The sequence below is a fragment of the Lactuca serriola genome, chromosome 9 (genome assembly GCF_051521515.1).
Source record: "Lactuca serriola cultivar US96UC23 chromosome 9, Lser_US96UC23_V15, whole genome shotgun sequence".
Taxonomy (NCBI): Eukaryota; Viridiplantae; Streptophyta; class Magnoliopsida; order Asterales; family Asteraceae; genus Lactuca; species Lactuca serriola.
Window position 1 is genome coordinate 4473612 of NC_136416.1, and position 72089 is coordinate 4545700.

At 37.3% G+C, this 72089-nt stretch overlaps 1 protein-coding gene and 1 long non-coding RNA gene across 3 annotated transcripts; both read left to right on the forward strand.

Moving 5' to 3' along the window:
- The first annotated feature begins 31432 nt into the window (after positions 1-31432).
- Positions 31433-33404, forward strand: LOC145076721 (uncharacterized). 2 transcript variants are annotated; one of them, XR_013692771.1, is made up of 4 exons: positions 31433-31909; positions 32433-32518; positions 32594-32660; positions 32745-33404. It is a non-coding gene; the product is annotated as an uncharacterized LOC145076721 (long non-coding RNA). The 2 variants fall into 2 exon arrangements; XR_013692770.1 differs by having other exon boundaries at positions 31434-31909; positions 32594-33404.
- Positions 33405-58255: 24851 nt separating this feature from the next.
- LOC145073465 (stress-related protein-like) lies at positions 58256-59864 on the forward strand. The gene is made up of 3 exons (XM_079020015.1): positions 58256-58411; positions 58779-59009; positions 59226-59864. The coding sequence occupies exons 1-3, from the start codon at positions 58373-58375 to the stop codon at positions 59685-59687; spliced, it is 732 nt and encodes a 243-aa protein (XP_078876141.1). The 5' UTR covers positions 58256-58372; the 3' UTR covers positions 59688-59864.
- Positions 59865-72089: the final 12225 nt, after the last annotated feature.

Below are 72089 nucleotides of genomic sequence, written 5' to 3' on the forward strand. Positions count from 1 at the left end.
CTATTGAGCAAAACTTAAAGTTGGACCCACGAAAAAAGGAAGCTCCAGTTGATGATGGTGTGTATAAAAGACTTATTGGTCAGCTCCTCTATCTTCAAGCTATCTGTCCTGATGTTACCTATGTTGTTAATGTTCTAAGTCAATTTGATTCTAATCCTCAAGACAGTCACATGCAAGTTGTCACTAGGGTCCTACGTTATTTGAAATGAGCACCAGGATATGGTATCCTTTTTCCACATGTTGGAACCTGTGTTAACTGCTTTTATGATTCAGACTCGTTGAGATGTCCATACACAAGACGATCAAGAACACACTATCTACTTAAGCTTGGAGGTGCTCTGATCTCTTGGAAAACCAATAAATAATCAGTTGTGTCTCGTTCTTCCGTTGAAACAGCATCAACTGTGAGTGAGATTTTGTGGGTTGGATGGCTTCATAAGGACTTACAAGTCATTATTAATTACCAACAATCTTGTTTTGTGACAACCAAGCGGCTCGTCACATTGCCAACAATCTTGTATTTCATGAACAAATAAAGTATGTTAAGATGGATTGCTTTTTTGTTTGTGAAAGAGTTGTTTCTCAAGAAATCACCTTAATGAAGATTGACAGCAAAATGCAGATTGCAGATACATTCACAAAAAGACTTGGAACGAACCAAATTTATTTTCTACTTAGGCAAGATGGGCATAAGGAATCTTCATGATCCATCTCAAAGGGGAATATAGGATAATGATAGTTTTATATGTTTATCTCTTTCTATTGTTTAACTTCATTTTGTTATGTCTCCTGTAGTTATTCCCCTTTGTTTTCCGTTTTCATATAATGAGACAGCAAATAACGAGTTCGTTTCCGTTCCCCTTTGTTTTCCGTTTTCATATAATGAGACAGCAAATAACGAGTTCGTTTCCGAAATCATCTGAATTTGGATACGTGACTTTGGATTGGATTAACATAAATAGTTCAAATGGTGCGGTTTATTATTTTTTTACGTTTAATTGTTTTTAGCAAAATATATAATGAACTTTTTAGGTCCATTCTAATGTAAGAGATTTTTTTTTTTTTTTTCTAAAATGATATAGGACTCGGGAAGAAAATAATGTTTTTACTTAATTGTAAGTTGTCAGGTTAAAATCACAAAATGTGAGTGGAATGGAGTAAGTTTATTATCATATGCAAGTGGGGGAGAAAAAGACGTGATGAGTAGCTAACCTAGAAGAGTGTGCCGTAATCGTGAAGCTCGAGTGGGTGCAATATACTTAAATGGACCCCACAACGTATTACGTATCACGGATTCACGTGTCAAGATTGATGTCACACACCATTTGTATTTTGTAGTGAGCTTTATTAAATATTACTATAATAACAACCCCATTGTTTAATAAACTAAATAAAAAAGTATCTCAATCTATTAACTAGTAGTATAATATTATCGTAAGTATTGAAGATTCCAGACATTACTTTATCATTATATTCTACCATATGAATAAATCCTCTTTATCGCTCAAAAAGAAACACTTTCGTCACCTCTTCTTATAAAAACATTGGCCGACATCGACATGTACCTTTTTTAACGCACATAAAACTTTTTTCTTTTTAAATAAAAGAGTGATGCTAAATGAGTATATAAATTATCTGGCGTTTCCTATAAATGATATGTATTTATTTAAATTACGTGTTTATCTTTTTCATATCAAAATCATGAATGCAAAACATGTCATAGTCTATATTGGGGAGGGCACAATTGCACCATGAGACTGCAGGGAGTGAAGCTCCCTAAAGGAGGTGCTAAAGGCTGGTAAGAGTGCTACATGCCACCCCTGTGGTAAGCAACTCATCAAGAAGGTGTTGGTAGCGAGAAGAGAGATGAGAGAGAAAATGGATAAAATTGTTGTGATTTGTTATTTATTTTATTTTTTTAATTTTTTTTCTCTTAAAATCAAACTGACACACTAAATATCTCTGTCTTTTTGTGTTTGACATGCTAAGCTTACGCGACATAAAAAAAAAACTAAAAAATCATATGTGACAACGAGCTAAGAATACTACCACTCCCTCCAGTCTGAAACCAATTCGACTAACCACTAATGTGGTGAGTGTCATACTATCATCACATCGAGTGGTGTCACAGTCTACGTCACGCATCATGTCAGCTTTGCTACACTCCTTCAAAATTTTGTCATTTTCATGGCATGGGTTGAGACACTTGCCATGATATACTTTTTAATTAATTAATTTAAAAATGAACATTTCAAACATACTATTTTTTTAAAAAAAACTAAAATTTCATTAAATAGAAAATAAAATTACTAACACAAAAAAAAACATAGAATTTCAAATTACAAAACTAGAAACCACAAAAAAACATAGAAATTTAAATAACGAAACCACAAACTTAAAATAACGAAACCTAGATATTGTATTTTTTCGCGACCTCTTCTTGCTTTTATCGTCATTTCCTTTTTACGTCCGGTGAGACCGCTAGTGTCTCTAGTTAAGATCGTCATTGTACAATTTTTTTCTTTCTCTTGTGCGACCGCTGAATATTGTTCCAAAGACGACATCAAGTTGTCAATTTTGGTTGTTAGTTGGTCGATGACGTCCGATGCACATCCCGAACCACTTGCCACCACTTTTCCCTTTCGTCTGGCTCGATCTTTTCCCATGGGACGAGTGACTCTTGGAACCTCAAAAGGCTCCTTGTCATTAAGGTCAATCCCGACATGCGCATCAGACGATTGACTATGCGTCGTTTCAGATGTTTTGGTTCTTTTAGAATAACCACCCGTAAAGGTTTCGGAGTCGTCGACCCTTGCCATTTTTTTTGACAATTTCAAAATATTCCAGACGTGTAGAAATTTGAAATTGACCCCTTTCTGATTCCGGTACACTTCAAGAGCTTTTTGCAAAATAGTTCTGTTGTTTGCACCACTTTGCCATGGTCGTTTGACACTCGAAAACACCCCATTAAACCACGTCACCACTTTGTTGACTTTTCTCCACTTGGAATAAATTTGGTCTTTTTTCCGGTACTCTCCCAGATTCATCTCCGTGAGAAAACGTCGAGTAATTTTTCGGAAAAAAGTTGGACAATCTGGTTGTTTCCGACCATCGGATCTTCACAAACATTCACCCACACACGAGCTAACAGCTTTTCTTCAGCCGGTGTCCGTTGCTTTGGAGCACTCCTTTCATTTTTTTGGGGTTGTGGTGGATTCTCTTCCAGTTTTGATTCTATTTCGGAGACGAATGCGGGTTCCCCTTGAGTTTAGAATTGGGTTTGGAATTCATCGGGGGAGTCGGGAAGATCATCAAATGGATTGAATTCATTTTCCATTTGGGATGAGAAGTTCATTTGTGGTTGGTTTTGAATTTGAAGTTGTCTTTGAAATTGTGGTTGGTTTGGAAGTGAGGTTGGTTTGGGTATTGTGTTTGATTTTTGTAGTGAGGTTGGTTTTGGGCTTAAAATAGGTAGCAAACACCACCAAAGTGTACATTTGGTGGAGAATAAATTGGTCAATCGCTTTGATTTTGAACGAAATTTATTGAAGAATGTAAAATGTTTGGGTTATGGGTGTTGTTTTTTTTAGCTTTTGGGTGGGAAGTGGAAATTTTTTCACAAAAATTGTATTGTTTGATTGAAAATATGAAGATGGTGAAGTGAGATCAAATATAAGAGGTAATGGTATTTACAATTTTATATCGGGTAAAAAGGGGGGATTTTTTGAATTTTTTTTGAAAAAAACGGTCACAAGGACCCTATAACGTTCACAAGCATTTAACCCAATACACTCTTTCTCATCGGTAACTATTAGCTGAGTTATTGAGTCGAGCTCGGCATGCCGAGGGCTCAGCCTGGTATTCGTCTAGCTAGCCGAGGTGCTTGTCGAATCCACTCTGAGTATACTCACACTCGATCACTCAACCCTACTTGCTCTTTAGTACCATAAGGATTCTTACTTGGGTTGCGCACTGATCCGATGTCTTCCGTAGTACGGGCCCAATACTACCGTCCACACTGCATCAACATTCACCCCAAGTCCTCTAATCTCGCTATATATTGGCTACTCTCCAGTCGATCTCTCATAAGCTCCTCGCTGCTACCTACTTACTCTCAAGCATCTCACTGCAACAGTAATCTCCTAGGCTAAGGCATCACAAATCAGGCCACTCTAGTCCTAATATGAGTACCTAGCCTACTCTAGCATGCATAACATATCATATCTTATCTCATAACACATAATGTAAGGGTATTTTGGGAAATCACCGTTCGGGTGTTGGCTGACCGTACACACTGCTCTGCTCTGCTCATTTCAAAACCTTTTACTCTTTTTAGAAAAATTGTTTTATTGTGAAAAAATCTTCAAATCCTCAGTTTGAGTTCAGATACGCCCGAAGGTGCATCCGAATCCCTTAAACCAAGGCTCTGATACCAACTTGTAACAATGTAAATTTTTCAAAACAAATTTTCATTTTTCAAACAACATAATTATCATTTAAACATTTCCATATCTCATGTTCAACAATTTTCATCAAATAACATATCCCAAGATCACAAATAAAATCCTCGTCCTGTGTGTACGGATCATGTCGGTGCCTTCCCGTGATCGTCACTAGTACCTGAAACACATAACACATAACACTATATGCATAAATGCTTAGTGAGTTTCCCAATATACCACATACAATACATATTAGCCATTCGAGGCTATAACTCTGTACGACCCTCTGGTCAAAGTGTCTCAGTGGGACCCTCCAGTCCCATAACTCTGTGGACCCTTTGGTCGTAACTTTGTGGAACTTTCGGTCCTAACTCTGTAAACTCTGAATCACATATAGCACAGAATCACATAAATATCACATCATATAATAGCATACAACATACTCTGTCACATAACTCTAATTACCACTCTAGGTAAATTATAGTGAGAAGACTCACCTCGGGTAACTCGGTGAATCTCGAACTCGGTAAATCTGGTCTAGCCTCCGCCTAATCACATAGAATAATTACTCTAATCAATACAACTCTCAAAGGCTAGACTAATCCCTCTATAAGTTCTCTCAGAAGGGTAAAAGACCATTTTACCCTTTATATGGATCAAAGATCCCATTATTGACTAAACCCTAAAATCAACCAAAAGTCAACCCTCCGGGTTACGCTACGCGTACCAAAATTGTACGTTGGGCATACCCGGCAACTCACGGAATCGGGGAACGCGACCCCCTACGCTACGCGTATTGGGATTACGCCCCGCGTAACTCCCAGTTTCATACTCCTTTGATTTTGGGTCTTAACGGTTAAGACACTCGTCCAACTTTCAGATCTGACTTCTCTAAGGTCACTTAATCCATAAAGTCGAAACCTTTAAGCCTTTGCATGGTTGTAAAGGTCACTAATCACTCTAACACCTTTCCTCTTTCCTCATAAAGCCTAGATCACATGCATGGCTTAATATCCACGTCCAAGATTGGATTTTTATGAACCCACAATTCATAATACTTTGAAATATAGGAGATCTAAGCTTATGGAGACCTTTTGCTCATAAAATCTCCACCTTGGGACCAAAAACCCTAAAAATTGGTCCATGAAGCACAAAACAAACAACAACAAGGAAAGTTCTGAGCTTTTTACCTCCAAGTGAAGCTCCTCCCTCTGTAGAACTTAGATCCAAGCTTGCACTCCAACTTCTAGCCTTCACAAGAACCTCCTCTTCTTCTTCACTAACACACAAAGGCACTTTTAGCTCAAAAATACTCACACACAAGCTTAGAACGAAGGTTGGCTCTCTTTTAGGGTTTCACTCTCTCAAATGGTGGTTGAGGATAAGGCCATAGCTTTCTTTATATAGGGCTCAAGTCTCATTTAGGGTTTTGAGTCTGGACCCGCTACACCCAGTGTAGCCCAAGGTACGCCCAGCGTACCGGGTGGAGTCTGCGTCCAAAACACGCCCTTGAGTACGCGCAACGTACTTTTTAGTACACCCAGCGTACTCATTTGTCTTGGTTCACTTTTAAGGGCTAAACAAGACAACTTAGAAAGAAGTAAGGGTTAAACGGATATACCTGAATCTCAGGATGTTACATAAGCTACTAAGTCAAATTATCAGATTTGATCCTAAATGATTTATTAACACGTTAAGTTTGCAACTTTACTCCTTTGAATGTCTTAATGGGACCCAATACTCAATAAAACCCATAATAAGAACCCTAACTCGTGCATGGTCCAATATAACACATCAAGATTGTATTTTTATGAACAAAGTGTTGGATTAGGTATCTAAGCTCATAACTATAATTAATATATACTTGAATTGATAATAGCATAGTCCTTTTGGGTTGCCGTAAAACCTAACAATTGAATATGATGGCTTTTAGAGAGAGAGAATGATTTGTTGATTTATTATATCGTTAATAAATTAACTGGAAATCATAATGAATAATTTATTAATATATTGTGAAAATAATATATAAATTGGAAATCATATTATTTAATTAATAATTAATCATAAATTAATTGGAATTAGTTTTGGGATTAATTGGATTAATTAAAAGTGTAGGGTTTGTTTGGTTATTTATTGAAAGTTAAGAAAACAAGTCAATGGACCTCATTGGATGAGGTGGAAAAAAATCACTTGGGCAAGCCCAAGGAATTTTGTCCAAGCCCTTGCATAAGTAACGGAATGGGCTGTTTGGTCACCAAGCAAAGAGGTTAGGGTTTCCTCCTTAAACCCTAGCTTTGGCACAAAGCTACCTAAACTATATAAATGCCTCCCTAGCATATAATTTCATCCATGCCTTCTGTAGCACCTGGTTCCTGGTACGTAAAATTTATCTTAGTGTTTTTCATTTTTAGCCTTGGACTCGGCGACTTGTAGGTCCGACTCGCCGAGTAGAGACGGGATCCGGAACACGTTTAAGTTGACGACTCAGCGAGTCCATATTCTGGACTTGGCGAGTCCCCGCTGTCTGATGAAACCCTAACTTTCAAGGGTTTACATCCTATTTAAACCCTCTTATCCGCCCCAAGCTTGCCCCCTTCACCCTCAGAGCTCTATACTTCGTTCAAGCCTTGTTCCTTGTGAGATTGAAGCATTTTGGTGTGTTCTCTTGAAGATTTAGAGAGGGAAGGAGAGTAGATCAAGAAGAGAAGAAGGAGGCCAGGCATATTTGTGTTATCTCAGTGATTTCCTTGAGGTATAACTTAGTTTCCCTCTGTTTTCATGCTTATTGTCCCTTGTAGCTCCATGAAAGTCCTTCTTGAGCCTTTCCCCAAGTTTATTTGTGTTTTAGGGTTCGTAATAAGTTGTTTAGCCTCTAGATCTAGGCATGATTGAGCTTCAGGAGCTTGGATCTACTGCCTTTATGGAGCCATATTGCATGAAATCTCTAGATCTACTCTTTTGGTGCATTTTGAGCCCTAAAACCCTCATGGATGATTATTTACATGTAAAGTTGGAAACTTTACGTGTTAATCAGGCCCTAGAAACCCAGATCTATGAATGACATGAGTTGGATTCAAGCAGAATCGCATGTATAGTATTTGCATGTGGCAGACTCGGCGAGTCGTTCATCTGACTCGACGAGTCGAGTCGCGAGTCCCCGAGTTTTTCCCCTTTTCGTGTTGCGGGTTGGAGTAGTGAGTCATGGGGTGTGACTCAGTGGGTCGGAAGCCAGACTCACTCATGAAGTAACTCGGCGAGTCAATGCCATGACTCAGCAAGTTCAAGGCAATCTCCTTGCCTCAAGAACAGACTCGACGAGTTGTTCATACAGCTCGGCGAGTCTCAGCATAGAGTGTTCTTCGGATGAAGATGAACTCGGCGAGTTGTTCATACAACTCGGCGAGTAGGATGAAGGACTATTGGCCTTTAGTTTAGAAGGACTCGTCGAGTCAATGCTTAACTCGACGAGTAGAGACGGGTTTATGGTCGGACAAAGGGATAGGGACTCGGCGAGTTGGCAAGTCAACTCGACGAGTCGGGCCAACTGGCAGTTGACTTTGACTTTGACTCTTGATTGGTAAGGGGTAAATGGTCATTTTACCCTGAGGTCGGTTAGCAGTTTTTGACTAAGGGTTTTGTGGGATTTATAGTCGGAGGATTTCCGGAGCGGCAGCAGCAGGAGACAGTCAGTTCCCATATAGATCAGCAACTACTTTGAGGTGAGTTACCTTCCAGTAGCGGTGGATCTATGGCCACAATGCCGGCCCACCAGTAGGAGTTGTATGTTAGATGATTGTCTTTGTGATATCATCTAGGTTTGCTACTACCTGATATGTTATATGCTAGCATGATATGTATATGAGATAGTAGTAGAATTCGGTTGTTAGGACCGAAGGGTAGGTCAGACACACCAGATATGTCTGACAGTATGTGATGATATGTTTATATGCTGGCATGATATGTTATATGTGATAGCGGTAGTAGGAGGGGAATAGTCCCCAAGTTCGGTCGTTAGGACCGAAGGGTAGATCGGACACCCCGGATATGTATGATAATACGTTATGTTATGATATATGTGATAGTAGCAGTAGGGGGTGAAATAGTCCCCTAGGATCGCTTGTTAGGACCGATGGGTAGTCAGCACCCCAGAATGGCTTAACATGGGTAGTCAGCACATCAGAACGGCTTGACACGGGTAGGTCGGCACCCCAGAATGGCTGTACCGGGTAGGTTGGGCACCCTAGAATTGCCCGGCAGTGTGTATGATATATAATTGTATGGTATGTGGTAATATGGGGGAACTCACTAAGCTTCGTGCTTACAGTTTTCAATTTGGTTTCAGGTACCTCTTCTTCAAAGGGGAAGGAGCCGACACGGTAGCGGTACATCACACATGCGCTTTGTATTCCGCACTAGGGGATCCTCCTAGGGTTTTGTACTCTGATAGTATTATGTTTTATGAAATGATTTCCAGACAAACAACATCTTTTATGAAATGTCATGATCCGTGAATGTTTTATTTATAATGTTTTGCAAATGGTATGTTTTAAAATGAAATTTTTGGCTTTCATTTTTGGGACGTTACAAGTTGGTATCAGAGCCCTGGGTTGAGGGATTCGGACACACCTTCGAGGGTGTTTGAACTCAAATCGAGGGATTAAAAGATTTTAGAAAAAGAAAATGTTTTCTAAAAGGCTAAGTAAAGGATTTTAAGAAAGAACAAAGTGTGTGATGTGCGCGACCGGCCGAGCTCAAGTAAGTATTCCCATAAGTACCCATACAAGCTTATGTTATGTTTATCAGTTTCAGTAGAACAACATGCTAGAATAGGACTAAGGATCTAGGAGTGATGCTTTATGTGCTTCAGTGTATGAAAATTGCATGCTAGAATTGAGTAGACAGCAGTAGGATAGCCTGTTAGGGTTATGCCTGATAATATGAGTTTAGCATTATATGCTAGTACAACTGTCCTCTATGAGGACGGAATTGCCTGTGATTGTTCCTTGTGTCTGAATGTTGCTTGCTTTGTGCTTCGAGGGGACTCTGAGTAATGGGAGTTAGACATTAGATGAATATGTCACGTCACATGTGATCAGGGTTGAATAATCTTAGAGTGTTGGATTTGGCCTTACTGCGCGGCTTTTGTCTGAGTCTAACCGTGTAAAGCGGAGTTTGATACTCGAAGGATTATCTGAGCCTCACCACATGTGATGGTATTCAGGTAATGACTAATTGGCGTTACAAGGAGGCCTTCAGCAGCTGGGGACTGGGTAGGGTGGAGTTAGAGGTTTCCTAGGGGTAAGCCTAGGATGAGTTTAGCAGTGATCAGCGGTAGTGAAAGGGACCTGGTGGAGTCAAGGCAGTCCTTGGAAAGGTTACGGATAGATGTGGAAGGTAGTATGGGCCCGTACTACTGAAAGCAGAGGATCCGTACCCGAACTAAGGAAGGCCAAGATAAGACCAGGGAACTTGTAGTAAGTGTGATCCCTCCAGAGGTGTCAGTATCGCTAACAATTATTATTTTTGTATTTCAGAATGGTGGTACTACGCTCGAGGCCAACAGTTGGCAGTTCAAGAGAGGGATCGGGTTCGGGATCAGGTTCCGAGCCAGTAGATGAGGGGCTACGCGGGTTCATCGCATCAGAGATCACCAGAGCCATCCTTGAGTCGGCCCCCATTATCTTCGGGTCGATCAAGGAAGGGATATTGGAGTTGATGGAGGATCGCCTCAGGGCATTCAGTAGCGACATGGCATCTGGCCAGTCGAGATCTCGCACACTGTCCTTCAAGGACTTCCAGGGCAGTGGGGCGCCGGATTTTCACGGGGCGAAGGACCCCATAGCTGCCAGGCGATGGATTGCAGACATTGAGTCCGCACAGATGATTAGCTTCTACCCTGAGGGGTCAAAGGTGAGGTTTGCAGCAGGGTGTTTACGAGATCGAGCTAGGGATTGGTGGGAGTCTGTGGGTGGCTCGTTGGGAGCCTCGACTGTCGAGGCTATGACTTGGTCGGACTTCGCGACCAGGTTCAGGGCAGAGTTTGCGCCGGCTATCGAGCTTCAGCAGCTGGCCAGGGAGTTCTTGGATATGAGACAGACGACAGAGACTGTAGAGGAGATCACCACCAAGTTCCGGGAGAGAGCGTTGTTGGTACCCCAGTACGCGGGTGATGAGGATATGAGGAGGACCCGCTATCATCGAATGCTACGAGCTGATATTCGAGAGCATGTCAGTTTTTCAACTTGCCCTACCCTGGACTCTATGATTGCCAGGGCAAGGGACAGGGAGATAGATGGAGCACATCCGGAAGAGGAAGACAGAGGAGGGTCAGGCAGGCGGGACTTCGGGGAAGAAGCCCAAGGGACCAGATGGTAGGCCGAAAGGCCAGCAAGGACCGAGCCACTGCAAGAAATGCGGCAGGCCTCATGAGGGGGCATCTAGGTTGGGAGCGTCGGGCTGCTATAAGTGCGGCAAGACAGGGCATTTCAGCAGGGATTGTACCGCTCCTGCACCTGTGATCCAGACATCGAAGTTGTTGTGTTTCCACTGCAACCAGAGGGGCCACAAGAAGGTCAATTGCCCCCAGTTGTCAGCATCAGCACTGGCTAAGGCGCCAGCTCCAGCTACCCTTCGGATTACAGATGGTCGGCAGGTCAAGTCAGAGGCTCCAGTGGTGAGGAGCCGGGCATTTCAGCTGACGACAGAGGAGGCACGCGCCGCACCCGATGTGGTGACGGGTATGATTCTTTCCCTCTACTTTATTTTTGCAATATTATGATATTGATACGTGCTCTGTGTATATGCATTAGGATCATTCCATGTGAACGATATTCTTGTTCAGGTGTTGTTTGACTTAGGTGCCACCCGATCATTTGTTTCCCTTGCACTTAGCAAGAGGTTTATAGAGTCTTCAGGCATGTTGGATTGCCCTTTAGAGGTAGAGATTGCCGATGATCGATCGGTGCGAGCATCGGCAGTATTCAGGGATTGTGTCCTAAGGTTATTTGAGAAGCGCTATTTGGTGGATTTGGTTCCCATCCCATTGCGGGGGAACAAGGTGATTATAGGTATGGATTGGTTGAGCCCTAATGGGGCAGTGATAGATTGCGCACAATAGTTAGTGCGGATCAGGACCCCAAGTGGGGGAGAGTTGGTGATCCTCGGCGAGAGGCCACAGCGTCGACCTACAATATGTTCAGCAGCGAGAGCTAGGCGCTACCTTAAGCAGGGTTGCGCGGGATACGTCGCGTATGTTATGGATACCCGGGATGCGGGTAAGACGATGATGAGCGAGGCTCCAGTGGTGAGAGACTACGCTGATGTGTTCCCGGAGGAGCTTCCTGGAATACCTCCGGAGCGTCTGGTAGAGTTCAAGATCGACCTAGTTCCTGGTGCGGCTCCGATAGCCAAGGCACCATATCGGTTGGCTCCTCCCGAGATGCAGGAGTTGTCTACGCAGCTACAGGAGCTGCTAGACAAGGGATTTATTCGACCGAGCAGTTCACCCTGGGGAGCCCCGATCCTGTTTCTGAAGAAGAAGGATGGGTCGCATCGGATGTGTATAGATTACCGGGAGCTGAATAAGGTAACGGTGAAGAACCGTTACCCATTCCCGAGGATTGATGACCTTTTTGATCAGTTACAGGGAGCATCTTGGTTCTCCAAGATCGATTTGCGTTCAGGTTATCATCATATGAGGGTCAGAGAGGAGGATGTACAGAAGACCGCGTTTCGGACGCACTATGGTCATTATGAGTTCGTGGTGATGCCGTTTGGGCTCACCAACGCTCTTGCCACGTTCATGGACCTCATGAACCACGTGTGTAGACCGATGCTAGATCGGTCTGTGATAGTTTTCATTGATGACATCTTGGTTTATTCCAAGACGCAGGAGGAGCACGAGAACCACCTGAGAGAGGTTTTGGAGACCTTGAGGAGGGAGAGCTTGTACGCCAAGTTCTCCAAATGTGAGTTTTGGTTGTGCGAGATGCAGTTTCTTGGGCACCTCGTCAACCAGAGCGGGATATCAGTAGACCCGGGCAACGTGGAGGCCGTGATGAGATGGGAGGTTCCGAAGTCTCCATCCGAGATTCGGAGTTTCCTAGGATTAGCAGGCTATTATCGGAGATTCATTCAGGATTTCTCCAAGATAGTCGTACCCCTGACACGGTTGGCTAGGAAAGTCGTGGTCTTTCGATGGGGGCCTGAGCAGCAGGCAGCGTTCAAGATTCTGAGATAGAGATTGTGCGAGGTGCCAATCTTAGCCCTACCCGAGGGCGTAGAGGATTTTGTGGTATATTTGTTGGGTTTTGAGCAATCTAACACTTCCTAAGTGTGCATGCAACCCTAATAAACCTTGGATCTATGTTTGTCTAAATACATGCAAAATGATAATTTTCCAAGTTTCATAACCTATCTAACATGGCATGGGGAACATTTCAACATAAAAGAGTTAGAAGAGATTACATACCTTTTTGATGAGTTTGGTTCTTAAGGAGCTTGAGGGCCAAGCACTAATAGTGTGAATGCCTCAAATGGAATCACAAAACACCACAAACTCTTGGAAAACTTTGAGAGAGAATACACACTTGTATTTTCGGCCACACACAAGCACACACACACTAGTTCACTAGTTACCCCTTCGGGGCCATTTCATGCAACATAAGCATGCTTATATAGTGTACATGATTAGGGTGAAACCCTAATAACCCATGACTTTTCCTTTCCAATGATCCATGGGTTAAAAGCTCCATGGATCATCCATGGACTTCCATATAAGCCTAGCCCATTAACAAATGAGTGTTAGCCCACACCATATAAAACCAATAGCCCATAATCTAATTAGTCTTCCTTTTAATCTCTAAATTAATTCATAATTAATTTAAGACTAATACTAATTAAATAACATAACTTCATATTAATATATTATAACTTATAATATATTAATAAACATATGTGTATAACTCTCATAAAATTATCCATAAATAGTTCGGGTGAGATGCAACCCAAATGGACCATGCCGGGTCGGGTCAAGTATATACCAAATAAGTTATGGACTTAGACACCTTATCCAACAGACTCCTACTTGGATAAGTCTAATAACTGTATTTGCCTATATAACTTCAGGAACCAACCAGCAATCGTAGCTCTCGAAAACTCTGTTGAACTATGAAGCACCATTTTAGATAAGTGATCGTATAATCCTCTGTTCTCATGATATCAGCCGGACAAATACATGGAACAACGTCGTACTTATTGTCCAGCAGTTTGTTTCCCGATTTCCGATTTGTTTGACAAAGAACTTAATCGAACACATCAATTTTAGTTCTGACCGGCAGGTACATAGGTCACAACAAAATCATCAAGGGGCCCAAATATCGCTTCTATTTCTAGAAGGAACAGATAAACTTCGACTCATATGCTTGTTCTACTACTTGTTGAATTGTACACAAAGGCACGTTTTATAACATCAAGTTACTGATGCGTTTACGTGCAATCAATGCACAACCAACTTATAGGTAACAACTCATATCTCTAGGTTTGAAGATTTATATGATATTACCGTCTCACGATCACTCGAGATAAATTCCATGAAGTGATACAAGTGAGCGTGGGTTTATTCCAATACTCATAACTTATGAGCACTCATGAATCTTGTAGCAACCATTGCTATGACTAAACCCATTCAGCCATCTACAAACTCGATTCATGACAGTCTTGATTCATACCTACTTCCAACATATGAACGACTGTGGAGTGTTTAAATAACTTAGTCATTCGGAAAGAATAACCTAGCTATTTTGGAAGTCAAAACATGCAAAGTGAAACACAATAATAATCGAATCCAATATGGTCTCAGAACCCTTTTGAATATAAATAGAACCACCTTTTATTTATCACCATATTGATTACACATTATTCATTATATAATGTTTCAAACAATCAACTTAAGACTTGAATAAAAACAACAATCGTCCCATGCTCCTAGCATGTACACTTTGTTTTTCTAACCAATAGTTATGCCATACTCCAAGTATGCACACTATGTTTGTCTATGATCCTTACATTGTGATGTAGATCAATTGAACATGATTCCATTGATACTCATTTCACAATCCCAAATCCTTATTGTAAATGTGAGAATCCCCGATTCTTATCATTTACCAAAAAATTTGTTAGATTTTAAACTTTTATGCAATGTTCCTCTTGTAATGATTATGCACAAAGTCACCAAAACCTTGTCACCAGTCATTACAGAGTATTCCAAAGAAGGTCAACCTCTATGGAACGAAAGTCTCATATTCAAAGTACATTGCTTTGAACATCCTTCTTGCATTAAGGTTTTCTAATCTTACATAGATTGAATAATTTCCACCTATGGAGACATTTCCATAGTCCCATTTTGACTATCACTTCCGAACAAGAGTTACTTCTTTTCAGAACATGTCAATACGGTCCTTTCTGACAACTTACATCATACTTCCAACTTTCCCTGAGCAACCAATCTTTGGCGAGCCTCAGATTGTCCTCGACAATTGCTTAATCATTTTAGTCATATCCAGTTCTAGACTTTTCCCTTCTCAATGCCTTAAGCATTTGGAAAATTTAGAAAAGATGAATATTATAGCACATGCAATCGATCCTATATCCGAAGCATATGGGACACGATTCATGATGTTTGACATAAAGACATGATACTAGACCAGTCTTTTGCTACAATATTTTTATTTTCCATGTTTTCAAAATTTAACTATGAAGAGGGATGCCGTAATCATAATCGAATTTTGAAAACGCAATATATATAGAATTTCTTCAAGTTGAACCATTCCAACATAAAATTCATATATATATATATATATATATATATATATATATATATATATATATATATATATATATTCTTGACTAAAGATGATTAAAATCTCAATCTAAGCTTTAGAATTGAAATGAAGTATAATTTCCTCTCCCTTAATTATAGCAAAACAATTTTTCAACCCCTGCAACTTCACGAATTGAAACTTTGTTTTCTATAATTAACATTGCTAACTTGCAACACTAAACGTAATAATCATGCTCCCACTAACATGATGATTATCAGCATAACACTTATGCTCCCACTAGCTCTGACATATTTCCAGAAATCTGCTGGACTTCTGAAATTTAGATTTATACACCCTTTCTTAGACAGCTCACATGTGTGTCTAAACAATTTTCAGAACTATGAAAAGGGATACCGTAATCATAGTCTCAATTGCTTAGGCATTTGCCATTTCTCACAAGTCCATGTTAGTGTGCCGGTGAACCACACGCGCTCCACTAACGACTTTTGAAAATGCAAACAACACAATTGATATCTACGTAAAATCTACTTAGTGAAAGCGTTTCCTCACCATCATTTTCATGAATCGGAGAGAAACCTTATGACACTTAGATTTTATAGTGTATGAGTTCCTATCCATGTGAATTTGTCAAAACCATAATCACAAGATAAGATTAGTGACAAATTCAGCCTTACATGGATTAAACTTGTTCAATCTTAGTTTCTTGTCACCTCGGTAGTACAAGGCCCACCAATGCTTCCAAGTTGAACTTTGATAACTCACATGCAAATTCAACTTATTTGAAGTAGGTACAGAAACAAGAATTATGTCAACACGATAGGTTGCAAACCTTAAGTCGTGTGCTAGTGATAAATTACAGGTTTTACTCTTGATTAAATCTTGAAACTCTTTCAGGATCTTTAAGGCTCTCACTGTCCCCTTGACATATAAGTTTCCCCAGTCAAGAACCATTCCTTGACAAAACAAATATTCAAGGGATAGTGCGGATTCTTATCAAGACTAACACTTCACACAATTGGTCTTAGTTGGTCTTTGTCTCATCCAAGACATCACAACTTACCAATCTCAAATGTACAAGAGTAGAAAACATTTTGCTCTTACAATTGACTAGTGTTAATAAATCTTCCTTTATGTCACTCAAGGTTACAATCTTGGAGTATGACTCTAAGAATTGTTTTGGAACGAAGTATGACTCATCTTCTTGATTTTAACCAATCCAACAATTCATGACCTCTCTTCTTAGCCATAACAATGCACTAAGACGTCCTTAGAGTATGAATTTGTGATATGGTTTCATAATCATTAAGATGATCATGAAATACGATACTAAAGTACTCTCCCATCCTTTCAGATTTGAGAAACTTTTATCTTTCTGCCTAATTTGATTCTTCTCATTTGTTTTGTCATACATTGTAACCTTTCCAATGTTACAGAATTATACTTAACCTTATAAGTATAATCATATTTACTAATCTTTAGTAAATCATGAAAAATCAATCTTTGTGGTGGACCTTGACCAGCGCACACCCAGTGTACCTAATTCCTTAGTCCTTCAATTGACTCACATATACATGTGATCAAAGAATTAGTCTTAATTTTCAAAGATGAAAATTCTCATTCATCATACAATACAACTTGTATGATTCCAAGTTTCTATCCAATTGAAACTTGGGTGATGAAAAACTTTCTTCATTTGGTAAATTCAGACACTACCACAAATGAAAGAATAAAATCCACTTTCCAATATTGTTATTACTGGAAACATATAAGCAACAATTTTCCACAGATGTCATTGTAAGGATATTTTTAAAATAAATAAAATTAAAACCCTTTTTTTTCTTTTATTTTAAAACTTTGCGGAAAAACTTATCCTTACAATCCACATGAAAACTTTGTTGTTATCTATTCATAAGCAATATATTATAACTCTTAAGCAACAGCTCAAAATTCTGATTACCGAACCATGCGATCGAAACTCACCTTCGCAATCAGAGTCAACATATACTTACTTTAAGCTTCCTATTTGATTCTTAAAACATCAGCATGTGACCCATTCACATTATGTAATAATAATCTCCAAATAGGAACTTAATAGAGTTAGATAGTGGACTTTACCCGAAGTAGAGTCAAACCTCTTGACTTGATCAACCTTATGACCTTTCAGGTGAATAGGGCAGCTTCGCAACCAATTCCCTTTCCTTTGGCAACAAAACACATGGACCCTTTGGTAATGGCACATGAGACTATCTCAGAATTTGCCTTTCTCTTTACCATTTGGTCAACCGAGTTGACTATGGCCAATCCCTTTCCATTGGGAAGAGAAATCTTTTTGTAGATATCCAATGCTACCATTGTCAATGTCCATGTAGACTTGGGAAGTTGTTCTTTTAATCAAATTTGCTTTACTGGTGTTCCAAATCATTGCTGATTCCACAACACCAAGCAAATAGATAATATCATTAAGGGTCATGTCATAGTAGTCCCAAAGAGACTCACTATGTTACTAAGAAAGTGATTAAACATCCAACTTTCACGGGACTTTGACACCCAACTCTCCCGGCTTGTCAATATGTGACTTTATCTCCAAGATGTGAGCACACATAGACTATGCTTGCCAATAGGGATTGAGTGACTTTAAACTTTTCAAGAACTTGTGGGTGAGGGAGAATAATTGGAGGAGGTAGAGGAAGTGAAGCATGATGTTGAGGGACACCATCTTCAAGAGATTTGGGAAGATCATAGTTGTCTGAACCAGACATCTATAATGGGAGAAAATCAAGTTAGTTGATTCAAAGTCCTTAATATAACACCCAATATGAAATATTAAGGCTAGGACCCAACACAATATTTTATAATTTGGAAGAGGGATGCCGTAATCCAAGCTATAAAATATTTGAAGGTAGGCGAATGACGATTCACCAATTTCCACCATGAAAAACGAAATAATTTATTAGGTTTTAATTGGATTTGAAATTCCTAGATCTTTTGAGATTCATTGAACCTTTCAATGGCATGTTTCAATCTCGAGTGTGCCCTCTCAAATTTTGTGACTGGGATGCCGAGGATCACAAAACAAGGTGTGAATAACCATACCAATTCACTTGGTACCCTTAATATTATCACCTAATCAATGTGCCGGTTAACCACACACGCTCCATTGATCTATGACAAACATTAAGTCACCCTTCGTGATCCTTACTAGTCCAAGTTAGTGTGCCGGTTAACCACACACGCTCCACCAACGACTTGGTAAGGTACAAAGTGTGAATTCCATGGGCTAGCACCAAATTCACATTTTTCCTAAAGTAACTAAGATTGGGAATTAAATAAAAAATATTTAGTTACTTTATAATAATCATTATACTTTTAATGAGGATTTAAAGTCATTGTCCTACCCGTTCGGCTAACGACCCTCCACCGATCAAGCAAGCGGTGGGTGAGAGTGGACACCCATTAAGTCGCCATTTTATAGGCAACAACCTTATACCCACCTTATAGACCGGCTTCGTGAATGAGGCCTACTAATGGTAAAACGACTTGTTCTTATACATATATATATATATATATATATATATATATATATATATATATATATATAATAATTAACCATTAATGTTATAAATAGTATAAGTGTTGAATTTTAACTTTTAAAATTCTAAGTGTTGGAATTAAAGTTTATTAAAGTGTGTGAAACTTTTCCAAATTCCAAAACTTGAGGGCAAGTTTTGAAACTATTCAAAACTAATTAATTCCATGATTTATGTGTTTAAAGTAGTTTTAATCCAAAAACTCTTCAAGTTCCATAACTTGAGGACAAGTTATGGAAGACTTTAAACTAATAAAAGAATTACTTTTCTTTATTTTATAACTTATGGATTTAATTAAGGTTGCACTTTATTTATATATTTATTAATGAAGTGACTCTTGAACCTCCATAACTTAAGGACAAGACTCTTCATCTTTTGTAACCATCCAAAACTTTTCATTTCATAACTTATGAATTAAAGGTTCATAAAAATGAAGACTCTTCATTTTCATGTAACTTATGTGTTTAAATGTGTGTTAAAGAAAAGTGACCTTTGGATATCCATAACTTGAGGACAAATTATGGACTCCATTAAAACACATAAATGACCAAGAATTAATTCTAAACAATTCAGCAAATAATTCCTATCATCTTCTAAATTCATAAGAACATGAACATGATCATCAAAATTTTAAGAATTATATGAACACATAAAAACATGGAATTTTGATATATGCTATTGTAAATGGATTAGAACAACCATTACACCAACTAAAACAAGTTTTAAAACATCAAAACAGTTTAGGGTAATGTTTCTAGTCCATTTCCAGCAGCAAAAGTCGAAATTCTGCATTCTGATCATTCTACTCGCCGAGTGCACGAACCTACTCGCCGAGTAGGATGAATTTTGCCTTGAACTCGGCGAGTCCCCCCATGGACTCGGCGAGTCCATCGGCCAGACAGCAACAATTTCAACTTTTTTCACTATTTTGCATCAAGTATCAAACAAGCAAGCCTAGGCTCTGATACCACTGTTGGGTTTTGAGCAATCTAACACTTCCTAAGTGTGCATGCAACCCTAATAAACCTTGGATCTATGTTTGTCTAAATACATGCAAAATGATAATTTTCCAAGTTTCATAACCTATCTAACATGGCATGGGGAACATTTCAACATAAAAGAGTTAGAAGAGATTACATACCTTTTTGATGAGTTTGGTTCTTAAGGAGTTTGAGGGCCAAGCACCAATAGTGTGAATGCCTCAAATGGAATCACAAAACACCACAAACTCTTGGAAAACTTTGAGAGAGAATACACACTTGTATTTTCGGCCACACACAAGCACACACACTAGTTCACTAGTTACCCCTTCGGGGCCATTTCATGCAACATAAGCATGCTTATATAGTGTACATGATTAGGGTGAAACCCTAATAACCCATGACTTTTCCTTTCCAAGGATCCATGGGTTAAAAGCTCCATGGATCATCCATGGACTTCCATATAAGCCTAGCCCATTAACAAATGAGTGTTAGCCCACACCATATAAAACCAATAGCCCATAATCTAATTAGTCTTCCTTTTAATCTCTAAATTAATTCATAATTAATTTAAGACTAATACTAATTAAATAACATAACTTCATATTAATATATTATAACTTATAATATATTAATAAGCATATGTGTATAACTCTCATAAAATTATCCATAAATAGTTCGGGTGAGATGCAACCCAAATGGACCATGCCGGGTCGGGTCAAGTATATACCAAATAAGTTATGGACTTAGACACCTTATCCAACAATATTGTGATGCGTCCATCTCGGGCTTAGGCGCGGTATTGATGTAGAGGGGTCATGTCATTGCTTATGCCTCGAGGCAGCTGAAGCCTCATGAGGCGAACTACCCGACACATGATTTAAAGTTGGGGGCGGTGGTCTTTGCCCTCAAGATTTGGAGGCATTACCTCTACGGGGTTTGATGTACCATTTACACGGACCACAAGAGTTTGAGGTACCTCATGGATTAGCCGAATCTGAACATGAGGCAGCGTCGGTGGTTGGACGTGGTGAAAGATTATGATTGCGATATCCTTTACCACCCGGGGAGGGCCAACATGGTGGCTGATGCGCTTAGCCGTAAGGCGGCACCGATCAGGGATGTGTGTATGAGGATGACGGTGGTGACACCACTGTTAGAGCAGATTCGGGAAGCCCAGCAGGAGGCTATGAAGGAGGAACATCGGAAGAGTAAGCGAATAGTGGGTCAAGTCACCTCCTTTGATTATGATAGTCGAGGGTTGCTGACACTACACCGTAGGGTGTGGGTGCCGTATCACGGAGGCGTGCGCCAAATCTTGATGGAGGAGGCGCACAAATCCCGATTCTCTATTCATCCAGGGGCGACGAAGATGTATCGGGATCTTCGTCTAGACTATTGGTGGACCTGCATGAAGCGGGATGTGGCCTGGTACGTCAAGCGATGTTTGACCTGCAGGAAGGTCAAGGCCGAGCATCAGAGACCGCACGACAAGATGTAGCCGTTAGATATCCCGTTATGGAAATGGGAAGATATTACGATGGATTTTATCACGAAGCTTCCCCGGACGGCGCGAGGAGTGGATTCGATTTGGTTCATCGTGGATCGGTTGACCAAGAGTGCCCATTTTATTCCGATTCAGGAGAGTGTCTCAGCCGAAAAGCTGGCTGATATCTATATCAGGGAGATAGTGGCACAACATGGGGTGCCAGTGTCAGTGATATCAGATCGTGATGTACGGTTCACTTCCAGGTTTTGGAAGAGGTTTCATGATGAGTTGGGCACTCGTTTGCATTTCAGCACCGCCTTTCACTCGCAGACGGATGGTCAGAGCGAGCGGACCATCCAGACATTGGAGGATATGTTGTGGGCATGCGTATTAGACTTCGGTGGTAGTTGGGATACCTATCTTCCTTTGGCTGAGTTCTCATACAACAACAGCTACCACGCGAGTATTGACCGTCCCCCATTCGAGATGTTGTATGGACGGAGGTGCAGGACCCCGATATGTTGGGGTGAAGTTGGCCAGAGGGTCATGGGGAGCACCGAGGTGGTGCTCAAGACGACCGAGAGGATCCAGCAGGCTTCAGACTGCACAGAGTCGGCAGAAAAGTTACGCCGACAAGCGTCGATCAGACCTGGAATTCCAGGTCGGGGATATGGTTCTCTTGAAAGTGTCGCCTTGGAAAGGCGTCATTCGATTCAGGAAGTGGGGCAAGTTGGGCCCGAGATAAATTGGTTTGTTCAGGGTTTTAGCCCGGGTGGGCAAGGTGGCATATAGGCTGGATCTGCCAGCCGAGCTCAGTCAAATCCACAACATCTCCCATGTCTCCCAGCTGCGGAAGTGCCTCGTGGATGATTCAGTGGTGGTGCCGTTAGAGGATATACAGGTCGATGACAGCCTGAATTACATTGAGCGCCCAGTCGCAATCCTCGACCGGAAGTCAAAGGATCTAAGGAACAAGAGGGTGGAATTAGTGTAGGTGCAGTGGTAGCACCAAAAGGGGTCAGAGTGGACTTGGGAGTAGGTGGAAGAAATGATGGAGCATTACCCCGAGCTGTTTCAGGATCGAGCAGCAGACTTCGAGGATGAAGTCTAAAATAAGTGGGGGAGATTTTTAGCACCTGGTTCCTGGTACGTAAAATTTATCTTAGTGTTTTTCATTTTTAGCCTTGGACTCGGCGAGTTATAGGTCCGACTCGCCGAGTAGAGACGGGATCCGGAACACGTTTAAGTTGGCGACTCAGCGAGTCTCCGCTGTCTGATGAAACCCTAAATTTCAAGGGTTTGCACCCTATTTAAACCCTCTTATCCGCCCCCAAGCTCGCCCCCTTCACCCTCAAAGCTCTATACTTCGTTCAAGCCTTGTTCCTTGTGAGATTGAAGCATTTTGGTGTGTTCTCTTGAAGATTTTGAGAGGGAAGGAGAGTAGATCAAGAAGAGAAGAAGGAGGCCAGGCATATTTGTGTTATCTCAGTGATTTCCTTGAGGTATAACTTAGTTTCCCTCTGTTTTCATGCCTATTGTCCCTTGTAGCTCCATGAAAGTCCTTCTTGAGCCTTTCCCCAAGCTTGTTTGTGTTTTAGGGGTCGTAATAAGTTGTTTAGCCTCTAGATCTAGGCATGATTGAGCTCCAGGAGCTTGGATCTACTGCCTTTATGGAGCCATATTGCATGAAAGCCCTAGATATACTCTTTTGGTTCATTTTGAGCCCTAAAACCCTCATGGGTGATTATTTACATGTAAAGTTGGAAACTTTACGTGTTAATCAGGACCTAGAAACCCAGATCTATGAATGACATGAGTTGGATTCAAGCAGAATCGCGTGTATAGTATCTGCATGTGTTAGACTCGGCGAGGATACTTATACTTCGTTTCAAATCTAAAGGTTTAGATTGAATGGTTTAATAGAGCTTAGTCTTCGACATATATGAATGTCATGTTGAAATGATTCAACATAGCAAATTCGATATATGGAAATATTATTGCAAGAGACTGATCATAAATCAGGTCTTTATGTAAGACATTATGAATCAAGTCTCATATGCTTTGGATGTAGGATCGATTGCATATGATATAATATTCGCTTGTTCTGATTTTTCAAATGCCTTGGGCATTGCCACGAAAATGGACTAGAACTTTGTGTGACTAGAGTTGAACAACTGTCAAGAACATTCTAAGGTTATACCAAAGGATTGGTTGTTGTTATGACTAATCGTGTTGCGTCTTAGGGCTTTTTGTGTATATCCGGATTGGGCCTGTCCATTCGTGATTATCTTTTAGGGTTAGACTATATATATGCATGCATGTATGCATTATGTTTTACACGTCTTATAAATTACGCTTGAGTTTTGTAACCCTAAACACCTCTACAGTCGAAGTTATTAATCGAGCTCCTCTGAGGTGTTGAAGCATTAATCATACAGCGTATTCAAATCATATTCTTATTCACTTTAGGTTCTTTCTTGTTTGCGTACTTAGAATTAATCGATCCTGATAGAACTTTGTTCTAACAATTGGTATCAGAGCAGGAGTTTGTGTGATCAATACGCATTTCTTCTGTATTCAGAATTCCTTAGGGTTTCCGGTTTTATCGTATATATAACAAGTCGTCTTCTTGGTTTCAAAGGAAACTTTATTTTAGATAAAACCCTAATCTCGAGTTTAAAAGTCTGATTCTAAAAACTCAACATGTCTCACGATGATTCGCAAACAAATCCCATTAACATCTCAAACAACATTGGATCTACAAATAGGACACCCATACTCTATACTCAAGACTATGAAGTATGGTCACTTCACTTTGAAGACTACGTGATAGGTTCTGAAGATCATGGCTATCTCATCTGGGAAGCCATCACTCTTGGACCGTTTGTTCATTCGGGAATGAACACTATTGTCAAGACTCAGCAGGAGTACAACAAGTTGGTGGCAGATGAACAGAAGATGCCACAGGATGAGAAAGACAAATTGCTATGTAATGTGAAAGCCATGCGAATGATAAGATTTGCCTTGCAATCTGACACCTTTCGGTTAGTTGGTTCATGCACGACTACTAAACAAATATGGGACAGACTGAAAGAACTCTATTCAACTGATGAAGATCTGGAACTCTCAACTCAAACCTTGTTACTGTCAGAATTTGGAGCTTTCAAACAGAAACCGGAGGAGAAACTCGTACAGACGTTCGATCGGTTCAATCATCTTCTCAGCAGAATGGTCAAGCATGGAATAGAAAGAAAGTTAATTGAGAAAAAGGTGACTTTCATGAACAGACTAAGAACCGAATGGATGGCTGTGGTCTCTATCGTAAAAGCGCATGAGCAGTTCAAATCTTACTCGCTTGCAAAACTTGTGGGAATCCTTAAGTCCCATGAAATTGAAGTAACCAAAGAAGTGAAAGTGGTCTCTGGTATGGGATCACTGGCTCTTATATCAAAAGGAAAAGGTGTTGCAGAAGAAGAAGAAGAGTCGGATATATCTGAATATGACCTTACAAGCGAAGAATATGCTATGATGGTCACCAATCCAAAGAAGTTTGCTAGAAGAAAATTTCCTGTCAACAAGAACCGAAACTGGCAAGGAAGTTATAGTTCCGAGAAAGCAAAGGATGAAGCAAAGATTACCTCTCAAAAGACTGAAGGCAAGAATGACAGCAAACTTGCAGGAGACTCGGGATACGACTGCAACTATTGCCATGACAAGAACCACTTTGCAAAGGATTGTATGTTAAGGAAATTGGGTGAGAAGAGAGACGGGGAAGATGATGAGGCATACTACATGCGAAAGCTGGAAGAGATCAAGAACAAGAAGACAACTAACGGCGCAAAAGGAACGATGAATGCTTTAATTGTACAGGAAAAGGCTAATGAAGATGAGTTTGGTGGCGTAGAAGTGTGGTCAACCAACTCTGAGGATGAAGAAGTAAGAAAGCCTACTCATGGAAGGGCTTATGTGGCAAAGGAAGCAAGTTCGGCCGGGAAGTGCTTCATGGTCACCGTTGGATCATCAACCGAAAGTGCAGATAAGGAACCGAACCTGAATGAAGACAAATGTTTCGCGACAAAGCCTGTCAGTGAGCAGATCAATGACTACGATCGGTTGATCAAAAAGGTACAAACCATCCTCGAATCTCTTAAAATTCCATTAAAAAATTATGAAGTAGAATTAAACAAATTAAAATTTAAATTCTCTATCTTAAGTGGTAACCCGCTTAGCGAATTCTAACCTAACTGAACAACTCAGCAGGGTGTCTTCAAAGAGTGAGGAGAGAAGGATGTGGATCGAGTTGAAGGAGGCGGAGTTAGTTAAAGCTAGGGACGAAAGTTTTTATTTGCAAAAAGACAATTTGAAAATTTTGAAACAAAGAAATGTTTTTTGTTTAATTGCTAAGCATTTATACACATATATAGCTCAATTGCATTTAAACTGTGAGATAGGAAAGAAAATCCATAAGATGATTTTACCTTTTCTTGAATTCAAGGAAGATGAAGTAATATCAGAATGCGAATCAGTAGTATCATCAGAAGAGACGTCCATGTCATACAAAATTGGTCTGGACAAAATCGAAACCTTCATAGACTCAAAAGAACACAAATGCATGTTAAAAGACATTCTAGATGAAAATGACAAATTAAAAATTAAATCGGACACTATTCACTCATTTGATCAATCCAATGCCAGACTAACCTCTGAAAGCAAAATAGACTTAGACAACGCATCTGAATTTGATGAGATGAGTGAGATATCTGTAGAAGATGTAGTTGATTGCTCTGAGTTTATGAAGAGCGAAACTGAGAATGATAAACCATTAATCTCAGAAGATTCGGTTGAATTTGCTCGTTTAACAAAGGATAAGGAAAGGAAGCTTAAAGAAAAAGCTGTGATTTATCAAAAGGTTCAAACCGTGCCAAATCAAGTGTATGCAACTGAAGGAGTTACTCATAGACAAACAGAAGAACTAAGAGTCTTGGTAGAAAAAGATAATGCAGAAGGATGCGAAGAGTTCTTCTGGTCGGCTCCCATAGATAATGCAGACGAAACTGTGGGCTTATATGAGCAGACCTCCTGGAAAGTTAAAGGAAGATATGTTGTTGAACCCTTAAATAAACCCTCAAGTTCTGACAAACCAAGCACGAGTGGAACCAAGGACATTCCTATAGAACAGAGAGAAGAACCGAAAGCTCAAGTCAAAACAACCGAAACCCAAAGAAAGAAGCAAAAGGCAAGCTTCAATATGCACAAATCGCAGAAGGAACTAGATGAGCAAAAACGCTTAAGAAATCAAAGATATGCTAAGAATTTGAATGAGCGAAAGAGTTACTGGAATTCACAAAATCCCAACCACGTTCCTCCAAAGAAGATTTCAGAGGACAAAGGAAAAGAAAAAGTAACAGACAAATTCAGCCCAAGTTCTTACTATTCCAAGTCTGAGAGCCGAAAATCCACTTTCGGTCCTCAATCCATTTTCAGTCCTAAGTCGAGTTTCGGTCCTTCTAACGGATGCAAATCCAGTTTCGGTCCTAAATCTAGTTTCGGCTACAACAAACCTCAAAGCAAAGCAACCTTCAAAGGAAAAGAAAAGCTAACCGCTGCTATTAGGAGCAACAATAAGCAATCATCAACTAATCCTAGGAGTCAAAAATCATCAAACAAACTAACCAATGAATTCAAATTTAAACAAGATAAAACAAAAAATTAAGGTGTGTACAATTAAAAGAAAAGATCAAACCACATTAGTAAAAAATACATACTTGGTTGATATTTCTACTGCAATTCCTTTTTCTGTGAAAAACTCACAAGGACCCAAGAAACTTTGGGTTCCTAAATCTACTTAAATTTGCAGGTAATGAGTGACGAACAGTTCGAGGAAGAATGGTACATAGACAATGGTTGCTCGCGTCACATGACAAGGAGAAAGGAAGAACTTAGAGAATTTCGTTCGCTGAAAAACGGTGGCTGTGTGAAATATGGGAATAATTCTTTTGGAACAATCAAGGGATATGGCATGATAACAAACGGTGACTTCACGATTCGAAAAGTGGCTTACGTAGAAGGTTTGCAGCACAACCTCATTAGTGTGTCACAATTAGTTGTGGGCACAAATTTGAAAGTTTCATTCGATGATGAGGGGTCAGAGATAATTGAAAAATAGACCAAGAAGGTTCTGTTGAAATCCAAACGTAAAGGAGAGATGTATCCATTAAATCTCAATCCCATACGAGGAAAACCGGCAATATGCTTGCTAACTAAAGCAAATACAGATGATTGCTGGTTGTGGCATAGACGACTATCGCACCTGAACTTTAAAGACATTAATAAGGTGGTGCTTGGTGATCATGTTCGAGGACTTCCTCTTCTCAAATTTGAGAAGGACCATTTGTGTGCAGCTTGCGAAATGGGGAAACGAAGTAGAAAGAGCCACCCTACACGAATCAACACGAAGATAGCTGAAGCTCTTGAACTCTTGCATATCGACTTATGTGGACCTTCGGCTATTGAAAGCTTTGGTGGAAGTAAGTATATTCTTGTAATTGTAGATGAATTTTCACGCTTCACCTGGGTTTTCTTTCTTAAACAGAAATCAGATACAACTCCCAAGTTGAAAACATTCATTAAGCAAATAGAAGTACAGCTGAGGAAAACAGTTAGGAATATCAGAAGTGACAATGGTCTAGAATTCAAGAATAATGATTTTGATAGTTTTCTGGCTAACAAGGGAATAACTCATAACTTTTCGGCACCTTATACACCACAACATAATGGTATTGTTGAAAGACGAAACCGTTCTTTGTGCGAAGCAGCTAGAACCATGCTAAGTTTTGCTTCACTTCCATTATACTTCTGGGCTGATGTTGTTGCTACTGCGTGCTATACTCGAAATCGGTCCCTATTGAACAAGAGATTCTCAGTTACTCCATATGAGATCCTGAACAACAGAAAGCCGAATGTCAAGTTCTTCCATATTTTCGGTTCAAGGTGTTTCATTTTTAACTCGAAAGAGAACCGAAATAAGTTTGATGTCAAAGCCGATAAAGGAATATTTCTGGGATACTCACTAACATCGAAAGCGTACAGAGTATTAAACAAACGCTCAAAACGAATTGAAGAAACTTACTATGTCACCTTCGACGACAACTATGTGAAGAAAGTTTAAAGAAAAGAAAGTGATCTGGGAGACATTTTTCCAGAATCAGGACAAGTCTCGGTTCCTATAGCCAACTTGTTTGAAGAGTACATGCGTTTGTTTGGTAATCTGACTTCAGTCGTCATAAATCAGAAATCGGAAAACAAAACTTTGGACAATGAGATTGATTATAATCCATGTCTCATGTCCATACAATATCTTGTAGAACATAGGAATATTTGATCACTTATCTTAGGACACGTAACTGATTGGGTCAAAGTTCAACAACGACTTTTGGAAGCTACAATTTACTAATCAGTTTTGGAAGTTATACTGGCAGTTATAGTTATTAGACTTATCCAAGTGGGAGACTGTTGGATTAGGTGTCTAAGCTCATAACTATAATTGGTATATACTTGAATTGATAGTAGCACAGTCATTTTGGGTTGCCCTCAAACCTAGCAATTGAATATGATAACTTTTAGAAAGAGAATTATTTATTAATTTATTATATGGTTAATAAATTAATTGGAAATCATAATAAATGATTTATTAATATATTGTGAGAATAATATATTAACTGGAAATCATATTATTTAATTAATAATTAATTAGAAATTAATTGGAATTAATTAGATTAATTAAAAAGTGCATGGTCTGTATGGTTATTTATTGAAAGTTGAGAAAAGGAGTCAAGGAACCTCATTGGATGAGGTGGATGAAAATCACTTTGGTAAGCCCAAGGAATATCGTCCAATCCCTTACATAAGGAAGGGAATGGGTTGCTTGGTCACCAAGCAAAGGGATTAGGGTTTCCTCCTTAAACCCTAGCTTTGGAACCAAACTAACTCAACTATATAAAGGCCTGCCTAGCACATAATTTTGTCCATCCCTTCCCTCTAAGATCCTTGGACAAAATCTTGGCCCTCTCTTTCTCTCTCTCTCTCTTTATATATATATATATATATATATATATATATATATATATATATATATATATATATATATATATATATATAGTTTTCCTCTTGCTAGCTTGGGTGTGAACCATCAGAGGCACGTCATTTGTGGTGCTTGCTTCCAAGAGATCTTCGCAAGAGATTTTTAGTTGTTTTCTATAACAACTAAAAGGTACGTAACACTAAACCACATCGATTTTGATAACTAAGAAAGGTTAATGGCAAAGAAATCAACTATATTTACTTTACATTTCATATAATTCCTTCCGGGTGACTTGCTTATCAACCTTCAATGATGAAATTTTATGCCAACAAGATTTTCTTAGGCAATTACACAAAAATAAGTACACTTAGGTGTTGTTTGTTTTTTTTTTATAAAAAAAACCCTCTTTAGACCTCTTAGTGTTGTGCGGCGCAGCACACATGCAACATTTTTCATCTCGCAACTGTTTGTTTTTTTTAGAAGTCTTCGGAGTAAAAAACTTATGTGCGTGTTCTATTTGGAGTAGCATTTGTATTGACTTTTTGTTATTGCTGAAATCTTGATGAATATTGATTATATGTTGCTGAAATCTTGTTGAATTCTTGTTTCACCTTTTTTTTCCGTTTTTTTTGTTTATTTTTGCTGAATTATTATTTTTTTTTTGTTTCTTTTATATGGAATAATGATAATTTCTTGCTAAAATATCATCATTTTTTTGCTGGAATGTCGTTATTTTTTTTTTGTTGAAATATCATAAAATCTTGTTGAAATGTCATACATTATTAAATTTTTGGTATTAAGAAACTATTTTCGGTACATAAAATCAATTTATTTTATTTTTTAATATCTACAATAGTATGTAGATGTTAAAAAACAAACACACTTCTTATTATAGTATGTAGCCGTTTGGTCCACCTCTTCTGCTGCAGAGGGTTGTAGAGGTGGTTCGCAGACTTCATAAATTTTTGCTTCAAAAAAACAAATAGCATCTTAGGCTATGTTTGACGTACTACTTGAAAAGCTAGTTGTTAGTTGAAAAGCTAGCTGATAGCTGAAAACTAATGTTAAATAAATAGCTAGCTGGTACCTAAAATGCTAGCTGATAAAAAAATAACGTTTGATAAATTAGCTTAAAAGCTAGCTGAAATATATAAAATAACATAAGGACATTTAAAAGAATGTGTTTCTATAACTAATTAAGGGGTATATTTGAAAATTTTAAAAAAGCTCTTAAAAAGCTAGTCTAAGTAGCTTTTAAAAAAGATAGCTTATAAGCTACTTTTTGGCTTGCCAAATATAACAACTTAAAAAAACTCGAAAAATAAGCTAGCTTATCAGCTAGTTGTGCTGCACCAAACACAACCTTAAACCAACACAAAATAAATATACTTTACTAATCATGAAGATTTGACAAAATAAAAAAGATGAACTAAGGTGTTGTTCGTTTTTTCAGAGCCAAAACGTCTGCATTTTGCGGACCATATCTACAAACATCTGTAGAATAAGAATAAGAGATGGACCAAACGTCTACATTCTACAGAAAGAAGAATGTTTCTTTTTAATGTATGTAGGTTGCTGAAAGAAATTGAAATTTAAATAAACTGATTTTATAAACATAAATTAAATTTTCAACACCGAGATATAAATAATTATATGATAACAACATTGAAATAAAATAAACGTGTTTTACTAATTTTATACTTTTTACAACATTGAAAAACAAACACACTTCCGGACTCCGCAAACATTGATATCTTTCCACCTGCAGACATAAGTGCTCAAAAAGACATTTTTTCCAAAAAAACAAACAGTGCCGAAAGCAAATGTTGGTAAAATATTATGGAAAATATCAAACATACCATAAATAACATTCACTTCTTCATGTTTTTGAAACTATTAACACAAATTTTTTTGCTGGTAACAACTATTTGTACTATTAATTATATATATAGATAAAAAAAATTGCTCCCTTATAAACAATAACTAACTATGGTACTGTTCATGAGGTTACCACATAGGTTAACTCCATCGATCCACATACGTTCTTCCAAAAATTCTCTACCGTAATCACCATTCTCATTCTGAAGCACCGTCTCTTGGATATCAGACGATAACCATTCTCTCTTTTCTTTTTGGCTCCGCCGCTTCACCTACGATTAGACCATTTGACCAAGGCCAGATGACCTCCTTCTCTACGCCAATATCTATCGATCACATGTTATCTATGGTGATCTAGGTTTGAGGGTTCTTCCGCCTGCTCAACCACCGCCTCTCTATCTTCTCGCTTCCAATGCTTCTTCTCATTTCGATTATGGATTTACCTCCGTCTGCTTTTGCTTTTTACTCACACCCGTCGTCGATGGAGGGTCTAAGTCCTCGATTTCGGTCACCGACGTCAGGTGTCCGATTTTCATTGGTCTTCGGTTGTGGTTATACGTAGCCCTAAAATTGAATTCTCAGAAGAGCCCTAGAATTGATTTCTCAGACAAGGTTAGTAATTATTACAGTTTCTTCAAACATTTCCACTCTTTTAGCCATCGATTATATATTGTTCTTCTCTTGCTTTCTTCAGTGATGCTCTCTAGGTATGTGTTTTTTTTCTGCTTTTTTTTTTTCTTTTGTTGTTCCTCTATGTATTTGCTACCAAATCCATAGAGTAGATAAAACTATTTTTTTTATTAGGGTTCGTCTATGCTCCGATGAAGCGCCCATCATCTTAGCGCCCCTGAAACCGGTGACTTAAATAGTTAGATTAGATATTGTTTTCATTCGCTGGTTGTTAATTGTTCGGTTTATTTTTTGAATATAGCTTTTCCTTATAGTGGCGTCCTTCCTGAACAAAGCATGATTTCTGCAAAAACAAACAAACAAACAAAGTATGAAACTTATATCAATTTTCTAGTTGCAAATGACCTGTTTGACTTCTCCATCCATAATAAGTAGATAAAAGCATATGATGCTAATTAGTTGATCTTTTCATGGATTCTGATTCTATATTGTTGAATTTTCAAAGGGTGGAGAGGAAGATGAAAAGGGGGTAAATGAGAACAATAAATGCTCAATGCCAATTATCCTCTGCCACCATTATATTTTTCCTAAGTGAGTTAAAAATAATCTCATAACTTATAACATCTCTTTAATCATCTTATCTAAGTGACTATTGTATTATTGTAGGATGACGTGAGTGGAAGGAGTTTGTTTTTCCACAAAAGCAAAAAAAGAATAAAAAACATGAATCAAGGTTATCTGATATGCTCATTTAATATTTATCTATTGATATGCTATTAGGCTTTTAATATGCATCTTTTTTGTGACATTGTTGAAGGAGTTTGTCACAACCCCATGAGTCAGGTGATGCAATTCCATATCCAAGAAGAAAGAGGAAGTAGCCAGTAAAGCTTTAAAAGAGGCGCCACCTAGAATTCGAGAAAAAGAAGTAATAGTGAAGATACTAAGGCTGTGTTTGGCGTGCCACAGCTAGCTAATAACCTAGCTTATTTTTCGAGGTTTTTTAAGTTGTCATGTTTGGCAAACCAAAAAGTAGCTTATTAGCTAGCTTTTTAAAAAGCTACTTATAGTAGCTTTTTAAAAAGCTACTTATAGTAGCTTTTTAGGAGATTTTTAAAAATTTTCCAAATATACCCCTTAATTAATTATAGAAACACATTCTTTTAAATACCCTTCTATGTCATTTTATATCTTCAGCTAGTTTTACCAAACGTCATTTTTTATCAGCTAGCTTTTTATTTAACAACTAGCTTTTCAGCTAGCAGCTAACTTTTCAGCTAACAACAGCTAGATTTTTAGCTAACAGCTAGCTTTTCAGCTAGTACACCAAACATAGCCTAAAAAGATTGAATCTGTCACAACTAGCATTTTAGGCTAAGAAATTATGTCCATGTGTGATTAACTTCTGATGTATCTTGTGACACTAAGTATGATTTTATACAATTTATTCATTCAAAGATGACAATTCGAATCAAAACTCATCTGTGCAAGCTCTAAACCTAAGTCAATACACTGTATTCACCCAACCTTGAGCTTGAAAACCCTAACTTCCCGGTTCAAACCTTTAAATGGACTAGGATCCTCATGTTGGGCCCAATGGACAAATAAACCCCCAACTTGATTCTTTTGGGCTAAGAAACCTCATTTGGGCCCTAGTTGGACCCACATTCATTTAACTATAACATTTTGGGCCATAAGACTTTTCATGGGCCTTATTGGGCCGAAAACCACATAATTAATTTTAATGGGCCGAAAATCCTCATTGGGCTAACATACTCTCGACTTTTACATGCACAATTCAAGACCAACACCAAATTTCTTTCCTTCCCTTACTCCATTCACGGTTTTTTTTAAAAGAGAGAGAGAGGAAAGCTTATTTGACTCAAGATCTTGACACCTCACTATTGTTTAAAGGATATTGATACAATTGTCTCACATATTTCCATGATCAACTCCCTAATCCTCCATGTAATAACCAACTAACCTCCTCTCTCTTCCTCCTTAAAATTCTCAGCCTAAGGCCATTTCTTCCTCACCAAAATTATTCAAGCTTCACTCCTCTCTAAATCTTCAAGAATTCCTCCATATTTCCTTTAAGAAAACCGTGAGGTGGTGTGGGTTTTTCAACAAGTTGTCATCAAAATTCATCATTCTTGGTAAGTTTTTATCTAAACTCAAGTTAATTCAATCCATCTTAAGCTAAATTATCCCTCATACACACATTTTTTCATGATCATGTTCTTAGAACCTCCTAGAGTTCAAAAATATCCTCAATGTAACACCCGATTTTGAAAGTGTTTGATTGCGACTTCGGAGTCCAAGGGTATAAGTATAATCCGCCGATTTGTCCTTTTATGGGTCTCGGGTCTTATTCGGAAGATTGTAGGGCTCGGGTGTGGAGCTGGGAGCGTAGGGTTTCTCATCACCTTTTCGTGGATATGAAGTTCGTAGGAAACAGACTTAGAATGAAGAAGTTATAGTGCTTTGAAAATATTGACATTATTGGTCCGTAGTGGAGAAAAGTGGCAAGGAAAGTGGCCAGCACAAGAGTACGCCCATCGTAAGTTGGGGTACGCCCAACGTAGAGGGGATGAGGGGGGTCGCGGGTGTTGGAGACGTACGCCCAGCGTACGAGAAGTACGCCTAGCGTACGCTCAGAGTCCCTAAACCTTAATTTTTAGGGTGTGCCACTATATAATGAACATTATACCCTCAAGGGTCAGCCTCCTTCTCACCCTTATACAGTTTTGATGAAACCATAACCCTCCTTGAGTGTTCTTGGAGCTTGGAAGGCTTTGTGAGAGCATTTTGGTGTTTTGGATCCACTCTTCGAAGAAGCAAAGGTCAAGGAAAGGTGTTGGTGCAAAATATAAAGTTCAGATCTAGGATTTCTGCTTCACTTCAGACCTTTTCAAGGTATAAAGTCATGATCTTGATGATTAATCTCTTAGATCTCTTAGGATGAGTTTATGGACTCTTTTGGTCCCAAGAATGGATCTTTTTTACTCAAGCACGTTTCTAAGTCTAGGATTGCCACCCTTAGTATCATATGAGTCCCATAAGCAGTAAAGTTTCAATCTTCAGGGCTCATTTGTGGCTAGGGATGAGCATAGGCGGGTACCCGACCAAATTTACTGGAACCAGAACCGACGGTTCTTAGGATATTAGAACCGAAACCGGTAACATCAGTTCTTAAAATTTTGGGACTGCTCTCGGAACCGCCGTGACCAATTCCGGTTCGGATACCTGCTTGCTAAAAATATTTAAACTAATTTCAGCCAAAATTTATGAAAATCTTAGTAATTTTCTATTTAGGGGCTTCATAGTTTATATTATCTATATTAAGCTCACTATAATATATATGCTCAACCAAACAACGTGGGATTTGATGCAAACATAGCTACAACATTGTTAATCATCTATTCTTGATAAATTACTTCGTTCACATTCATTTATGCAATTGTCGATGTGGTATGGTGTTTGTGGTGCAAAAATGCATTAGTTGTATATTACAAAATTGTTTTACATAGTATAATTTAAAACGGGGAGTCCTACTAAAGTGCTCATTATAACTCTTTTTAAAGTGAAACTCGCTGGGAGTTAAGGAAAAAAAAGATAACGGAATTATACAATTCAATATTTTAATAAATAAGATAACGGAATTATACAATTCAATATTTTAATAAATGTTCTCAATAGGGTGCAAACGAGCCAAGCTACTCGCGAGCTATTCGGGATCGGCTCGCTAAAAGCTCGACTCGAAACCGGTTTTAAGCGAGCTCGAGCTTAATATTAAGCTCGTTTATTAAACGAGCTCGAGCTCGAGCCTATGTCACTAAGCTCGATTAGGCTCGCAAGCCTAAATGAGCCTTTATATTATATAATTTATTATTATTTTCTTATATTAAAATAAAAACATATTTAGGAAATTATGGATTTCGGGTATTAGTAAACAAGCTTCTTAACGAGCTTGAGCCGAGCTTAAGCTTATTTAGGCACATCAAACGACAAACGAGCCGAGCCCGAGCCCGAGCCGAGCTTGTATAATTCTTTACGAGCTCGAGCCGAGCTCAGTAAAAGAAAGCTCGAATGATTTTTGTATAATTTTTGTATAATTCTTTACTAGTTCTCAATCCCACTCAAAGATTAAACATTTTGTAGGTTACATTTTCTTAAAGATATTGCTTATTATTTTTCATAGATACCTAATCATTCCATGAAGTTTGTGATGTAAACAGAATATGCAATTATCATTTTGCTACACAATCCTAATGATTTTTTAATAGATACTTAATCTGATGGAATTTATAGATGTAACTGTACTCATGGATTTACTCTTCACCTTATATATATATATATATATATATATATATATATATATATATATATATATATATATATATATATACCGGTTCCGACGGATACCCGACAGGTAGCGGTTTCTAAAATATAAAAACCGGAACCGCTTAAGGCGGTTCCACAACTTTTGGAACCGGAACCGGAACCGCCTAAGGCGGTTCCGATGCGGTTCCGGTTCCCATGCTCACCCCTATTTGTGGCCATGCATGAGATCTAGCCCTTTTCATGGAAGTTGTTGTTACATTTCAAGTTTGGGCTCATTTGGTGGATTATAAGCCACCAGTAGTCAACTTTATGGATTAAGATGTCATAGAGGACTTGGATCTGTAATTGTAGTCACTGGAATGGAGTATTAAGCACTTAATGGAAAAGTAGCTTAACAGAGGAGTACGTTGGGCGTACATGCAGGTACGCGCAACGTACACCACCTTCAGCTAGTACACTTAACGTACAAGGGAGTACGCCCTGCGTACTCATCAGTTATGGGCTTGGAGTGTTTTGGGCCCCGGGTTGGGCCAAGTAGTGGACTTTGGGCCTTTGGGCCTTAGTGGACCATCAGAAGTCAGATGTTGTGGTCCATGAATATGTTTGGGCTTAGGGTAAGGCCCATTAGAGGGATTGGGCCTAATTTAGCAAATTGGTCCATTAGTGGGCCACTAGTGGGCTTGGAAAGCCTACATAGTGTTGGGTTTTATTTTGGATTTAGGCCTTAGTTTTTGGATTATACTGGGCCAGGGGTAGAATGGTTATTTTACCCCCACACATGGATTAAGGATTTTGGTATGGGGCCCAATTGCTAATTGAGAATGTTGGTCGGTATTGATTGATCAGGAAGGGGGCAGGGTAGCAGCTAAGGATTTCTTTCAGGAAGATTCTACATTTAAGGTGAGTCTTCTCACCATACCAATGGGTCTAAGGCACCAAGGCCGACCCATTTTATGATAGTTGGTATACTTGTTGTGTAGAGGTGTGTGGCTTGAGTATGTGGTAATATGCGGTAGAGATAACATTTATGGCTAATGGTAGAGATAGCCTTTGTGGCTGATGGTAGAGATAGTCTTTATGGCTAATGGTAGAGATAGCCTTTACGGCTGATGGTAGAGATAGCCTTTATGGCTAGGGGTAGAGATAGCTTTTGTGGCTAATGGTAGAGATAGCTTTGATAGCTGATTGATATGTGATATGTGATAGACGTATCTTTTATAGCTGATTGATATGTGATATGTGGTAGAGGTAGCTTTTATAGCTAATCGTTATGTGATATGTGGTAGAGGTAGCTTTTATAGCTAATCGATATGTGTTATGTGGTAGAGGTAGCTTTTATAGCTAGCATGATATGTGGATTGTGTGTGGGGTATGCTCTGGGGAACTCACTAAGCATTAGCTTATAGGTTGTGAATTTGTTTCAAGTACTTCATGTTCCAAGGGCAAGGGCGAGGCGTGATGACACGGCGTGCACTCTCTCTCAGACGTTTTCACGGGACACTCTGATGTTGGAATAAAAAATGTATTTGACTTATGTTTTAAAAACAATTATAACTAGATTTCTTAATGCATGGAAATATGTTTGATGATTCGAAAATGAAAATTTTCTATGAAAAAATGGGTCGTTACACTCAAGAAGTTTTCTAGGTCGAAAACACCTTCTTCACTTCTTCAAAAACCGATCCATCACCCCAAGGTGAGTTCATACCCCCTATTTTCGGGTTTTACTATGTTTTGTGGGAGGATACAAGTTTCTTTGTGTTATATCTTTGTGTTTATGCATGTTTATGTGTGTTTTCCATGTTATATATTGTGATTATGTGCTAAAACTTCATAAATCTCGAAAACTCTACCAAAACTTGGTGATGTTTGTAAACTAACACACATTATACAACTTATTATGAAGTGAAAGGAGTAAACATGTTATGGAACACTAGAAAACTAAACAAAACCGTTTAAGAGGCCATTTTTGACAAATAAACAAAAGGTGAAGCCTTTAGGGCATTCATGGTTTTTCAAGGACTAAAAGAGTCATTTTTATATAAAAATGGGTCTTAAAGACATTTATGGTTTTAAAAGGGCCAAAAGTATTAATTTTCACAAAATGGGCTTAAAGATGGGCCTTCACGGTTTCAAGGGCTAAATTTGTAAACTTTTGACTTTTGTGGGTTAAATTTTCATTTTAAACAAATTTAAGCTAAAAATGTAAGTTTCGGTTAAAAAGGGGCTGAAAATGAGAATCTTTTAAACTTGGGCCAACAATGTAAATTTGTATACATTTGGGCCGTAAATGTCAATTTTCATCAAAATTGGGCCAAAAATGTTAATTCTAACAAAAGTGGGCTAAAAATGCTATTTTATTTAAAATAAGCCCTTAAATGTAAACTTTTGGTCTTATTGGACCTAGAGTGTCATTTTTACCAAAAATGTGCCTAAATTGTAAATTTTCGGCTTACTGGGTCAAAAATGCCATCATTAAAAAAAGTGGGTCTTTTATGTCATTTTGGTAAACAATCAAGCGTAAACAACTAACGTAATAACAAACGGATTAAATACGTTACATGTTTATTGGGCCTTAGTGGTCCATTGACATGCTTATTGGGCCTAGAATATACCTTGCATGTTTATTGGGTCTGAAATATACCTTACATGTTTATTGGGCCTTAGTGGTCCATTTACATGCTTATTGGGCCTGGTATATACCTTATATGTTTATTGGGCCTTAGTGGTCCGTTTACATGTTTATTGAGCTTGATACTTTCATTACATGTTATTGGGCCTTAGTGACCCATTTTCATGTTTGATAGGTCCTGTATACTCCTTACATGTGTAACATCCCAATTTTCAAGGCCAAAATTTTCATTTTTAAATAAGTTATTACATAAAACCATCAGTATAAAAACATTCATAATAATATCTCGTGTCAAACCAAAGTGTCAGTAATCAAAACATACTATCATAAAACCATATCAGAGTGTAATCCCAAAGATCTCCTATGCGGAAAACATAGTGTGATGCGTTGCGATCAAGCCGGCTCCTTTCCTTTAAACACGAAGTACCTGGAACCAAAACTAAAAACCGTAAGCACGAAGCTTAATAAGTTCCCCTATCATAACACATACCATACAATCACAAAGCATACATACTGTCGGGAAATTTTGGGGTGCCCGACCTACTCGGTACGGCCATTCTGGGGTGCCGACCTACCCGTGTCAAGCCATTCTGGGATGCTGAACTACTCGTGTTAAGCCATTATGGGGTGCTGACCTACCCGTCGGTCCTAACAACCGACCCTCGGGGACTATTCCACTCCCCTACTGCTACTATCACATATATCATAACATAAACATACTATCAGACATATCTGGGGTGTCCGAACTGCCCTTTGGTCCTAACAACCGAACATGGGCACTATTCCCCTCTTACTACCACAATCATATATAACATATCATGCCAGCATATAAACATACCATCAAATATTGTCAGGCATATTTGAGGTGTCTGACCTACCCTTCGGTCCTAACAACCGAACTTACTACTATCACATATAATATATCATGCCAGCATATAACATATTAGGTAGTAGCAAACCTAGATGATATCACAAAGACAATCATCTAACATACAACTCCTACTGGTGGGCCGACATTGTGGCCGTAGACCCACCGCTACTGGAAGGTAACTCACCTCACACTACTGAAGTCCCGTAGACACAATCCCTCACTGCTAAAGTCCTGCAGACTCAACCCCAGCTGCTGGATGACAGATTCCCGAACTGCCAACACCAAAATAACATCCAATTAATAATTGGGTCCCAACACATAATCATAGATACTCACTTGGATAATTACTACATTACCCCAAGGTTGGCTTTATGCAAGCCCAAGGCCCAATCTAAAGCCCAAAAGTCCAACTATGGCTCAAAGCCCAACATATGGCCCAATTTTCCAAATTAGGCCTAGGCCTATACATGGTCATACCCTAAGGCCCAACATCATATAATCATTAAGGTCCAAACTATGGTCCAATTTTCCAAATTGGGCCCAGACCCCTTACATGGGCCTTACCCCAAAGCCCATTAATTATTCTAGTCCATTTGCTTGATCTTGGATGGCCCATTTAATAACCCAATCATCAGGCCCAAAAGAAAGGCCCATTAATAAACCCAAGTAAAATTAGGGTTTCACATAAAATGACGATTAGGGTTAAGTGTTCCTACTTAACCCATTAAGGACTTAACCCATTAAGTCCAATGTTGACTTAGGTTGATTGCAAATGATTATTAATTAATATTCTAAGTTCATCAATCAATCCGATGTGATCCCAATAAATCCCAAATTAGGGTTTTCCAAACCCTAATTAGGGTTTCCAACCCATCTTAGCCCAATAGGCCCATTAGTTAAGTCCTTGGATCCATTAGGGTCCATTAAGCCCATTAGACACATCTTTGGGATTTTATGCACATTAAGCCTCATTGGGCCCATTAGGGTTTCAAGGCCCATTAGGGTTTTAGTCCCTTGACCAAACATCCCCAAACTAGCAATCCCAACACAACTAGGCACACTGCCACCCGACACGGCGACCGGTGGCGGCAGCCACCACCCTAAGGTGGCGGTTTTCAATTTCTTTTATTATTCCAAGCTGTATTTTACATTTTACAATGCTAAATATCAAAATAACAGACACTAAACAAATATACACACACACAACCACCTTGTGGTGGCCGGCGGCAGCAGAAGCGGTGGCAGCCACCATGGCTGGCGGCCATGGTGGGTATCCTTTCCATTTTTCGGCTATCAACACTACCCTCAACACACACATGAGCTGGACACATGAAACACACCCCATATGATCACAAAAGCAACTCCAGTCACTCCCGGTGGCGGTTAGCGACGACAACACCAAGGAGAGGCGGCAGTGGCGGAATGGCCGTTGAAATGGATGCAGCGGTGGCACGACGGTGATGGCTAGAAGCTTATGGGCTCAACAACATCGAATATCCCTTCCTGATACGAGACCACTGCTCTAATCCATCGACTAGGCATCAGGTGGCGTTGGAACGAGTTAAAATGGCGACTGAGAGCGATTTCCGACGGCAACGACGGGTCATACAGGCGGCGGCGGAACAACAACGCTACAATGGAGTGGCGGCATCCACCGGAAACTGCAACAATGACACCCCCGGGTGTGTTCCCTCCGACTTTCATCTGCCATGGCGCTCCATGGCGGCCTTCGTCTTCAGCAGCGGCGGTTCACATCTTCAGCGGAGTGGAATGACGCCGGTCATCTTGGTCCTTCGGTGGCTTGGTCAGTCGGATAAATAAGGGAGAATGGGGTAGCGGCCGGTAGTTGGGAGGCATAAGGGGGAGGGGTGACGGCTGCTACATAAGGGAGGGTTTAGGGTTAGGGTTTGACTGATAATGAGGTTATATATCGGCTCCACTTAGAAGTTTGCCATAATGGCTACAACAGTCCCTCCATGCCCCCATTCTTTCAGATGTAATCCAATATTTACCCTTTCAACCCAATCCATGGAAAACCCTTACAAATTAAGTCCCATAAATTACCAAACAACCTACAATATCTTAATTATGACATAATCAGCCCTTCCACCTCATTTCCTTTTAAATTAAATTCAAATAATTACCACGGAGCCCCTGCCTTCATAAATAGTTATAAACTAAGTCCGAAAATTACACTTTTAACCCTCAACTTCCAAATTATGCCAATTAATTACTCGAAACCAACACCCTGCATATAATTAATGGTTTTAGGGATACTATACATTCATCAATTTATTTATTTATTTAATAAATAAACGGGGTGTTACAACATGTTTACTGGGCTTTGTTAACCCATTGACATGCTTGACGGACCTTGTATACTCATTTCACGTTTATTTGACCTTATAACCTAAATACATACACGGAAACATTATTTTGAAATGGTAAACAATGTGATACACTGTTCGCATAAATTCAGTTAAGGTTCTTATGAGACGTTTACACACTTAAGTCATGTAGTTATAACCAGAGTCTCCTGGAGGGAGTGCGAGAGTTTGTGTATAGATCTATACGGGGTTGACAACCCCGCACCTGAGCTGTTCTCTACAGCTAGACTAGGCCAGTCTAGGGTGACAAATGTCTTACCTTAAACAAGTCGACGCCTGAAAAACGTCATGACAGGCAGATCAGTCATATCAAGCATGGTTATAACGACTCACATAGAGATTAACAAACACTATACGAATTTACGGAATACCTATACTATACTTTTGATACACGTATGAGCCATTCATTTCTATCATACTCAGGTCTTATGGTTTAAAAACTACAACTCATTTACAGCCTAGAAAATATCAGATTTTCTGGGAAACATACATTATACACCACCTTCTACTTAGAACATAAAACACAGGAAATTTTGGAATGCACTCTTTATACATCTTCAAAACAGAAACACACATGCCTTAATACAAGATTTGATACAAAGCGTTTAAACCATTTATTTCTTTTACAGAAAATATTGGATTTTCTGGAATTTACAAATGATACAAAACTTTTCTTACAAACATGCTTATGAACTCACCAACATTATATATGTTGACCATTTTCAAAATAACTTGTATTCTCAGGGAATCGTTAACCAGGTTGGTCATCAAGAACACGTGGATTTTTGTGCATTTTTGTTATCATCAGACATTTGACATCTGGCATGTAATTTGTAAACCAACACACTGATGTAAACTGTGATGGTTGTTATATTTCATGTGTGATGATGATTTGTCTTTGATTCAATTATATACAATGTGATGATATTACAAGATGAAGTCACCCAAACCCCCGGACGTTTCCGTCGTTTCTCCGGTTCGGGGGTGTGACAGAATCCATGACCACTAAGATCAATGAGTTAAAGGTGACGTACTTGATTTTCTTTCTACAATCCTGAAATAGATATTGTTAAATGGTATTTTACCTTTTTGACCTTGCAGGCGTTGTTGGACTTGGAAAAGAAGCACACTGTTGATTTAGAGAAGAAATTAGGTGAATCTCAAGGGTGTAGTGAAGAAAGACGCAAGCAATTGGAAGATTCAGATAAATAAAATACAAAAACTACAGAATCTGAGTAGGTTACACTTTGTGTCAGTTTGATTTTCAGGGGCGATTCGGTAAATTTCTCCTTTTTACATGTATCTACGATGACATGAACTTAGAAAGAGGTAAAATTCAATTAAAAAAGGATTTAAATCTTCAAAATATAATATTATATTTCATATCAGTTTCCCCTTAAGTTTAATCGAATTTTTCCTATGATTTTTGTATTTAGGGGTTTCATTTATGTGTCAAATCTTCATCCTACTTTATCTAAACTTTCTTTTTTTGGTGTTTGTAGTGGCATAATTGAGATGCTTGAAAAAGGGACGTATATGATCAGATTTCATCTTAATGTTTATTAAATTGCTTGATGAGACCCATTACATGACCCATAGATCCATGTACAATGAGTGAATCGATAAAAAAAAAATTATGTTCTAATTTTACAAACATTATGCAAAAGTTTATAGTTCATAGTCCATATATTTTTATTTGTAGTTTGTTTTTGCAAGTTGTGAATATGGTTCTTCATGAGTCACTTGAAGTCTATTTTGATTTTTGTGTTTTTCAGATAAAATTATTTCATATTTTTGCAAGTTTACTCATGAAGCCCACGTATAATTGAACGTATGTTGACATTGTTAGGTTTTATGTTTGTTTTCATTGTTCAATGAGTATATGGGTGAGCCAAGTTTCAATAAAGGAGAAGGGGGTCAACCTAAGAGTATGTCAGACTCCCAGAAAGGATCTCATGATGATTTAGATGGAGCTACTTCTTCACTGGTGATTGTAACTTCGTTTGTCTATTTAGGCAATGCACTATTGTACTTTGAAATGGTGTAATCTGGTATGAGTGTGATCACTAATGACATTACTTTTGTATGAGTGTAATACAAGTTTCGATGGAAAACAATATAGCATTCATGATCGGATCAATCCATAAGAGGATCACAATTTACAAATGTTTGATGAATAAACCATGTACCGTTACCTCCTTTCGATAGTGGTTTAATCCAAATCCAACCCCCGCTACACGGGGGCACTTTTCTAGTTTCAATAAAATTATAACTAATACTACATTTATCGATGCTTGTTAGTTAAGAAGAAAATAAATAGTTGAAGCTAAGGGGACAAGTTGACATAAGAATCATTAAAGTTGTCTAAATTATGACTTGAAGAGAATGGGGGTAATGAAAATATGTGAAGAAAAATACTCTTTTACCCTCATATGATAGGCACACAGGTTGATTAAACACATCAAAACAAACGATAAGATAAATAAAGGATGTTTTCTACTTTAACCACCTAATTTTAATTTGTTTTAAAAGAACCAACCATTTTTTTAATAAAAGATCTATTGGAACCACTAGGACCTGCAAATTCCAGTTAAGCAAGTAATGCCTTTTTTTATTCTATAAAAACCACCAATATTTTCAAAAAATTACATCACAATCCTTATCTGTATTTTGTTAATATATCAAGTTTATAATCTTTTATCATCTATAAACATAAAACGATATGATGCTAACCCATAATTTTTTTTTCTTTTGTGTAGAAAAATCATTTTATTTTGATTCCTATGATTTAGTTTTAGTAAAAATTCAACTTAAAAAAAGTTAAACCGAAACCGAATTGTTTTTCAACAAAAAAACAAAGTTTGGGGTTTGACATCGACATATATCATATAATTATTTATTTAAAAAAGACAAAAGATTATTAAATTTGATCGATATAGATAAAATTAAGCAGTAAAAATAAAATCAACAAATGAAAGTGGTCGTGATAACTTTTTTTGAAAATATAGATGGTTTTGCAGAACAAAAAAATGAACAGTTTTTGAATGTTATAGTGGTTGCAATAGAACTTTTATCCAAAAATAAGCACACTTCTAGCACAAATAAAATTTGGATGGTTAAACAAAAAATGTCAAAATATCATTGTTATTAACCCATTAAAAAAGGTTAGATTGATATTACAATTTTCATACAATCAAAATGGGTATTTCTGTAAACTTTTTCAAAACAACCCTTTTTCTATATAAGTGTTTACAAACACCGTTATTCCTAAATCATTATTTAAAAGTCAGAATCTTTTTCAACATAGTTTTCAAAACATTGACATTATTAGAGTTTTCCAGAAATCATAAGCCAAAAATGCAAGGATGTGTACGGTCACGCCTTCACCTTGCCACGATCCACTGAAGTACCTGAATCTATAAACCTAAATTGTAATCACGAAGCTTAGTGAGTTTCCCCCAAAATACCAACACCTAAACAGATAACATATACAAATAACAACATGTATTAGGTCCACAGCTAAAAGACTGGATTACCCCTTGAGCCCATAGTATGAGTCTGGCTTGCCTATCAGGCCCACATCTCATATATGGCTTGCTCCCGAGCCCACAACATAAGTCTGGGTTGTCCTTGGGCCCACAACTTATGTTTGGCTTGCTTCCTCAGTCCTTGGACTGGAATACCAATGAGTAGCCCTCAGTACGAGTCTGGAATGCCCGACCCGGCCCTCAACTCGTATCTGGAATGCTCATGAGTCCTCAGTAAGAGTCTGGCATGCCCTCTATGACCCTCAACTCATATTTGGCATACTCCAGGGTTTGTTGGTTATAGCACAAAACAATACAACCTCAACCCACCCCACACAATATGTCTACATATAACAGATAATATCGTAAACAGATAAACAGGCAACTCACATGCAGCCCTAAAGATCTACCAGAACAGCATAGAAAGACTAGTATGCTTAACTATAACATACTTAACATATCAGCAATATCATGTTATCAAACCAATGGGCCGACCTTGGTTCCTTCGACCCGAAAGTATAGTAAGGAAGACTCACCTCGAATGCAGAAGCTCCCCGAAAGAAAGTCCTTAGTTGCTGCCCTGCCGACATCCGAGCTATCAATACCAATCAACACATCTAATTAGCAATTAGGTTCCACGTCATAATCCATAATCCATACTTGGGTTAAAATGACCATTTTACCCCTGACCCAACATGCACCAAAACTGAGGCCCAAACTAAAGGATCCACAAAGGCCCACTAATGGTCCAATTTTCCAAATTGGTCCCAACCCCATACGGGTCTTATCCTAATCCCATATTTTCCTTAAAGCCAAAACAGGTTACCACAAACACCTCTTGGGAGAAACTTGGTCAAAGACATAAGTCAAAACTCAAAGTCAACGGTCCAAGTTGACCTAATTCACCAAGTTGTCCTTCAAATCGTCGAGTTTCTCCATCAATCTGCACAGATCGGGACAACCCAAGTCAACTCGCCGAGTTTACTCACCAACTCATCAAGTTCCTCTATTAATCAGAAAATATAGGGGGAAACCGAGTCATCTCGTCGAGTTTATCCATAAACTCGTCGAGTTTTCCAAAAACCCACCACTTAACACATTAAGCACATAATCCATGAGGTCATGACTCCAAAACATAGATCTGAATTCCTTAAGCTGGAAAACCACGTAAAGTTGCTAACTTTACGTCCATGCATGTCTAGATGAAGCTCTTAAGTTTCAAGCGAACTTAATACTCAACTTAATGCATGCATGACATCAAGATCCTCTAAAGTTTGCACCTTTAAGCTCAAGGGTAGCAAAACAAACTCAGATTTGAAAGGATGAACCTTTACACCATCAATCTTATCTATAAACTCAAAAAGGAGGCCAAAATCACAATAAAACCCAAATGAGAAGATCTAAGCTATTAATCACCAAGTTCTAGACTTTTTACTGCAAATGGTTGCCAAAACTATGATAGATTCCGGATCCCAAAGCTTCCCTCCAAGCTAAACAACTTCAACCCCTTCCAAACCTTCAACAAGCACCAAAAGCACACAAAAATCCACTCAAAACCGCAAGATTCCCAACAAGAGGCTCACAACTCGATTTAGGGTTTCAAGAGGACAAGGAGGTTCATAAGGAGGAAAAAAGAAAGACTTAAGGCCTTTAAATAGGGCGGACGACCCTAAAATTTAGGGTTTCCATCTGAGTAGCCAACTCGCCGAGTTGACGCACCTCAACTTGTCGAGTTGTCTCATTAAACTTCGCGGCCAAGCCAACTTCTACTCGCCGAGTTGATGCTCCACAACTCATCGAGTAAACTCATTAATTCCACGATTCTTTATATTCAACTCGGCGAGTTCAACTAGAAATTGGCATAATTCTACAATTAACCTTCTAGATTCTAGGTGTTATATATATATATATATATATATATATATATATATATATATATATATATGTGTGTGTGTGTGTGTGTGTGTATATATATATATATATATACACTAGTTTATAACCCGTGGGAACCATGGTTACAAAATTAATTAAACTTTCATAGTATAAAAATTCAAAATTATTAATCAGTTATTTTAAATAAATTATTAATTAAGAGTTTTTTTATTATATAAAATTATAATCATCGAATTAAATAAATATATGAAATTACATCACTTTCTAATTTGTATTAATTTTATTGTAGTTTTTATTCTAATGTTATTAATTTAATGTAATTAGAGTGGAAAATTTAAAATTTGAAATTTGAAATGAAGAATTAATAGATTGACAAGTGACATGCATTAATTAGGAAACTTAATAGGATGATACATGGCAAAATATGCATTAATTAAGAGACCTAATAGGGTGACACATGTCAAAAGGAGAATAAAACTATTCTTTTATTAGAATAGGGATATATATATATATATATATATATATATATATATATATATATATATATATAAGTAGGTTCATGCGAAAACATAATTACTTTGCGAAACTGCGAAAATAGATTTTATCTTATAAAAATCAAACACATGTACTTTAGAAATGAAATTTATTAGCAATAAATTAAAGATAAGAAATTTACATAGGAGGGTGTTATGGAAATATAGATTTAATGGTGCTTTTAACAATAGTTTCTCTTATTTTCTTTTGTTTTTTTTTCCACATCATTAACAACTTTTAAATTCAAGTTTTTATAATTAAAAAGTCAAAAAAACATACTTTGTTAATATGAAACAATTTCTCATGTATCATCGATTATCATCATGTAGTTCAAAATTTTGATGGATTCTTGTCCAAAATATAAGGTTGAGATGACACAATCTTATAAATTTTCTTTGTTTTTGCATTTTTGCAAATTATTTGCATTTTCACATAAATCATATATATATATATATATATATATATATATATATATATATATATATATATATATATATGGAAGGGTTATATATAAAAAAAACCCTGAAAATCATAAAAATGCATAAAATACATAGCATCACAAATCTTTTTTTTTTTTTTTACTTTATATTCTTAAAAACCGTAGGTTTATTTATAAATTCGCTGAAAAAAATTGATTTTTTTTTTATTATTTTGATTATTTTTTCAAATTTTTTTAGCGAAATTGTATAGAAAGTTGCGATTTTTAAGAGTATAAAGTCAAAAAAAAGATTTGTGATCTCTAAGTAATTTTTTTATGCATTTTTATGATTTTTAGGGTTTTTTGTTTTCCATAGAACCTCTATATATATATATATATATATATATATATATATATATATATATATATATATATATATATATATATATATATATATATATATATATATATATATATATATATCGACTTATGAACAATAAAGTCATAAGTTGGCTTTGGTTATTGGAGTTGTGGCTTCAATTGACATTGTCATCGACTTCCTTCACCATGTTTAGTTTTTTACTGTCACATGCTCTTTGCATATTTCTTTAGTTGTTTTTTGTTCGCTTGATGTTGTGTCTTCTGCTACTGTTCTCTTCGACCGTCGCTTCTACATGTTTTTTTTCTCTTTGATTTTAGATTTGTTGGGTTTCTGTTCGTTATGTTACTTTAGGGTTTTGTCGACTGTGTTTCTTAGACCATCTCCGATAAAAGCTTTTTAGAGGTGCCCAATACTAATAATTAACTCTAAAAAAAATTTCCACCGTTTGAGTGATTTGTATAACACCAATTTATATTCTACTAAATATTTATTTTAGTTTTATGTTTGCTCAGTTAACTCTCTTTATTTTTTACTAATTTTTTGTCTTTTATTTTATTTAATCTATAAAATATTTTATAATTTTTAAGTAATTGTTTTATCATTTTAATACTTAATAATAAATATTAAATTTTTAATAATAATATGATATTTCTACAGAAAAATTATTTGATAACTATAAACATAATCAAAAATATATATTTTTAAAATGTTATATGATGACACACAATTTATATGACTAAGTCCAGTCTGATGTCATTGGCCGCGTATCAATAACACCAGACTGGGGGGACTTGATGATATATGGTCCTTGTGCAGGGCCTAGACTGCTCTAGCGCATCAGTCTGGCCTGGCGCGCTCCTGCCAGCTCTGTCTGACGTTCCCTCACCAGCCTTGTTGGAGACTTCCTTGTTAGCCTTACTGGGGACTCTCCCGCCGGCCCGGCCTGACACTCCCTAGCCAGCCTTGCTGGGGACTCTCCCGTCGGCCCGGTCTGTCGCTCCCTTGACAGTCTTTCCTGGTGTGCGCCCGCCAGTCCCGCCCGGCGGCCTCACCCAACTCCTTGCTAGTTTGGCCTGAATTGGGCTGGCCCAAGGCCTGACCTAATTCCCCTGACCTGATTGTCCCATATATAATGAACAATACCTCCTCCATGGAGGGGGAGCTTCCCCCCATGGCTCAGCCACCACTATACTCTGGTCGGGTGGCTCAGCCGCCACCCGCCGCCGTCAGCCACCATACAACACCACCAGTACCAAGATGGTTCTCTCCATCTATGGAGGCCCATCTCAGATCTTTTAGATAATCTAACTTGATCGTCAGAGTCCTCTCCCGGGGCACAGTCCCTGGGATGGCTCTAACGCATCTCTCTGATTATGATGTCCAGATCTCCGCCACAGCAGAAAACCAGAAGAAGACGCTGGAGGTCGATGTCGCATCATTTGGTGCCATTTTAAGTTATGCAACCCATTTTAAAGCAATATGCCCGAGTTTTTTCTTTTAATGTGGGCAGCATCCAGGGAGGGTACATCTTTGACCCAATGTTCTTTCTTGTTCAGATTTGGGGAAAAAAATCAAAACCCGTCAATTGAGCCCGATGTCAAACCAACTGACGAAAGATGGCATCCTACTGCAAATTTTGAATGGTCCTTATTGGTCGCCTGTGGTTGATGGTAGGGGTTAGATCAAAATTACGAATTTTCCAGCGGCGCCTGTGTGGGGTGGAGGTCGGACGCTCTTTTGGTTCCGGACGCTGGCTTCGAACAAAGGATATGCAGGGCCAGCGATCGGCAGCGGTGACGGAACAACAGTTGGAGATCAGTGGCGTTTGGGTCCTGCTCGTCGGAGTCGGAAGCGTCTGGTGAATGTTGGGAGCGATCGGAGACGTTTTATCGGAGTTAGCGGTGTTTGGTGGTACTGGTATTATAGGAAGGTCGACCGGCTATGGTTGTTGGTGGAGCGACTACCGCCGATTGGAGCTATTGTCGTATGGGGTCTACGGATGGCTTGGCGGGAGGGAGATTAGAGATTCGTAAGATATGGGTTAAGTAGGTGGATTGGCGGAGCTGGAGTCTAGAGTTTACTGCTAGTTGAGTGGTAATGTGATGATGTATGCTGGAGGTTGATCTTGGTGGGGCAGCTAGCGGCGACCGACAGTTGCTTTGTTATCTGTTGCTGAGCAGAAACGCTAATCGAAGCGGTTATTTCTGGCAGGTCGAAGGTTGTACACTTGTTAATGGCCATCTAGAGGTCTAGCGATTCCGGGCAGGGTGATTTGGTGGTTCCCTAGCGGAGGTGAGAGGCCAGCTTAGGATGTTCGGCGGCTGGATGTTTCCGAGGAGACGGGTGAGTCCAATGGGGCCCGCCCGAGGACGTTTTGGTTCCCTCTATGTCCAGCGAGGTGGTATGCCCTTGTATTTTTGTATGTTTCCATGGTGGGGACGACTACCATTCTCCCCCCCCCCCCCCACCTCCTTTTTTGTGTGAATGTGAGAGCAACAGTTGGTGGTGCCCAGGTTCCGGCGAGAGAAGTTGGGGTTTCGGGAAGGTCTTTGGCCGTATGGGAAAATGGGCTGACCCAGTGGGTCCCGACTGCTTTGTTTTTTATGTACATAAGGGATTGGACCAGATGAGGGCCCTTTGTTTCTGACTTCCGTAGCAGCTCTGTCCCTTGTCTTCTCATTAGTCTAGTGCATTGTGCACCCTTACCCCTTTTTTTATTGTTGTTGTCGGCATTAGATAGACACGACATACACCCTTTTTGATGTATTTGAGTGATTTGTCATGAATGTGAGTTGTAAATGTTATTTTTCTGTATACACGCCTTTTTTTTTTTAATATTATTGCCATTAATGAAAATGGTAAAACTATAAAGTAAAAATAACTTTCTCTAGTTACAGCACAACTTAAAGAAATTTGTATATTTAGATTGATTAACTTTTAATAATATGACGTTTGAAAGATGGTGAAAAGCTCATAAGATTTTTTTTTCTTTTACAGATATCAGTTCTTCTAGTAGAACTCCTCTCCACCCCCCCACCCTTTTTTTTTCTTTTGGAAAACCATTATTAAAATGGTAACTAAAATATGGGGTAACTTAAAATGAGGTAAAAACTCATCAAATACTTTCCTCCTCATTTTGCTGAATAAATCATCTAAATAAATTGAAACAAAATAAAACTCATAAACACTTTTCTCTTCTCAACTTTCTTGGCAAGTCATTAAAAAGAATGACAAAACTGAGGTGAGGTGAAAATGAGTTTTCTGAAAGTTTAAGAGGGTAAATAATTCATAGAAACTTATTTCTTCCTTCAAGCTTCTAAATAACTTGAGTAAACTTATATACAGAAAATAATGAAGTAAATGAGATTTTCTAGAAACATATAAACTAAAAGTGGGATTGAAGCCATAAAAAACTTCTTCTCCTCTCTCTTCTTTTTCTGAAGAGTTTTGTAAAATGTACAAGCTATATAGCTGTATGTACAAATAATTGTTAGTGGGTATGCATGTACATGGAAATGCACAGCTAGAGAAGGATCTTCAGATAATATGTGAAGAAGTGATGGGATAAAACTCATAAAACACCTCTTTTCTTTTCATCTTACTGGGAAAAACCCCAAAATATAAACAAAAACGGGTTTGACAGAGTTTTCTTCTTATAAACTTTCTTTTCCCTTCCGCTTGCACAATAAGCCATTGAAAGATGAAAGAGAAAAAAGATTTGGTAAATTTTCGTTCTCTTTTCAACTTGTTCAACAAGAACATGAACAAGGAACAAATCTGAAAATTTCCCGTTTTCTTTCTCTAAATTTTTGAAAAGAAAACACCAGGCAAACAACTTCAAAGAAGTCTTGCAAAGCAAATCATATACTGAAGGTGATTTCTTTGCAACATAAACTAAAAACAAAGTAAATATCTACCAAAAAGTTCTTCAACTTGCTGAATAAAATTTGAAAATATGAATAAAGATGGGAAAAAACTCATAGAAATCTCTTTTCTCCCCAACTTTCCGAATAATCCAACAAAGATGGATCTGATACAATCTTTTAACTTAAGAATTGCTCAGATGAACTAAAACAAAACATATCTAGACATATGAGCAAAAACAAGGTAGATCTAACGATCTGAGGAAAAAACTCAACAGATCTAAAGATATGAGCAAAAAACTAAACAGATCTGAAAGATCTTGGCGAAACCCAATCGATCTGAACAGATCTTGGTAGAAACCAAATGGATCTGAACCAAATGGTGGGTAGAAATGAACAGATCTGAACAAATCTTAGAGGAAAACACATCAGATCTGAACAAATTTGGTCAAAATCGAGCTTGAGGCCAACTGAGGCTTTTTCTACTTGCTCGAATCCGAGATGGCGCCAAATGATGCGACATCGACCTCCGACGAGTCTTCTGGCCTGCTGCTGCGGTGGAGATCTGGACATCATAGTGCAAAGTCGTTAGAGCCGCCCCAGGGACTGTGCCCCGGGAGCGGATTCCGACGGTCAAGTTAGATCAGCTGATAGATCTGAGATGGTCCTCCAATGATGGAGAGAACCATCTTGGTGCTGGTGATGGTGTATGGTGGCTGACGGCAGCAGGTGGCGGCTGAGCCACCCGGCCGAAGTATAGTGGCGGTTGAGCCATGGGGAAGCTCCCTCTCCATGGAGGAGATATTATTCATTATATAGGGGACAATTAGGTCAAGGGGAATTAGGTCATGCCTTGGGCCAGCCCAATTCAGGCCCAGCTAGTAAGGATCTGGGTGAGGCCGTCCAGAGGCGTCAGGCGGGCGCGCACCAGGAATGACTGGCAAGGGGCGCTAGGAAAGGGAGCGCCAGGCCGGGCCGGCAGAAGAGTCCCCAGCATGGCTGGCAAGGGAGCACCAGGTAAGGCTGGCGGGAGCGTGCCAGGCCAGGCTGGCGCTCTAGAGTGGTCTAGCCCATGCTAATGGACCATATATCATCATTATATATTTAAAGTAATCGATTAGATGTAATTGTAATATATAGTTTTATTAATGTTATTCTCAAGTATAGTTTAGTTTATAACTAGACAAAATTATAAGAATGGTCTTTGTGGTATGTCAAAAATTATCGGTTTGGTCGAAACAGGTTTGGTTTGGCACCAATGGTCCAAAAGTTTGATTCTGTTGCGAGTTTCGTCCAAAAACTTCAAAAGTTTTTATAAATACATATTTACCCTTGCTATTTTCCCTTTTTTAATTACTTTTCCATTTTTCTAATTAAATATAAAAGACAAAAAAACACCTCACCACTACCCATATGTGATACCCTCTTCCACTTAATTTATTGACCTCACTGGAGCAAGTTGTCTGAGATTTGGGAACAACCCTAGAGCAGTCACCAGACCACCATTAGAACGTCACTAGACCACAACCACTACCATCACATGTGAACATCACCATTACTACCACGAGCTAAGAATAAGAGAGTATGAAAAAATCTAATGAACTTGAGCCTAATTTTTCCAGATTAATTAATAAAACACTTAAGCAATCAAATTTCTAAATCCTTAAAAACAATCAGATTTGTAACTTGTAAACCCATAAAAACACTACATTACCAGATTTATAAAACCATATTGATGAACTTGAAAATGATTAAAACGCAGTCGTTCGAATTGTAGATTTGGAGCACACCACTAGGGTTTTTAGAATAAGGACTCCGGTGAGCAAAAAAGAGATAAGAGCATGACGAAAATTTGAAGCCATAGCTCTGTTGTCGTCGGAGATATCCGTTCGTCGGTGGTTGGTTTACAAATCCAAGCTCGTCACCATGGACATATCTATATCTTCACTGTTATCCAAGCCTTTGTCGAACTTAGGGTTTGCAAAATGTCGCACCTCCATTGTTACACACATCCTTACAAATCCTATATCGACGACCCCAGAGGACAAATCTGGTGGCGACGATTCAGATCCTCCTCCGTCAAGATTTTGAAGCCGATATGTAGGACACCACTGTCTTAAACCCTCATTCCTCCGACGAAGACATTGAGGTACGACCGGCAACTTCGTTACAACTTTGTAGTTCCTTATTGGTTTCACGATCTGGAAGGGAAAAATCACCAACAAAAACCCTTATCGCCGCCTGCCGCCCTTCGTCTTCTCATCCGAATCGATCTTTCCTCAGCAAACCCTCATTTGCAAATCTGTATCCATCGTTGGAGAAGAAACAAAGAGCATGGTAGTGAGGGTTCAGATCAGAGGTGTTCTAGGGCTTGCGATATATATATATATATATATATATATATATATAGAGAGAGAGAGAGAGAGAGGGGGAGAGAGAGAGAGAGAGAATGTGTAGATGGTGATCGGTGGTGGTGGTGATGGTGATGTTTACCAGTGGGATGGATGAGGGTACTGATAACATATTCTTTTTGTTTAATTTTAAATCAAAAATATATCAAAATAAAAAAAAATTAATGAAGCGCAAATTTGTCTTTCTTAAAAATTCAAAGTAAATTGGACAAAACTCACAAGAAATCAAACATTTGAACCACTAGCATTAGTCCACACAATTTTTGACAAAAGTGACAATTTTCAAAATACCATATGGATCAATTTGCAGTTTTACTTTTAACTATCATATATGTTTATAAATAATAAATTAAGTAAAAAAAAAGTTTTATAAAATTTACTATAAAAGAAAAAGATAATTTATTGATTTTATAAAAAAAATTAAAGATTATGTCAAAATAATAATTTATTTGATAAAATAAATAAAAGCATCATTATATCATTATATACTTATAAAGCTAGCATTTTTCCTTTCACCACATTCATTTGAAACTCTCATATATTTTTTCCTTTCACTACATTCATTTGAAACTTCCATGACTTTTCAATTTCGTTCTAATAATAATTATAATTTGGTTAATTATGTTATATAAATATCAAATCTAAAGTATAATCATACATAAAATAAATATCAATATTAAAATAATATCTTTACTTCTGCTTATAAAGTTATGTTTTTTAACTTTTAACATATAATACTTAATTTATTAGTTTTAATATATTTTTGGATGTAAACCATTATCATTTTAAAGATACAATTTTGGAAAAATTTGTATAAAATACTTAAACTATTAATTTAAATATATAACATTACAATGTAAACTTAAATACAAATTTTAGTTTAACTTAAACAACCCAAAGAACATTTTGTAAATAGTTAAAAGTATGGATGAGCAAAAACCGAACCGAAAACCAAAAAACCGAAAAAAACCGTCATAACCGAAACCGAAAAACCGAAACCAAAGCAATAACCGACGGTTTAGGTTTGAATTTTACAAAAACCGAAAAATAACGGTTTGGTTCGGTTTTGACGTATAAAACCGCCCATAAAAACCGAACCGACCCACATATACATTATTTGTATTATGATTTAAACTTTTAGTTTTAGACTTTAGACTTTATCTCTTTAATACTTTATTTTTATTTTCATCAAACTGTTAATAGTGTTAAACTTTGATATTTTGAACACTTTTTTGCTTTTATAATACTAGAATTCATACTCTTTATTTTAGTATATTTAAAATAGATATAATACTATTTATCGCAACGTATTTTCACTAGGTTTGAACCCAAAAACTAGAAAAAAAAACATGAGCTCATAAACCCACGGTTTAAAACCGAAAACCCATAAACCCAACCCGGAAAACCGAAAAACCGACCCATGCAAAAACCGAACCTATATGGTTTTAAAAACCGAAAAACCGGAGGAACCTGAGGGAAAAACCGCTTTCTTACCGTCTGTGATCCATGGATCTCTGATCGGGAAACCGTATCCAAGCTCCGTGGCTAGTCTGCGCTCTTTGGACAATTTATATCTTTAGAATCTGCTAGGTCATAGAAATGAAACTTAATGATTTAATAAAAATAAAGAAAGAACCTAAAAGACTTTGATTTTCGTTACGGTTTGGTTTGGTTTTAGTCAAAAACCGACCAAAACCGACCCATGCTCATCCCTAGTTAAAAGTGATAAATTGTAGTGTCTTTCTAATAATGATTATAAGTTGGTTAATAATGTTAAAAAAATATCAAACCTAAAGTGTCATTATAAATAAACTAAATTTTAACTTTAAAATAATATATTTACTTCCACGTATAAAGTTATGTCTTTAACATTTAACATATTATAATTAATTTATTATATTTAATATGGTGTAATATGTAAACCATTATCAGTTTAAAGCTACAACTTTTGAACAGTTTGGACAAAATACTTCAATTTTTAACTTAAATATAACATTATAATGTCAACTTAAATATAAATTTCAGTTCCACTTAAAAAACCAAAAATGTTACCTTTAAAATCAAAAAATAATATTTGAATTTTCTAAATAATTATAATTATAGAATTTAAAACATTAAGCAAATAAATTTTAAAAAATTAATTAACAATAACAACAACTATAAATAACATTAAACCATATATTATATTTAATTTTATCCATGTGTAACTCGCGGGTAGAAGTCATTGAAACGATTGAGATTATGAAGTTATAATAGATGTATATATTGTCATATAATTCAAAATAATAAATATATTATATATCAATTTAGTATACAAATTATTATATCAAATTTAACAACAATGTTATTGTTATATTTAAAAAAAAAACATATATTTGTAAAGACTTCAACTATATTGGTGTTTCCGCGCAACGCGCGGACATTCGCCTAGTAATCTCTCTGTTCTAATAAATAAATAAGTTTATTCTCGTATTGACAAGTGTCATACTATTAGAACTCCTCATTAGTATTATATGATATATATTATGCCACTTGTCAACCTATTAATTATCAATTCAAATTTCAAAATTTAAAATTTTCACTCTAATTACATTAAATTAATAATTGATTCTTCATTTTAAATATCAAATTTTAAATTTTTTCTCTCTAATTATATTAAATTAAAAACATTTGATTAAAAAATAAAATAAAATTAATACAGATTATAAGGTGATATAACTTCATATATTTATTTAAATCAACGATTATAATTATATATAACTAAAAAAATATCTCTTAAATAATAATTTATTTAAAATAATTTATTAATAATTTTGATTTTTAATATGAAAGTTTAATTAATTTTATAACCATGATTCTCATGAAATATAAACTAGTACTATAATAAAACAAAAAATATAATATAAAAAACCAGTTTTTGATTTTGCTGCTTGTTTTTTGTTTTATTGTGAAGGTTAAACCAACCGTCATCATATGACACGTGTAACCATCTGAAGAGGCGATAGGAGTTGGGTTTTTGATTTTAAACCCGACATTTCTCGAATTTTCCGCACTAGATCCGGTCCGCCCGTATAAAAGCTGTTATCATAGCATTGGTTGCCGTTAGTCCTGTACCTCTTTTCTCGTCATTTTCATTACAGAAATTTCCGTCAAACGCTCTCGAAGCTTCTCTTCTTGAAGATCATGGCGGAATCTGAAGCCAATCAACCGACTGAGCCTCTGGTAAGCCTATTCTATTGCAACATTTTTGACAAAGTGAGTTAATTTGATTTTCCGTATGTTGCTGTTTAAACGTCGACGACGACGATGTTACCTTAAAACTTGTAGTAGATTTCTAGAAATTAGCTTCTTTTGCTGATTGATCAATTAATTTCAGTATGATTTCGTGTGTTCTCTAAAAAGTATAAACATGGCCGTTAATCTGGATTTTTCATTTTTGATTTGCTATAAAAAAAACAACTTCTGGTATCGGATGAAAAATTGATTTAGTATGAATTCTCTATATTTTTCTGATCAGATCTGATTTTTCAACTTGGTAATTTTCCTTAGTTTTGTCTGATTGTGAATTTATTCGATTTTGAAATTGAAGGTACCGAGGGATGGGGGAGAAGAGCATCTGAAGTATCTCGATTTTGTGCAAAGCGCGGTGATCTATTTCGTTGTTTGCTTTTCGACTGTTTACGAATACGCCAAAGAGAACGCCGGTCCGTTGAAGCCCGGTGTTCATACTGTCGAAAGCACCGTTAAAACTGTCATCGGACCGGTCTGCGAGAGGTTTCACGACGTTCCTTATGAGCTCCTTAAGTTCATTGATCTAAAGGTATTTGTTTTCCTTTTCACCATTCGCATCTTCACCAGTAAAGCAGGTGTAGATAGTCCCAACTGAAAGTGATATTACCTTTTGATTGGTGTGATGTAAAGTTAATAAGACAAGTTGCAATATTTTCAAGGGGTCGAAGTGTAATAAACTTAAAGTAGGTAGCTGAAATCATAAATAACTCGTAGCTCAATCGGTTTGCGGTGTCGTGTTGTGCAGGTAGACGAGGCGTTGAAGGAACTGAATCGGCACGTGCCCTCGTCGATGAAACAGGCGCCGAGCCAAGCCAAGTACGTGGCTAATAATTTCCCAGAGGTGGCTAGAGATTTGGCTTTAGAGGCATTCAAAACGGCGAGAAAAACGGCTAACACACTGTACATAAAATACGAGCCGACAGCTAAGGAGCTCTACAAAAGCTACGAACCAGTAGCCGAGCAGTACGCTGTGTCAGCCTGGAGGTCAATGCATAAACTCCCAGTATTCCCTCAGGTGGCTCAAGTAGCCGTTCCCACAGCGGCTTTTGTGGCGGAGAAGTACAATTATGTGGTGTGTTTCACGGCGGAGAAAGGTTATCTGGTGGCCCAATATCTACCGTTGATTCCAATTGAGAAAATTGCAAAGGTGTTCCAAGAGGGCCACCATGAGCCAACAGTTGGACAAGCTATTCATGTTGATACATGATTAATTATTAAGCTATATGAATATGCTAGACCTGCTAGTCCTGTGTGTTTAGTTTTTTTTTTTCTTCTTTTCTTCTCCTTCTCAATCTTCCATGTTTATGTTCTGGATTTACTTTCTTATTTTATGTAGTCAGGTGGTTTTCTCTTATAGTGGAATGTAGTTTGGTCTATTTCTGTACTTCATCTTCTTCTTCTTTCTTATCTTTGCGTTTTAACATTTTGATTTAGGGAAGTTTTAGTACTAAACCGTATCGTTTTTGGTAGTTTACTGGACAGATTTATGATATAATATATTATGGATGACATTCAAAATCTAATTCTTGAAAACAGCTTTTGTTCGCAGTTAAACAACGTTGTAGTTGGTTTTACTAATATGATTGTTTATTTATATAAGTGTAGGGGTTCTGTTGGTGGATTTGAAGCGGGTTTGGACATGTTTTCTGAATATGAATGGTTGTGTACAAAACTAAAAAATGTGGTACATTTAACATTTAGTTGCAATATAGGCTGACGTTTCTTTGTTGATTGGACCTCTTCAAACAAAAATAGCTCTTTAAAAGGTGAAAAAAAACAAAACATGACCATGTGGATGAAAAGGAAGCCAGCCAATTGATATTTTGAGGTGTGAGACAAAGTGCATGGGAAATAAAAGGTATTTCTGGACAGAATTTATCTGTGAGAATATATTTGTCAACTCAAGTGTAGATAGAAAGATAAGTTTATAATTAGGTGAGGCGTTGGTCATTTAAACAAGGGCGATAATGATGAACTATAAAAAAAAATGGAGTCGGTGCATAGTAATTTGGCAGGTTTATATTAGAAAACCGTAGGTGTATGCCGATATGTTGTCCAATAATAATAGCGCATATTAATAAATTTTTGAATTGAGAATTTTATATAGAGAAAAAGACAAAGTTAGTTTAATTTCTTTTTGAATAGCCAAAAAACTAAGAAAAGACCCAATAGTCATCAAAATCGAAGGTAAGCTTCATTGCGATTTCTGAAAATAGGCTGTGATATTGTCTTCGTGAGCTGAGATTTCGTCAAGGGAGCCCGAGCAATTAAGATTTGAGAATAAATTATAAAAAAGAAAAAAAATCACGAGATCACACACACACACGCATATATATATATATATATATATATATATATATATATATATATATATATATATATATATATATATACACTAAACTAGCGTAGATTAAAAATATATTGTTAAAATGTTGAAAAATATATGTTTAAAATGGTTATATTATTGAGGATGATGTGACAACCGTCAATTTCCGGTCAAGTCAAAGTCAACTAAAGTCAACAAGTCAAACCGGTCGACTCAATTAGCCCGTGGGTACTAGGGATTACGTTGGGTAATTACTATATAACTCACTATTCTAATGAGAGATCATAAATTGAAAAGTTCGTACATTTAGATTTCCTTAACCTAAAACTGTGGTAAGTAACGAACCAAACCGATAAAACAATGTTGCATACTCATTGGGAGTCTGTAAGATCCTTAAACATGGCTTAATGGGGCTTACGGACCTTGCGTTGCGGAGCCAACAACTCACAAATGTCACACACGAAAATTAAATTTGACATAAGATTTTGAACAATATTATTCATTGACATCAATCCACATTCGTCATTAATAAAATTAAATATAATTATCTATTTAATATTATTTTTAACAATTTTTATGATTGATTAATTTAAAATTTTACTTATGCGATTATTTTCTAATTTCAATAATGATGTTCATTTAAAGTACAATTTATTTGTTGTTAACATTATGTAATTTATAAATTGATGTTATTATCATTTAAAGTCATTGTTCTTTAGTTTTAAACAATTTATTATTATTAATAAGTTAAAGAAGACTTTTAAGAAACTCTTAATACTACTATTAAAATGTGAAACATACACTAAATAATAAACTGATAAGATAAACAATTTGTATTTCAAAAGAGATTTGTATGGATAATATGACATATCCATGATTTTTATAATTTGATTTTATAATTTATAATTATGGTTCATTAGTTTTAAAACCACTTATTATTATTAATAAACGAAAGAAAACTTTTAAAAGAAACTTTTTATTATAATTAAAATGTTAAACATATACTAAAATATAAAGTGATAAGATAGACAATTTACATTTTAAAGAGACTTACATGGATATTATGTATAATATTGCATATCCATGATTTTTTTTTATTAATTATTACTTTGAAGCAACACAAACATACAAACATATATACAATATTTAATTAAATATTATAATATCACTTTCCATAACATATGATCAATAATATGAATCTAATCTAATTTACATTAAGTTTCAACGACAACATACGATGATTGTTTTAAAAGAATAATTAAACCAAGAAAAAAAAAGAATTAGTATATAACAAACTTACAAATTAAAAACTTTAACATAATAACATGGTTCGAAAAATGGTCCAAAACCCTCAAACCAACACAAAACATTTAAACTTGTTTTTTTATTTTTTTTGTGAATTTTGTATGTGATTTGTATTTGTGTGTTTACTCAAAGAGAATAACATTTTTTATAGTAGACTATTCATTAATTGCTAATTAAACATATTATATAAGTTATAAAACCTTTCATGATATGTGATTAATTAATTTGAAAATGAAAACGTGTGGGGGTTTCAAATGCATGAGGTGCTTGGAAATTTATGTGGGGGTTTCAAATGCATAAGGTGATAGGAAAAATGCATCATTTATATATATATATATATATATATATATATATATATATATATATATATATATATATATATATATATAGGGAGTGGTTTAAATGAGAACCAAAAAATGTTAAGAACCTCTAACTTTAGATGTTTATAAAAGGTTTAGGGTAACCCTAAACCCTAAACCTTAACCCGAAACCCTAAACCCTAAACCCTTTATAAACACCCTAAACTTTAAACCCTTTATAAACACCCTAAACCCTAAACCTTAAACCCTTTATAAACACCCTAAACCCTAAACCCTAAACTCTTTATAAACATCTAAAATTAGAGGTTCTTACGGTTCTTAACCTTTTTTGGTTCTCATTTGAACCTTTACCTATAGCTTTTATTAGGCGTGTTTGGCAAAAGTAGTTGTTAGCTGTTAGTTGGAATTGGGTAGCGGTTAGCTGGTAGCGTGTAGCAAGTAGCTGGTAGCAGGAAGCTGTAGCTTTTATTTGTTATATGAATGTTTTGCAAAAGTAACTGGAAGCTTTTGAAATATATAAAATTACATAAAAAGATAATTAATTAAAAATAAATAAATATATAAATATATTTTTAAGGGTAATTATGGAAATTGATTTCAAAAGCTCATGAGCGTTTTGTTAAAACTAAAAGCTGAATGTTCGTACTGCCAAACGGAGCTTTTTGTTTAAACTAGAGCGTTTTATCAAAAGCTAAAAGCTAGAAGCTCCCAAACGCTTCCAAAAGCTCTGTGCCAAACACGCCCATAAAAACATATCTTATTTTCTTTGGTTCAAGGGTTATTCACATGAAAACACGGTAAAATTTAGGTTTGGTTTTAATTGGCCATTAAAATTTATTTTGTAACTCTGGCCCCATTAAAGTCGAAATTAAATGTCAGTTATACCATTTTGAAAGAAATGAAATGGTATCTGATAAAAAATGGTGACATGGACTTTGACATCTAGTTGACTGGCTTAAACGACATGTACCAAATACCACGTGTTTATGGATTAATTAAAACGATTCGATAAAGGTTGATATATATATATATATATATATATATATATATATATATATATATATATATATATATATATGAGCTACGAATTCCATCTTCCTCTACAATCGTTGAAGAGCATATATGAAGCTACAATTTTCTCTCCTAACACGAGTAAGTTTCCTCTAAGCTTAGGTTATTTTGAAGTAACGCTTGTAGACATAGGTGAACTGTATGGCTAATGAAAACCCTGATGATATGTATTTGAAGTGCATTTGCACTTTAATGGTGTTTTTATAAGACACCCATATACATATGCTAGATGTGATACATTCATGTTTACAAACCATGATTTTGCTGGAATGGATCTAGAAGGGTGTTGCGCCTTTCTAGTAAAATTTATTATAGAAGCTTTTGAGAGACTTTGATCATATTGGGGACGGATTTGAGTATTGGTTGGACAAAGAAAGTGATGAAACAGGTACAATGATATAGGGGGGTGATAAAGATGATGGATTTGAGATAACCTCTAAGCCTATCCAGCCCATATGCTTGATGTTGGTTTGGTAGATGAAATAGCACCATATAATTTTACCCCTCTTAACAAGGCTAAAGATGATGAATTCCTTAAAAAATTATGTCAAGAAGGTAAAGAGAGTGAAGAGATGATAATAGTGAGGAGAAAGAGAATGAATATTGACACATCCCAAAAATACAGTCCAAAAAATTCGTTTTTAATCATTAAGAAAACCAGTCATTAAACATCATCTAAAAATCATAAATAGTTAGGCCTGAAAATGGAGCGGGTTTTGACCCTGATCCGATCCAAACCCTTAACAATTATATGGGTTTGGAGCATAGTTTTTTATCCGTTTACCCGTTAACGACCCGTACCCGCTAACCCTTTTATTAAAAGGGTCGGGTATGGATCATTACCGATCCGCTTCGTTTACAACCTGCCCCATATAAATTTTAGAAATATAAATTTATATTTTATATTGCCTAAAGTTTACATTAAATTCCAATCAGAACTCTAAAGAGAAAAGGTCAAAGACTCTATTGTTTTTACATAGGACTCGAAGACTCAACTTCTAGACTTTCAGTCTTCTCCCAAAAGTGATGATTTCATTTCATTTATATTTCATCATGTAATCACCAATTTCATTTATAAATCAATAAGGTCATTTATCAACCAGAAGAAAGTTTGTAATTGTAATTCTCTATCAATGCAATAGACGATAAAAAACCAATAAGAAGTAACTAAAATAATGATTTTAATTCCAATAGAAAGTCCTCGAGTACATAATTTGTTTTCTGAATCAAAACTTAGTTTTATTTAATAAATGTGATTTTATGATTTAAGTAAAATATGTTTGATTATTCAAAAAATCTACGGGTTACGGGGTGGGTTTGGATATCTGCTGATTCGGTGGATAAGGGTATGGGTTTGATTATTCAAAACCCTGCGGGTTACGGAGCGGGTTTGGATCGGATTTTGAAATTTGTTAAAAGGGTTTGGATCAAGGTCGATTCGCTCCAAACCCGCCCCATTGCCAGGTCTATAAATAGTGTAACTCGAAATATCATAAATTTGTAAAAATATATTAGAGTATAAACATCCCAGGCTAAACAAATGGTGTGTGCACTGCAATCATCCCGAGTTCTTCCCTTTGCTTGCCCCGGTATACATATAACATATAAATAAGCATATAACATAAACATATAAACATTCCTCGGGCTTGCCCTGACATTGAACCGAAGTCCGGAACACATAACACATAACATATAAGCTAAACATTCATCGGGCTTGCCCCGACATCGGACCGAAGTCCGGAACACATAAACAAACACATGCAAGAATCAAGAAGACATCAAGCATACAAACATTCCTCGGGCTTGCCTGACATCAGATCGAAATCCGGAAACATATAATCTACATCGGGCTAACCCCGACATCGGACCTAAGTCCGGGATAGGCTGACATACATAAACGGGCCGGCATTGGTGCCTTAGACCCGTTCCTACAGGAGAAGACTCACCTAACACTGCTGAAGTCCTGCGAATAAATCTCGGGTTGCTGGCTGACAGATCCCTAAGCCGTCAACATCAAAATGAAACCCAATTAACCATTTGGGCTTCCTATACATAACTCTAAAATCTCCACTTGGGGTAAAAGAACCATTTTACCCTAAACCTAGTTTGGTCCAAGATTAAGGCCCAAACTCATACTTTGAGGCCCAAAAGTCAAATAATCAACCAAGGCCCAACTATGGCCCGATTTTCTAAATTGGGCCCAAACCCCTCACATGGTCTCACCTTAAGGCCAACCATTTATTTTGGTCCAAACACTTGGCAATCCAATGGTCCAATATCTCATAATCATCAAGGCGCAGTTATGGCCCATCTATGGTCCAATTTTCCAAATTGGGCCCAAGCCTTTCCAATAGGCCTTATCCTAAAGCCCAATTCAATACTCTAGTCCTTATACTTGTTCTTGGATGGCCCATCAATAATCCAAACATCTAGGCCTAACTCAGAACCCAACACAATTAGGGTTTTTACATGAAATGATGATTAGGGTTAAGTGTTTCACTTAACCCATTAAGTCCATTACTCCACTAGACCAACATACAATGGAATTGGCATAAGTCATAACTTCAGTCCATTGGTCCAAACACGGGTTCCGGTAATCCAAAACTAACATTTTCTAAAATCAGGGTTTTCTAAACCCTAATTAGGGTTTCTAACCCAAACACAACCAACTAAGTCCAAGATTAAGCTATTGGGCCGTTTAGGGTTCCATTAGGCTGGGTACCACCCACTAGCACCCTAGGCAGTGGTGGTCAACGGCGACTCGCGGCGGTGGTGGTCTTTCTTCACTTTTGACTAAGAAAATTGCTACAACAATTATCAATAGAACACATACACTCACACACCATACTACACACACACAACCACCCTTCATGGTTTCTGGTGACGGCAGAAAATGGTGGCAGGGGCAGCAGCCACCATGGTGGGTAGCCATGGTGGTTTTTTCTCGGGTTTTCCAGTTGACAACACACCCGAATACCCATGAAGTCAACTAAAACATGCACACCCACCCGAAACATACACAACACGGCCAATCTTGAGATGGCATGCGATGGTCGGGGGGAGGGTTTCATCAAACGTGACGGGTGATGGACTAGAGGGACGACAGAAGAACGAGGGAGAGAAAAGAGGAGCTCATCATTACCGGAGAAAGGTAGAGGCAACAGCGGCCCCGACGTCGATTGTGCTTCACAATCTCGTCGACAGCAGAACAGCAGAAGCGATGTTCCACTGGCGTGGCGGCATCTCAGCGACGATGAGGACGTTGGTTGGTGGCATTGCGAAGAAATCGCAGCGGCGTACACCGCTCCATCAATCGGTCTCGGTGGTTCCTCCGGCTCCCACGACATCTACGACGGCAGGGTTGTGTTTCGGTGGCGAAGTAACTACTTGGCGACGTTGTCTGATCGGAAAACGAACAAAGAGAAAAAGAGGTGGCGATTGTGAGGCTCACATGAGGTGGTGGCGGCTGCAATAGAATAGTAGGGTTAGGGTTTCATGTCTCCAACATAACGGGATGGAATAGCTGTTGGGTTCAAGTCTCGTGTCCATACTAACCTTCAATACACTTTTGTCATAACCAGCCCTTCCTTACCAAATCTTTTTCAGCTTTAATCCAACATTTACCCTTTAGCCCCTGATTCCACAAATTCATTTCATTTTAGGTCCAAAACTTACCAAGCAGCCCCTCCCCTACAAATTATTTTCAACTGAAGTCCAAAACTTACCTAATAGCCCCTGCCCTCAGAAATCTTTACAAATTGAATCCGAAATTTACCATTTAGCCCTTGCTTCCCAAAATCTATTCAAATTAAGTCCCAATAATTTACCAAGTAGTCACTGCCTTCATAAATATTTTCAAACCACTCCAGAACTTACACTTTTAACACCCAACTTCTATAACTGTAAAAATTAACTGTTCAAGACCAACACCTTGTTATATTACTATTGATTTTAGGGCTACTATTCATTCATTAATTCGTTTATTTATTTATTTAATGAACGGGGTGTTACAAATACGTTGAGGAACATCCTATCTTCAATCCTCAGGTACACTGGAAGAAGCAAATTCTAATTCTAGGCATGAGATTTTAGAACCCTAAATGGATTAAGAGCATGCTATGTAATTATGTTGTTAATAATGGATACCAACAATGTTTCAAAAAGAATGACAGTAAAAGACTTATAGTATGGTGTTGTAAAGGGGCTTGTACCTTCAGGTCGTGGGCAAGTTGGATGAGTACAGAACATTCTTTTCAGATCAAATCACTAAAACCTAACCATCAATGTGCTAGGAACTACATACTAGGTTCAGTTTTCACTTACCAATGGATTGGTGGACACTACACCAATAAGATTTTTCATAGACAAAAACTCATAATTAGCCAATTGAGATTGGAGGTCATAAAGAAATTTGGTATTGATGTTAGTTTAAGTTAGTGCAGAAGGGCCAAGAAGCACGACATGAATATTATTGTAGGTACTCTTGTTGATAAGTATGTTAAACTTTGATCTTATGGAGAGGAGATTAAAAGATCAAACCCCAGTTTAATAGTCATAATGGATGTACTTATAATGGCAGATGGTACAAATTACTTTAGTAAGTATTATGTTTGTTTTGATGGTGCGAAGAAGGGGTGGTTAGAAGGCTACAGGAGGGTGTTTGGGATTGATGGTTGCTTTTTGAAAGGTTACATTTATTGTGAATTGTTGTATGTTGTGGGGAAAGATGCTAGGGACCAAATATACTAAATTTCTTAGGCAGTTATGTTAGGTTTTTGTATACTACAACATCCTATGGTGCACATACAACCCTAAATACCTTGGATCTATGTTTTCGCTAATTATACATGCAAATGGTTTCCAAGGTATTAATCTTACAACTAGCATGCATTTAACATATATATATATATATATATATATATATATATATATATATATATATATATAATATACTAGTTAGCATGACATACCTTTTGATGGAGCTTGAATTCTTGGTGTATTTGGCCTTAAAGAGCTTAGCCCCAATAGTGTGGAAGCCTCAAATGGAATCACAACACACCATGGACAAAGGATGAACTTGAGAGGGAATTCCATGCATATAAAAGACACCATGAACTCTAAAAAGATACAAGTGGAGATTTTGGGCAATGAAGTATCTATTTATATGTGGGATTTCTAGGGTCATGGATATAACCCAAATCCATACCCATGGGTTTTATGATCCATGGTTCATGTAGCCCAAATCTTTATGTATCCATACATAAACTTGGTCCAACATGGATCATAAGCCCAACACATATAAATATAACTAATTATCATAATTTGTCCCTATAGATTTAATTAGTCTCTTTTGACCACTAAATTAATTCCAAATTAATTCTTGTTCAATACTACTTAAAACATATGATTTCATATTAATATATTATTACTTATAGTATATTAATAAACCATAAATAACCTTATCTCAAAAGTCCATTCTAACAAATTGTCCTGATGATATGCAACCCAAATGGACCATGCTACTCTCGGGTCGAATACATACCAATAATAGTTATGGGCTTAGACACCTAATCCAATAGTCTCCCACTTGGATAAGTCTAAAACTATTATTCAAGTATGACTCCAAGATCCCGACTAGCAATCGTAGCTCTTAAAGCTGCTGTCAAACTCTGAACAAATCAAATGACATGTCCATTAAATAAGGGATCATATATTCCTCCATTCTAGATATCATATGGACTGAGGCATGGATTATAATCATTTTCTCTGTCCATTTTTTGTTTCCCGATTTCAGATTTATGACGACTGACTAATTGAACAAATCAAATCAGTCTAGGCCCGGCCGAGCACTTACGATTGTCACCACCAAATCATCGAGGGCCCACAGATATCGCTTTTATCCCGAAGTTAAAAGGAATGGATAAACTTCGACTCATATGGCTTGTTCTACTACTTGTTGAATCATACACAAAGGCACGTTTTATAACATCGAGTTACCGAATGCGTTTTAGTGCAATCAATGTACAACCAACTCATAGTAACAAATCATATATCTAGGTTTGAAGAATATAATATATTATCGTCTCATGATCACTCGTGATAAAATCCATGAAGTGATTCAAATGAGCGTGGGTTGAATCCAATACTCGAATCCCTATTCCAGGAGTACTCATGAATGTTGTGGTAACTCTTACTATGTCCACTACCTTGGACAACTACAAACCTGATTCATGACAGTCTTGCCTTAATACCTACTTCCAACGTATTATTGTCACACCCCCGAACCAGACGGCGGAAACGTCCGGGGGCTGTCGTGACTCAATTGCATACCATAACATTGAATATATATGAAACATAACAACATTCGTCACCATTCATTTCATATTACAACCAGTAGTGTTTACATGTCATACATTGTTTAAACATTACATTCCCAAAAATTAATTTGTTCCATTCATTCAAAAATAAACTGCAGCCGTCACTGAATATGATTTCCCTTGATTCACTGGTTCCCTGAGAATACAAGTATTTTGAAAAACGTCAACATATGAAATGTTGGTGAGTTCATAAGTAGTGTTTGAAATCGAATGTTTGTATTGTTTGAAAATCCACCAGAAAATCCGATATTTTCTGAAAAGAAAAGCGTTTGAAAACGTTTGTGAAGATCCATAGGTATGCTTGTTTGTTTCTATACTTGTAAAAAAAAATGTTCATTGAAGATGTATGCATTTCAAATTTGTATGTATTGAAAACCCTAGGGAAACCCGATGTTCCCCTAGTTCCTTTGGAATCCATTAAGTTGCGTTGAAATCATTACGAAGATAGCAGTGTCAGTCCCAAGCGACGTTGGAAGGTTCTCGAGCAGGATTATTTACTACAAACCCGCATTACGCAAACGCCCAGTTTGTAGATATACCAACGATTCCCGAAGGCGTCGTCAGTACTAATCGCGTTATCCAATCGCCCGGACAAGGTGTAGTCCCACATCCGAAGAGAAAGAGGTCACGAAGACCCCGGTGACTCCATTAACCGGTTGGGGAAAATATGCGTGCGAGGGGTCCCCGACCCGCCTCGTAAAATATGCAGACTCTTCTAGCAATACCATGGACCCTTGGGGACCAGTGGTACAAGCCATTGAAAGTCACTCTACGTTGTGCCAAGTCGGTGAAACTCAACACTTCGTAGAAAATAAGTGTCTTCGGGCCTTAAGATCAGGTCATTGGGCTAGCTAGGCCCAACAAACAAGATTTTACACTTGTGGGGCCCAAAGATGGTGCGTAGACGTCTGTGCACACTCGTATGTATATGTATTACCAAACGTTATTTGTATAATTCGTAGTGTCGAAGAGTTAGTAGTTGTAGATTTCCATTGGCTCGAGACCGAGCCAATTCGTTTAACAACGACTTTTGGTATTGTAATGAGTTGTATTTCGTTGATATTCGAGGTGTCATTATTTGATCAAATTGTACATATTGAATTAGCCTTGAAATATTTCTGTTTTCAGCCCCTCATTATTTGTAAAATTTACATTTTTAACCCTTTTATTTTAATATTTCCCAGTTTGGTCCTTAAACTATTTTTCTTGACATTTTAACACCAAAAATTATTGAAATTAATATTTTCCAGCTTATTTTTCATAGAAAACAGTTTAAGTCCCTGAAAATGCAGTTTTTCTCGGTTTTAGCCCTTCTTTTTGCAATTTTGACAATTTTGGCCCAAATTGGAAAATTTTTGCAACTTTGGTCCTTTTTAAATTTAAAAAGCATTTTAAACCTTTGAAAAGGATTTGGGACACTTATAGTCCACTGTTTTACAGAAATTCACAGTTTTGGCCCTTCAAAACAGAAAAATTCGCATAATGGGCCTCCTTGGGCCGAAATTTTCATTTTTAGCCCAATAAGCTTGAAATTTATGTTTTTAATCCTCTAATTGAATATAATTCCAGAAATAGTTTTATGGAAACTGTTTTGGCACATTCCAACCATCAGAATCTGTGAAATGTCAATTTGGGCCCTTAATTTTGTATTTTTCACATTTTTGGCCCAAAATGGGTGTTTTTAGCTTAAAGAAAATTGTTGCAAACCACTTAACTATTTTTCTTGTATCACTTTATATGTAGAAATATATTTGAAGCTAAAATCATAAAACATAAGTTATATCTCGGTTTTGAGGGGTTTAATGGCTAGATCCAACATTAAAACACATATAAGCATACATATAAGCATGGAAATCATACAAGGCATACAAACACATATAGATCTACACTTTCACTTGTATTCCCCCCCCCCCCCCACAAAACTCATAAAAACAGAAAATAGGGGTATGAATCTCACCTTGGGTGTGGGGGCTCGGTTTTGCAAAGAAAATGGAAGGAAAATGAAGTGATTTTCGGCCCTAGCTCCCCTTGATGTAGATCTCGAGTTCAAGGAGTTTTCTAGGAGCATGATTACCAAAATTGTTTAAGAGAAAGGATCTAATAATGAGAAAAAGAGTTATAAATTCCTTAGATATGTGTAACTTACCAAGAAGTGATGATATTTTCTTGAAATCCTCTTGATGCACAAGCAAAGTTTCGAGATTTTAAAT

What these genes read in the sequence shown, in the direction of transcription:
- LOC145073465 (XM_079020015.1), top strand. Translation starts at nt 58,373, where the DNA reads ATGGCGGAATCTGAAGCCAATCAACCGACTGAGCCTCTG. An exon ending in ATCAACCGACTGAGCCTCTG is followed by an intron (nt 58,412 to 58,778) that starts GTAAGCCTATTC and finishes TTGAAATTGAAG; the next exon opens with GTACCGAGGGATGGGGGAGA. An exon ending in TTAAGTTCATTGATCTAAAG is followed by an intron (nt 59,010 to 59,225) that starts GTATTTGTTTTC and finishes CGTGTTGTGCAG; the next exon opens with GTAGACGAGGCGTTGAAGGA.